Source organism: Stigmatopora argus, chromosome 14 (assembly GCF_051989625.1).
Source record: "Stigmatopora argus isolate UIUO_Sarg chromosome 14, RoL_Sarg_1.0, whole genome shotgun sequence".
NCBI lineage: Eukaryota > Metazoa > Chordata > Actinopteri > Syngnathiformes > Syngnathidae > Stigmatopora > Stigmatopora argus.
In genome coordinates, this window is record NC_135400.1 from 5,300,613 (window position 1) to 5,357,289 (window position 56,677).

The 56,677-nt window shown below is 39.5% G+C and overlaps 5 protein-coding genes across 11 annotated transcripts; 2 read left to right on the top strand and 3 right to left on the bottom strand.

The window, feature by feature from the left end:
* Positions 1–4,595: 4,595 nt before the first annotated feature.
* On the bottom strand, positions 4,596–9,194 carry ndufab1b (NADH:ubiquinone oxidoreductase subunit AB1b). 2 transcript variants are annotated; one of them, XM_077618075.1, is made up of 5 exons: positions 8,973–9,194; positions 6,893–7,009; positions 6,738–6,825; positions 4,864–4,968; positions 4,596–4,778 (listed from the first exon to the last, which is right to left on the bottom strand). In XM_077618075.1, exons 1-4 carry the CDS (start codon positions 9,171–9,173, stop codon positions 4,877–4,879), a joined length of 498 nt encoding a protein of 165 aa, XP_077474201.1. In that variant the 5' UTR covers positions 9,174–9,194; the 3' UTR covers positions 4,596–4,778; positions 4,864–4,876. The 2 variants fall into 2 exon arrangements, with proteins under 2 accessions (XP_077474201.1, XP_077474200.1); XM_077618074.1 differs by having other exon boundaries at positions 4,596–4,968.
* Positions 9,195–9,755: 561 nt separating this feature from the next.
* dctn5 (dynactin 5) lies at positions 9,756–13,398 on the top strand. The gene is made up of 6 exons (XM_077618907.1): positions 9,756–10,068; positions 10,179–10,247; positions 10,322–10,440; positions 11,068–11,179; positions 11,528–11,630; positions 12,709–13,398. The coding sequence occupies exons 1-6, from the start codon at positions 10,021–10,023 to the stop codon at positions 12,804–12,806; spliced, it is 549 nt and encodes a 182-aa protein (XP_077475033.1). The 5' UTR covers positions 9,756–10,020; the 3' UTR covers positions 12,807–13,398.
* A 453-nt stretch (positions 13,399–13,851) lies between these two features.
* On the bottom strand, positions 13,852–22,282 carry hapstr1a (HUWE1 associated protein modifying stress responses a). Its single transcript, XM_077619322.1, has 5 exons — positions 21,855–22,282; positions 20,824–20,904; positions 17,195–17,262; positions 16,893–17,103; positions 13,852–15,965 (listed from the first exon to the last, which is right to left on the bottom strand). Exons 1-5 carry the CDS (start codon positions 22,048–22,050, stop codon positions 15,652–15,654), a joined length of 870 nt encoding a protein of 289 aa, XP_077475448.1. The 5' UTR covers positions 22,051–22,282; the 3' UTR covers positions 13,852–15,651.
* Positions 22,283–24,596: 2,314 nt separating this feature from the next.
* On the top strand, positions 24,597–48,601 carry usp7 (ubiquitin specific peptidase 7 (herpes virus-associated)). Of its 6 annotated transcripts, none has more exons than XM_077618376.1 (32): positions 24,597–24,819; positions 24,911–25,411; positions 30,347–30,460; positions 30,540–30,738; positions 30,967–31,105; positions 32,296–32,384; positions 33,500–33,608; positions 33,963–34,093; positions 34,542–34,596; positions 34,681–34,761; positions 35,106–35,196; positions 35,462–35,544; positions 36,489–36,598; positions 37,049–37,226; positions 37,576–37,720; positions 37,810–37,940; positions 38,789–38,923; positions 39,146–39,247; positions 39,321–39,426; positions 40,125–40,217; positions 40,318–40,385; positions 41,404–41,504; positions 41,613–41,766; positions 41,906–41,973; positions 42,246–42,354; positions 44,467–44,544; positions 44,617–44,717; positions 44,794–44,893; positions 45,059–45,178; positions 45,764–45,835; positions 45,926–46,016; positions 46,860–48,601. In XM_077618376.1, the coding sequence occupies exons 2-32, from the start codon at positions 25,327–25,329 to the stop codon at positions 46,964–46,966; spliced, it is 3,345 nt and encodes a 1,114-aa protein (XP_077474502.1). In that variant the 5' UTR covers positions 24,597–24,819; positions 24,911–25,326; the 3' UTR covers positions 46,967–48,601. The 6 variants fall into 6 exon arrangements, with proteins under 6 accessions (XP_077474502.1, XP_077474503.1, XP_077474506.1 ...); XM_077618377.1 differs by having other exon boundaries at positions 42,252–42,354; XM_077618380.1 differs by having other exon boundaries at positions 37,049–37,205.
* A 771-nt stretch (positions 48,602–49,372) lies between these two features.
* On the bottom strand, positions 49,373–56,298 carry litafd (LITAF domain containing). Its single transcript, XM_077618382.1, has 5 exons — positions 56,158–56,298; positions 52,094–52,140; positions 51,937–52,017; positions 50,319–50,511; positions 49,373–50,223 (listed from the first exon to the last, which is right to left on the bottom strand). Exons 2-5 carry the CDS (start codon positions 52,134–52,136, stop codon positions 50,106–50,108), a joined length of 435 nt encoding a protein of 144 aa, XP_077474508.1. The 5' UTR covers positions 52,137–52,140; positions 56,158–56,298; the 3' UTR covers positions 49,373–50,105.
* Positions 56,299–56,677: the final 379 nt, after the last annotated feature.

Genomic DNA, 56,677 nt, shown 5'->3' on the forward strand with positions numbered 1-56,677 from the left:
GTAAAAAACGACATAGTATAGTAAGGCTTTTTTCCTAAAAAAACGACATAGTATAGTATGGCTTTTTCCCCCTAAAAAAACGACATAGTATAGCATGGCTTTTTTTCTTGAAAAACGACATAGTAGAGGAAGGCTTTTTCCCTAAAAAACGACATAGTATAGTATGGCTTTTCCCCCTAAAAAACGACATAGTATAGTATGGCTTTTTTCCTTTAAAAAACGACATAGTATATTATGGCTTTTTTTCTTAAAAAACGACATAGTATAGTAAGGCTTTTTTTCTTAAAAAACGACATAGTATAGCATGGCTTTTTTTCTTGAAAAACGACATAGTAGAGGAAGGCTTTTTCCCTAAAAAACGACATAGTATAGTAAGGCTTTTTTTTCCTAAAAAAACGACATAGTATAGCATGGCTTTTTTTCTTGAAAAACGCCATAGTAGAGGAAGCCTTTTTTTCTTAAAAAACGATATTGTATAGTAAGGCTTCTTTTCTTAAAAAACGACATAGTATAGTAAGGCTTTTTTTCTTTAAAAAATGACATAGCAAGTAAGGCTAAGAGAGTCGGAGAATAAATCTGACTTCTGATTCTTCACCTTCTAGTTGTTGCTGTGGTCCACTGGCAAAATCATTGGGTCAGAACATGAGGCGTGAATCAGGAGTCAGTTCAATTCCACTCGTTGCAATTCTCAAATTGTTTATTGAGGTAATTAAAAGGATAAATATAACTTCCAATCACATCATTTCAGAAGACACTGTGGTCCAGTGGCAAGAACAATGGGTTGAAATTGAAGTTGGACACAAGTTCAAATCTGGAGTGAGTTCAAGTCCACTCTTTGCAAATCTCAAATTGTTTATTGAGGTGATGAAAATGATAAATATAACTTCCAAACATCTCATTTCAGAAGTCACTGTGGTCCAGTGGCAAAGACAATGGGTCAGACAGACCTCAAGTTAGTGGATTTGACTGCCATGTGGGAAATGGGGTTCGAATCCCGCTCTCGTTTGACTAATCACTACACTAGTAGTTCAGTAAATGGGTAATCCTTTTTTCATTCAAATAAAGACTTAGTCATTTTTTTCAGCAAAACAATATTTCCGGTCAGCCTTCGGCTGACCGGAAGACAGTTGGGAGGGGGGGTTCCTGGTGGTGTTCGACAGTCGGCCTTCGGCCGACTGCCGACACCATACAGTCGTTGACTGGCGACACCAGGACGTGAACCCTCGACACCCATGTCGCAGGCAGGTGACTTACCCACTACACCACGAGGCGGCCCGCCTATACATGATTGGAAGTTATATTTATCCTTTTCATTACCTAAATAAACAATTTGAGAATTGCAAAGAGTGGAATTGAACTCATTCCTGCTTTGAACTTGAGTCCACCTGAAGTTCTGACCCATTGTCTTTGCCACTGGACCACAGTGACTTCTGAAATGATGTGATTGGAAGTTATATCTATCCTTTTCATTACCTCAATAAACAATTTGAGAATTGCAAAGAGTGGAATTGAACTCATTCCTGATTTGAACTTGAGTCCACCTGAAGTTCTGACCCATTGTCTTAGCCACTGGACCACAGTGACTTCCGAAATGATGTGATTGGAAGTTATATCTATCCTTTTCATTACCTCAATAAACAATTTGAGAATTGCAAAGAGTGGAATTGAACTCATTCCTGATTTGAACTTGAGTCCACCTGAAGTTCTGACCAATTGTCTTTGCCACTGGACCACAGTGACTTCAATATACTTATATCAGCCTTAAACATAAATTATAATACAAAATATAGCACTGAATCAACTTACAAACAAATTCAACTTATGAACAATCGCTCGGAACCAATTGCGTTCGTAAGTAGGGGAGCGTCTGTACGTCCGACCCAGTGGTGGACCGTCAGGGCCTGCAAGGCCTTCTCTGCTGGCGTAAACAAAAAATCAATCACAGGCTGATGTTAATTATATTTTGTCCATGAATACTTATAAAAAAAAATCCAAATTGTCTGTCAGATTCCTTTCATTGCTTTTCCCCTGGTTGCGCTGCTTCCAGATGTCTCATCTCATTTTCAGAAAAAAGCTTTATCCTCATTAGGTTCGTGGGGGTGCTGGAGCCAATTTGGAGTGTCCATTCACCCTACGATCCATGGAGGAAACCAGAGTACCCGGAGGAAACCCACAAAGGCCCAGGGAGAACATGCAAACTCCACACAGGTGCACATGACCTGGATTTGAACCCAGGACCCCAGAGCTGTGAAGCCGGCGCGCTAACCACTCACGACACCGGGCCGTCACTTTTCATATTTAAGCATTTAACCAATCACATTTAAGCCGTTATCTACCCAGAGGCCTTCACAATCAGTTCTGCAGGCCCTGCAGCATAAAATAAGCGTGGATAAAACTTGCTTTAACAATCAGTTTTGAGTTGGCGACACCAACGCCCTCTTGCAGGCGTAGGGATATGTCATCGCTTTCACAAACTATGATTGGCTAGTGATAGAGTGGACTCGCCAGAGCTACCAAACTGTATCTGGAGCGAGCTGCACAAGCAGATATACATATTCCTAAATAATATTTCAGTTGTATGAGGTTACTTTTGATTCTTTTTGTATGTGTCGCAGCTGTAGCTGCAGTAAAGGTTTTATAGCCATAAAATTGTTATTGAGGGTTGGATTGATTCAGACGTAGCAATTCTGAAGGCATACATGTTAAAAATAGACACCAAAAATACTACATTGTTTTCATAATAACGTGTATTCGTCTAATATACGTTATGAAAAATGAAAATATTTTTTGTCGTGTCTATTTTTAATACACATGACCGAGGTCAGAGTTCAAATCGCCACCCCCAATCTCTAAAAATGGCGGATGAGCCTGTACGGGAATGGACTGCAGAGCAGCTCAGAAGTGAAGATTTTCCGAAGAAAGACCTGATAAACTTCTTACAGAACAATGCAGCGCATTCGGTACGTTGTCATTTGGGGATTTCGAAGCCCCAGTTCTCATTTTTAGAGTGCTTTTTGACGGGAGCATGTTCCGTTGGCGTGATGTAGCCCCACGTGGTTGGAGACAGAAAAATGTTTGCAAACAAATTGGCTACGTTGTGTTACCTCTAGCTCTTAATGTTTAATAAGAAATCATTCCCTTGTGTTTGCGTTCCTCAACGAGCACAGATTGCTGGGAAACATCAAGAATGTGGCCAAAACGGCCAAAAAAATAGCAGCTTGTCGACGCCATGACGAGCTGTTCGTCAGCAAGTGAGTCATTATTTAAATAATAGTTTCTATTTTCTCTGTCCGGTTAATAATTAAATATCAGCGCTCAGTATTCAAGGCTTTGCTCATTATGATACATTTAAATTTTGAATGAAAACACACTAACTGGTTTAGTGTTGATTTTTAATAGCAAGACACCCGTGTGGTTAACTCACATCCACACAATCACCATCAGTGGAGGTGTAAAAAATAAACAGTACTTTTGTAGAATGAATATACCTTTAGACTGGGCTTGGACCTTTTTTTTAGTTTTAAATGTGATTTCGACGAAGCCTTAGTGAGAGGAAAAGGAGCCCAAACTTAAATTTTCGACGGTGTGTTCAACCTGGCATTAAACTAACACATTTGTTGGCGTTTTTGGCTCAATTGATTCCTAAAAAAATCTCCCAGTAGCGTGATAAAATGCATTTAGGCCAGTAACAACGACTCACCTCGTTGGCGTGCTCGTCGTCCGTAAGCAAAGAAAGGCTGTTCAAAAGGATAAGATACTGCGCATGTGCTTAATTTACGCAGCTGTGTCGACAACAGGCATAACCACGCCCATATTGTCCCGCCATATTGAATGTGCTAAAGATGGTGGCTTGCTTACCGCGCTCCACGAGGTGGTTTGTCCTCCCAACTCAATGTCCATGTTTTGAAGATGACGTAGATTAGTCCTGAATTTTGTGGTCTTGATGCTATAAAACAGTATCGGTACACTAATTTTACCAAATATTGAGTAACATTTTTACTTAGTATTTTACATCAACTCACCTTTATTCCAGGCCATCTTCGTCCACTAAAAGTTTAACATTCGAAACACAAAGAATGCTTCATTGTCTCATCTCGTTTTCTGAACCGCTTTATCCTCAATAGGGTCGCGGGGGGTGCTGGAGCCTATCCCAGCTGACTTCGGGCCAGAGGCGGGGGACACCCTGAATTGGTGGCCAGCCAATCGCAGGGCACAAGGAGACACGCAACCACTCACTTACGCCAATCAGCCTACCATGCATATCTTTGGAATGTGGGAAGTCACCGGAGCACCCAGAGAAAACCCACACAGGCCTCGGGTGTAGCTGCAGTAAAGGTTTTATAGCCATAAAATAATTATTGAGGGTTGGATTGATTCAGACGTAGCACTACTGAAGGTCTAGGTGTGAAATGCACGTCCCTCCACTGGTCTTACCTCTACTTATGAAATTAATTGGTTCCAGAACTTTTTTAGTAATTTGAACATTTCGTAAGTAGAGCGGCACTTTATATGTAAATTCTCTAATTTGTTGCACAGTCCTCAGTGCTAGATGTGTATATCATTTTGACTAAGGAGGCAATGATGTGAAGTAAATATACCATTCCACCAAGGTAATGTATTTATTGGTGAACCTAGCAGAAACAAAACGATACAATATATGGAGGGGACAACAAAGACAGTTTATTTTAGCAAGACGCTGAGGCAGCAGAAGCCAACAACACCATGAAGAGAGAAGTGCCACCTGTGAGGACATAGACCAATGATTCGGTGTCCTCTTTCTGTGAAGGTTGTTGCATTGTGTGTAATCGAACCGAAGAGGACTTTCAGAAAGATTGGATTATTAAACCAACCGTAAAGACTTGCCTCAAGTTTATTTTTATTCGTATACATCTTTCTTGTCTGCTATGTACTGTACAATCTCCGATGGAGTCATCAATTTTTCGGCTTCTGCGTCAGGAATCTCAAACCCTGTGGGATAAAAATAAAATAAAAAAATCATACTATACCACTATTAATGACATTATGACAGAGTATAAGGGCTACACAAAAAAATGACTGAGAAAAAGTCTTTAAACTATTGAAGTCTTAATACTACCACTTCTGAGAAATGTTACAAAAAAGTCAACGAGTTTAGTCATACGTTGTAAATATGATATTAGTCTTAATATTATGAGATTAAAGTTGTAATGACTTTATTAAAATCGTTACGTTTCATAATATGCATGTTAAACAGTATGGCTAATTTAGTTAAGTATTATATAAAACTACGCTGAGGTATTTGTAAAAATTCGTATATTATTCATAGTATGTCGATGTTATTTGTGAAACCGATTTTAAAATATAGCTGCCCAATATGCCCTCAATGTTGTTCATTTTAACGGAGGTGCCAAAGCTCAGGATAAAGTGTGTGGTTGTTAATAAAGCTAAATTAGCCACACAGCATCCCTGCATACTGTGAAAAGGTACATAATAGAACTTTAATCTCACAATTAGAGCTGGGCGATAAAAGGATAACGATAATTATCGTGAAATAATTTTTGTCAACGATATGAAAAATTCGATAATTTTTAACTGTAATTACACCACCCGACCACCAAAGAATGGGGGCTGTTGCGAGATGAACGCTAGTTCCAGACCAACACTCAGGAGAAGAAGAGGATGACGAAGCTAATGTTTTGGCATGTTAGCAATAGAGGCTAACACGAAGCATTAACGCAAAAGGACAATAACACGGCCAAAATAAGCGATTATAAGATGCAGGACAACACCGATCCGACCCACTAAAAGATCCAAGTGAATTCTCCTTGGCATTTTTTTATTTTAATGCCTCGCAAATACCTGTGCGCAAAGAGCAACCTTATTGAAAATGTCCTTAACCCACTTGTCCTCATTTGAGGAAAGCCTGTAATCTTCTTTTTTAAAAATTGATACCAAGGTGTTTCCCAATTTAATATAAATGTTCTGAAAACATTGCAAAAATCTAACCCTTGTTATCTTTGGTTAAAATGGATTAAGTTCATCCAACTTTTATATATATTTTTTTGTAAATGGCTATTATGTGAGGTAAATTTACACTAGCCTGCTTGGCAATGGTGATATCCTCATTTGATTATTTTATTTATATTGCACAGCAACCTTTGGTCTGAAGGCCAATTTATAAAAATAAAGACGCTTGTGAAAATTTCCGCAGGTTTGATTCTTTACTTTTCATAGTGTAAGGAGGGAGTTGTCTTATCTTTATTGCACAACAGAACAACAAAAATACTTTTTAAAATTATATTTCATATTCTCTTTTCTTATATAGTAAGGTAACATAGTTACTTTCATATTTAAATGAGGAAAGTAATTATCTTATTCACAGAAGTTTCAAATTTAAAACAAATAAGATGTGATATTTATCGTAATAATTATCGATACTGTTCATTTTTTCTAATAGTGCTAACAATTTTTGTCATATCGCCCAGCTCTACTCCCAACATTACGGAAAACGACAACATAATTTTGTTCTCACAACACTCCAGAAAATTAGGTAACATTATGCGTTTTACCTCGTAATACCACGTAAAGTTAAGAGGTAAAACGTTCTGGTAAAATGACACGTTGTCATAATATTTTGAGATTAAAATCCTAATGTTACGCTTTATTCTCATATGCCCATTTTTACCCATTTTTGCGAGGCCCTAATACTCCATTGTATGAAAACGAATAAAGCCTGGGGGGAGGAGGAAGATACTGACCAAACTCATCCTCCATGGCCATGATGATCTCAACCTGGTCCAGGCTGTCCAGCCCCAAATCTTTCATGAAGTGGGACGACGTCTGCAGCTGGCGGGGGTTCATCCAAGCAGGTTTAAGAAAGTGTCGACAATATTCGCCACGAAGTTCAACTCACCTTCTCGGGGTTAATCTTGTCGTACAGCTTGAGGACATAAAGAACACGGTCTTTGATTGTCTCAAGCGTGAGAGGAGGCAGATCCCCATACTGTCGACACTGAGCGCCCGGCGAGATCTGAAAGGTAGCAGGGGGATGATTGAATCAAGGGTATGGCTTGTATGTGCACAAGATTTACAGCGTAGCTATAGTCTTTCACAAGTACATGTCGGCAAATTAACATGTACCGTTTATTGGTTATTTTCAGTTTTGCAGTAAGAAACAACCATTACTGAATGAATTAGATTTGATTAGAACTTTATTTCATCCCGTATTCGGGAAATTCCCTTGAATTACTAATTTTATTATTTTGACCCTATTTGTGTACTTTCGATTCAAACAGTATCTCAGAAATGTTCCCTTCAAAGTAACACATTTGTACTCCTATTGAAACCATGAATATGGAGGTGCAAATTGTGTATTATATGCGAGAAATTGTAAAATTCAACGATTTTAAAACAATTTTAAGGGTGCAGGTTTTTCGTGGGGGCGGCTTATATGCGAGGAAAATATACATTTGAGCAATTTTGAAAATTACACAACTATCTGAACAAATATTCTAGCCCTGAGATGAAATAACACAATAAACAAACCATGAGTGTAAAGAGTCAAATGATAGTATGCAATGTGATCAAATCTGCTGCAAGTTTTTTTCAGTTTTTATTCTTGCCCCAACGCCATATTAAAACAGTGATACAAAAGAAAGTATAACATATGTTTGAAAGTGTAATGGGCAACAGATTTTGCTTAATATGTAAACAAACATGAATGCACTGTATTTTTGCATGTTAAAAGTGGACCTCTGGAGACAGTGATTGCGAAAGGCATCCGATCCATTGAAGTGGGAGGTCGGCAGTAAATGAATGAAAACTTGTCTACTAGTGATGAATGAAAACTTTTGGCAGTGGCTACTTAACCGGTAACCGGTCAAATAGTCCCAGGGGCTATTTAGCCGGTAACCGGTCAAATAGCCTATATGGCCCCATATGGCTATTTAGCCGGTAAGAATTCTATGAGGTAAATAGTAAGAAACTACGGCTACGGAGCCACTGCCTAAATGAGTCATTAAATCCCTATTCACCTAATGTTAAAATCTATCAATTGGCAATAACACATCAAATTTCAATAAGATTGGTTGAATGGTTTAGAAAATCCCCTATTCACTCAATGTTAAATAATAGGTTACCGGCTAAATAGCCCCTGGGACTATTTGACCGGTTACCGGCTAAGGAGCCACTGCCTTAACTTTTCTACAAGTGATAAACTCTTAATTTTACAGAGGAAGGATGGAAAAAAGACAAGTAATTAATATTGCTGATAACGGTTTATGACACTATGTAACATTTCCGGTTAGTTTAACATTTTTATTATTCATTTATCATCTGAACCCCGAGATTTTTCAAAATCATCGTGGGTTTCTGGACACGGACAATGATACTTTGACTTTACAATGTACTATTCATCATTTGAGACGCCCATGTTTTGAGTTATCAGCATGCGCACGGGAAATGTTCAACTCTTGCAGCTTATATGTCAAAGCTACAATGCCGTGCGTAACGTGGACAGACTCCAAAATTTCCACCATTCGTAATTTTATAATATTATAAACGGTTGACTGTGTGGTTAGCACCTTTCAAAAGAAATTAAAGGGTGCTAATCCCAATAAAAACAGTCAGCACAATGAATCTGTTTAGTCTCTACGAAGATAATTTCGACAATTTAATTTAAAACACACTGGTAACTTCCGGTTTTTCATAATAGCCTTTAAAAAAATAACAGTACGTACCTGCATATATAGAGAGCAACTCAAATGGAAGAGCTTTTAAAAGTAAGCCTATGTAGACAAGCTCTATTCTCGCTATATTATATCATAAGTATATCGGCCATTCCACTGCTTGACGTCCAAGTGGTAAAAATAGAATCATCGTTAGCATTGTTATGGTTAACTAGCTGTTCGAACGTGAACATATTTTGAAAGGCGTCGGTAGGTCATGGCGACACACGCTAGGCCCCACTGCAATCAATGATAGCGGACACTCACCGAACTCTGGGTGAGCCAGCGCGTCCTCCGGCTGGCCGCGGCGAAGGAGAGAGGTCGAAGGGAAGCTGCTGCGGGAACCGGAGCGGCTCTCACCGTCAGGTTGGCGCAGAGGAGTCGCAGTGAGGGTCGGGCGAGAGAGCGGACACACTGGTGCAGGACGCGGGACGCCATGACGAATAGAAGTCGGCTGGCTCCCAGCATGCACCACGATGAAGAAGACTGGCCGAGGCATAGATATATTTTTTATATACAGAGAGCGGAAGAGTGTTTTTCATTGACGGCCATCTTGCGTCAGAACCTCAACGCGATTTACTCAGCTAAAATTATATTTACGCCGCTGAAATATTAACGCAGTGATAAATGCTTATAATAAACGGTGTAACCATGACTATGGTTCAAGCTGTATGTTACAAAAACATTATTATGAACATATCACTCCATTTCAATAGATTACTATACAGGATGCGATGACAATATACTATTATGTTTAGCGAAAGACTGACGCCAAATGGCCGACACGGAGCAATGCGTGCCTAGTATTTGCTTATATGACACATCAAACATCTAGTTTTGTATATATGTGATTTTTGTGGGGATAAGCGCTTACGTGAGTTCCGGGTTTTTTGTTATAATTGTCAACATGTTTATTTTTTTATAATAAAAATTAAAGAAATGAAAATAAAACGTTTTATTTCTTCCACGTGAAATTTGTAACTAAAACCATGAATTTTGACCATTGTACGTAACAGCGGGTCAAATCCAGGCATGATCAATCAATCGACAAGACATTTTCACATCTGAATTAATAAGATAAAGGAGCTCATTTGTAATGCTTTGCCAGACACAGATGAAAGTAACCCAATACATTCTGTTAAAAACGTATTATCTATGAATATTCCACGTAAAATATATCGATAACACTATTTGATTCGTACTGTCTAGACAACTATCCAATCCATTTGTCAGTCGGGAAAAGAGAGCTCAACAAAACAAATGCATCACATTTACCTCCCCTTTATTGCATAAACAACTCCTCGATTTCACCGCCATGGAGTTGTCTGAAATATTGTACAACAAAGCGGAATATATTGAGACGGTAAAGTATATTTTAAAGACGCTTGTTCGCTAGTGTCTTGTGCTAGCTACCCGGACGGGGCGTTGCAGCACCATGGCCACACTAAGTGATAGAATTCTTGATCATTTCAGGCTTCTGGCAACAAAGTTAGCAGACAGTCTGTGCTATGCGGGAGTCAAAATATCGTCCTCAATGGCAAGGTAAGTTAAAATCCACTTTAGGTTTTTTTCATGGATTGGGTTGTCATCTGAATTGGTTTGTGAACTGTCTCCAGACAATCGTGATGAATGACTGTATCATCAGGGGAGACCTAGCAAATGTCAGGGTGGGCAGACATTGTGTGGTCAAAAGCAGGAGTGTCATTCGTCCACCTTTCAAGAAGTTCAGCAAAGGGTAACATGGCTATTTGTCTTTGTGTCAAATGTGTTAGTGGTGTTGCTGATCCAAAAAGGGAAAGCCACACCCTGGAGTGGTCGGCAGTAGTGATGTCCCCATCCCATACGGCTATATTTTTGGAGAATGTTACAGTATCAGATTTTGTCACAATACCAGATCAGATCCATCTGTAACGTGTTTTCAGTACCATCGAACCTTTCGACTGCAGTAAATCCAACCACTAGGCAAGCATGTCTTTTGAGGGTACAATTTCTCTTTACAAACAAACAGAGCATCCCGTACACATCATTTCTTGCTGAGGTACCATCAAGGCCCATTTTAATACTAAAAACGTATTTGTCATTTAATGGTTATGTAACTTTTGCATTATGTTTCTTGGATGAAACATTCTGTGTCGGGATATCTGCATAGCATGGGTAAAACATCTTGAACTAAATTAGTTCAGAAAAAAAATCAGCATCGGGACATCCCTGACCACCAGTCCAGTCTTTGTTTTTAGAGCAAATCGGAAAGTACTCCTGCCTTGTTGCCAACCCTTCCTAGTTTACTTAGATTGGACGTCCATTGCCGTCAAGTGGCATTTAATGAATTACCACGGATATTGCTGTGTTCCATTACTTGTAGAGTGGCTTTCTTCCCGCTCCACATCGGTGACCACGTGTTCATCGAGGAAGACTGCGTGGTAAACGCGGCCCAGATCGGCTCCTACGTCCACATCGGCAAGAACTGTGTCATTGTGAGTGCGCTCGAACACACAGCAGAGGTTCAGCCCCTAGCGCCAATCACATGCAAGTCATTATGAAACCCTGAGGCGAGAGTATTATGCTGGAGTTTTGCTTGCCGTGACATTACTTCACAACATGTAGTGAAAAGATTATTTGAATCTTCATGTAATATGAACAGGTGTTCACACTTTTGCAAACTTTCTATATCACATATGGCGAGAATTTTTGGGGTCTTTCGATATTACAAAATTCTGGCACTTGTACATGCTTTGCAGACTTTTTATATCTATTGCATTGTTGTACCTTAAAACGATGTGACTTTTTTCATGGGACATTTGGTATGTTTGGCATATTTTCAGGGCCGACGCTGTGTGCTGAAAGACTGCTGCAAGATCCTAGACAATACCGTTCTTCCTCCAGAGACGGTGGTACCTCCTTTTACTGTCTTTTCGGGATGTCCAGGTACATGGACTCACAGAACTGTTGTTGCATTTTCTTTTCTGACTTAGTTACCTATGATAAAACAATAAATATCGCCAATACAGTGGTACCTCGAGATACAAGCTTAATTCCTTCCGGGACTGAGCTTGTATGTCGATTTACTGGTAACTCTCTTACTGGTAACTATCTGTAAAACTGTTACTTTAACAATTGCCTATTTACCCTGCTGTTCCCCTTTTTACTATTAGTTTATAAAAAACATTGCTCCCCACAATATTTGTATTCTCGTGCGACTTATATATAAAAAAAATCCCTCTTCATCAATGTTCCCTCTAAGCTGCGCGCGTGCGCAATTGCGCACTACTCTCGTCTTCTCTGCGCACAGCAAATCATATGGAGCGCACAAAATAAAATCCCTTTTTTTTTAGCTGTCAGGCCGACGCGCGAACCACTCATCCGCCGCGCCGCCCATTCATAGATATTAATCATTACATTTTATTATTACTAAATCATTCATGTGTAGTAGACATACACCTGCTTATGGCAGGTGTGATACTGGTGTGTGCCCATAGCGAGCAATGATGATGTTGCTCACACCGGTCTCAGTGTGCTCAGGGTGGTTGTCTTTCTGCCCAGACAAACAAAAAATTAGAGGGAACATTGCTCTTCATTGTATATTCTTTGTTTGGTGCGACATATACTACTCAGGTGCTAGTTATAGTCCAAAAATTACGGTAATTAATTACATAAAATGTTGATAGCTGCATAAAAGACAAACACAAACTTCTCTGATTTTGAGCAAGAAAGGGATCCCATATGTGCCTTCCTTGTTGAATTGGGTAATGGGGATTAGCAGTTTGCTGTGTTTATGTAGATCCACTTGGTCCACGGGTACTTCAGTGCAATTTATATATATATATATATATATATATATATATATATATATATATATATATATATATATATATATATATATATATATATATATATATATATATTGGGTGCGACTTACACTCAGGTACGACTTATAGTCTGAAAAATACAGTTATAGTTTTAAGGTTTAATATCAATCCAGAGACAGCACTGTTTCCCTTTTTAGGTTTGTTTTCTGGGGAACTTCCAGAGTGCACGCAGGACCTGATGATTGATGTCACCAAAAGCTACTACCAGAAGTTTCTTCCCCTGAGCCAGATATAAATCTTTGCCATGACAATGTTTTTTTTTTTCTTATACTATGTCCTGCAAACTGTGTGCATGACGGGGATTCCTTTAAATCCTGTTGAGCAGAGCTTGTGCTGAAAAAGAAAAAAAACTGTTAATAGTTTAAGTGCACCTCAAGGAAGGTTATATATAACATTTTCTTTTCCCTTGCCTCGGTAATATAATTTGACATCACTTTTTGACGCCGTTAAGATGTTAGATGAGACAAACTTGGAACAAAACACAACAATTTTTCCAACTGCTCCCATTAATTACACACTTGATCTGATATGTATAGTTAATACGGCTTGGGAGGAGCCGACAGCGATGGAAATATTCTATTCCAAATGAATTGGACGTCTAATGCAGTCAATGGCACTGAAGTATGATCATTTCACTGCTGGCCATCCCAGCTCTAATTCATTTAACATTGCCAATCTCCTGTCAATGGCAATAAATGAGTTTTTTTTTATTCCCAGCTATTAAGATTGACTGATTAAAAGAGAACATCTCAATGTCGAAAATGAATTCATAGAAATGTCTTTGGTAATCTCATGTAATGATCGATTAAAGGTTATATTGAAGGAAATTTTAGCATTTTGTTATTCATTTGTGTTTTACTGATAGTTCCAGGTTATTCCACAATCTTTTTACATTCTAAACTAAGAGATTGTACAGTTTCAAATGGTTTCTTGTGTGCTTTGCTGTTTCGATTGGATTATCTTTTAAAGCGTAAAGAACTTAAAACATGCGACATACTATATACCAATTGAGGTTATTTGGTGTACACGTACGCAGTGTTGTATTGTACTAGATTAAAAAAAACTGCTATCTATTGGGACAAAAATAAAAATACACACAATTTCAATTATTTTAAATCAAAGTTTTTCATGTTGCTTTAGCTGCAATTGTCTTTCCAACAATGAAACCATCCAAATTCTTAACCTCATTCCAGTTTCAATAAATCCATTCTTTTTGCAATTCAATGGTTTTATTTCATCTTTACAATGTGAACCACATATATCATACCAACAATTAAATGTTAAGTATATAGATTAGCCATTTATTACCTTTTTTTGACAATTATGTATGAAGAAAGAGCTGATAATACAGTTGGCTTCAAAGACAGGTGGCTCCTACCTGCCTATGTAGAAAGTGACCCAAGAAGAAATTGGGATTAAAATCCAAATGTGTTTTCGATTGTATTTTTTTTTGTCACCAGACACGTCACGCTTCGCTATTGGACGTGCAACAACCACCTTTCACTCAAAAGTGCTGCTAGTGAGTGTTAAAACCACAGGGCAGACTAAGCGTTTGGAAAGAGAATGTGAGCAAATTGTTCAAAATGCAAAATTTTGAACCATTAGAAGCAGACTGCCATCAAATAAATCCCCATTGCAACAGAGTGGCACATTTGGGGGGAGTGAGGAACCTATATAAGACCTTCCAGAGGATTGGATGTGGCCCACCATGCAATTTTAAAACAAATTACACTTCAGAGAGGAACTGCTAGGAATATTTGACCAACAAATGCTCAAAGTATAGAAGAAACATTTTAACAAAGCCACCAGAAGACTATCTTTTATAATTCCTCAGCCATGAGTTAGAAATCTCACGAATCAAAATGATCCCAAAATGAACATTAAAAGCAGCCCTCAGCAATGATTACTTTGTCACCCTTTATAATGGTTAGATGCTTTGTCGTCGAATGAAAAGCCACTTTTTAGTGGTTTTGCAACAAAAAAAACTGAGGGAACCACTTGGGCAAGATAATGGATTAAAGGACAAGCCGGCAGTCATGCAAGAATTTTAGCGCCAAAGTAAAACAATGTTTGAGATTGAAACAAAAGTGACACGCTTCATATACGTCGCCACATTCCGTGATGTCAAGATGCGAGCACCGCTGACGTCACCGTGGCTCGCTTCAAGTAAGAATGCCTCGGTGCAAACACAGCCTGTCTGGTAATAAATGCTTGAGTAAGAGATCTCATTTTCAGAACCAGTCAGACTCACTTTAAGTGTTAATCATAAAAATAATAAATCGGGAATAATTGAGCCTTGTTTGACATCAATCTTTTTTAAATGCCGCAGTTAATGAATTGAATAATGTCACCCAAAAAAGAAATAACATTGAATAAATGGGATGGAGAGTGATGAGCTTTCTCAACTCAAAGTTGACACAATCCTTTTAGTCTTCCAGCACCGAGGTAAAATATAATCGAAGACCAGAGAGCCGGAAGCAAGAGCTCGCGCGCTCACCGGTATCCACGCCTTTCGACCAAGAGGCTACACCTGCGACGCGATTGGAAGAGCCGATTTTGTTTGCATGTAATCTTAAGTGCAAAAAGCCTTATTGCAACTCATCGGGAAAGTCACACGACCGACCGCGTAAAAGAGCAGCTGTGTTTTAGAATGAGACTGCAGCGTCTCAAAAAGTCCTCTCGGTTATCCCCAACAAAGAAAAAAAGGCGTCAGCATGAGTGAAACTGAAATTTGGCCATCACCGCTGTTGACAGTGGAAACAAGAATTCTTACTTAACACTGTTGGTATAAAAGAAAAAAAAAGTGGTTGAAGCATTTGAAGTGTGCAGCGGGTAACAGAAAGAAGCACTCCATGTCCACGGTGACACCTCACTTCCTTATTAAGGTGGTGGGTGGGGGGTAAGGGCACAAATGTGTCAAGAATCAAGTGGCTTCAGCACAGTGCATCCATCTTCACCCACGGGATAACTTCCTGGTTCGCCCGCCCCTGGCCCGGCGGGTACACGCGCTCCGATTTGTCGAGAGGGAGGGAGACGAAAAGCTCCGCCGCAGACGGCCATCTTCACGTCGGCAGGGCAGTTCAAATCATCCTGTTGCGCTTGTGAGTGGGCGAGTCCGTGATGACGTCGGCACACTGGGTGGAGTTTCGTTTGCGGGCCGTGCCCCCTCCCCCCGCCGTGGCCGAACCGGACGAGTCCAGGTGGAGGGCCATCTCCTCGGAGATGAAAGTGTTCAGGTCCACGTCCAGGAGGCCGTTGCGCCTGCCGCGGCACAGAGCCCCCGAGCCCGAAGAAGCCCCTCCGCCGCCTCCGTTGCCGCTGCTGCCGCTCACGTGAGTGGGAGACCCCGGGGGACCAGAGCGCACGCTGATGCTTGCCATGGCGCCGCTTAGACCTGCACGCCAAACGATAATCATTAGCCACACCAAATATGAACTTTATTCTTGAATAGAATAAATAATAATTAAAGAAAAAAAACTGCTGGACAATATAGTCCAGAGCTGCCAACTTCTCCAGAATTTTCGGAGTTTACCCGGACAAGTAACATGAATTTTGGGACTCCTGACAACCTCCCCAAACTCTGGAAATCCCCCATCATATATATATACACACACGCATTCATACACACACACATTCATATACACACACGCATAAAACATTCATATACACACACACATACACCTTCATATACATATACACACACACACAAGAATTTTGTCACCTTAACATTTTTTTAATCTATTTGATCATACCATCCTTCCAAAAAAAGATCATGGTGGGGTGGGTGTTGGTGTGCTAACACAGCAGGCACCAAGTTTTTGGGGAGAAACCCTAGATTATAGTTAATCCTAGATAATATCATTATTTTCTGAATACTATAATTAGTGTAGTTTTTGTGCTGAGCTGCACAACTCTAAGCGACACCCACCCTATTTTACGAACAACGGCATTTCTTCATTTATAAGGCACAAGTATCTACTTTGTAGTATAATATGCAATATTGCATGTTAAAAATAAAAAAAATGCCACAGTGACCGACTGCAAAGTAGGGGCTTAATGTCTGCTATGACGGTCTATAATATTAAGATGTTAAGAAAACAAAAAATAATCAAATTTAAAAAACAAACAGAAACAGACAACGCTCCAAATAAACATTCTAAAAGGTTATATATTTTTGCTTCTCTATAGCATTTTACTCATCGCCTGCAGGCCGCTAGCCGTCCAATCTATTTTGATGGGGAGGGCTGACAGCAATCACTCGCTGCAAGATTCTCCCAGGTTAAAAAAAAGGTGAGGAATCTCCCATTTGGTGTTCGCTCACCGTGCAATGCAATGGCCTCCCGGAACGGCTGAAGGTCGGCTTCAACGGACGAGCCGGTCTCAGCCGGCGAATTGGCCCGGCTGGGGGCCACCATGGCCAACCTTGTGGTGGCCCTGCTACTCCTGTGTGGGGGTGCTTTGCCACACAGAAAGCTGATAAGATCCTCCCGGCGTATAGTTCTCCGTCGTTTTTTTACCCACGCCAACATGTCCTATGGGACAGAGTAGCCAATTTGAGGCCCTTTTTTGTTGAATGCCAAAAAGACAAGCTTTTCAACCTGATATCGGTAAAAGGACGCCAACCTTATTACGCCTCTGGTGTCCTATCTGGATGCCTCTGTCGAAGCTTCGCTGGTGGGCCTCAACACTCTCTACGACAACGGGGGAAAACAATGCAAATATTTCACGACAAACACATGGTAAATATCACAACTTTGTTGAATTTCAGATGAGCAGCCCCTTCCTCGGCTCAATAAAAGAAAAATGCTGCGTTAAAAAAACATGCCTTTTGTACTGAAAGTTAACAGGGCTTCAAGTTACAGAGCTGCCAACCTCCATCGACCCCATCTCAGGAGTACCCTTGTCCCTTTTCCCGTGTGCGGTTGTTTGGTCGCCGGTCTTTTGGTCGCTGTCTTTTGGTCGCTGTCTTTTGGTCGCCCGGACCCAAACAACGGGCGACCAAAAGACCAGCGACAAAACAAGGTAAAACAACACGGTCTACGCATCAATAAAAGCCAACAATGGCCCTGAGCAGTTTCACTGAGCAGATGTGTGAGTGTATAAGAGTTTGTATGTACATGAGTTGTCCCCTTAAGAAGGGACGTCAGTCAGGGTCTTAACAAGTTCTCCAACAAAACACAATAAAAGTACGGGAAATTTGGAGCTTTTCTTTAGCCTAATAATTAATAGGGCATTAAGTATGACTAAATAATAATTCACAGTTTGTATTTAGGGAATTTGAGCAACGATTTAAATGGTAATTATCAATAACCTTCCGGGCGACCAAACGACCGGGTACCCCCTTTTCCAGAGTTTATCCGGTGTGAATGTGATTCACGCAAATATCTATATGCGCTGAAGTCGCAAAATACAAATCATTCGTCAGAACGCGTGACTCGGATGATTCACAATGCACTTGTGTTACCGAATTCTTCCAGTTTACAGATGTAGCGACGGTGTGAATTTCGAGGCATTTAAATTGGAAATTTGGTACTTTTCCAAAATGGTTGCTTCCCAAAAAATTCAAGTGACAATTTTTGGGGATTTCCGGAGTTTAGGAAGGTTGTCCGGAGTCCCGGAGTTTGCGTTGTATTTCCGGCCGGGTAAACTCCTGAAATTCCAAAGTAGTTGGCTCTGAAGTTAAAATAAAATGAAAGCATGAGTTGACTGTAGTAGTACTACAGGACGATATGGTGAAATCCCTACACACACACTACAGAACATTGTGTCCAGTGGAATTTTATTTGTTTAACATTCAGCATTTGTCTCACTGGTGGATTCCTAACATTGCAACTAAAGTGTATGAGAGCAGCGTTGTTATTAACACGCACAATGAACGTTTTAGCAAAAGGGCATCCAGCTCAGTGACATGTTAGCCAATATGGCAGTAAAAGAAATAGCATCCTTTGAGGCTGAAAGAATTTGGTTTGGAATAATGGAACATAAAAAATAATAAAAGGGTGTGTTTGAAAAATATTAGGCAGCGTTGACATGACAGAATGGACAGGTTGCTGGAGCCAGTGCTGGTTCTCATAGTATAGACTAGGGATGCCACTGATCTGCTCACGCGATTGGAAAAGTCACTGTCAGGGGAGTGGAATTGAGTGTAAAGACTCAGGGGTTCAAATTACTGCAAAAGTTGTCACTTTTCGAAAAAGAAATAAAAAAGAACAAAAATCAAAGCGGAATTTTGTTTTATTTCATAATCACAAATGTACAATCATTTCCTTTCAAAAAAGAGGTAACGTAAGCACAACCAGGAAGTGTGTGTGTAGCGGTATAGTGTTCACCAAGTCTCTGGGTGCAATAATAGCATGAGATACACATTACGCAGGTATCAAGGCTGATATTTTAACGATCGACCGCAAGACCTTTGATCAGGCTTAACAACAATTGGGATGTGCTGACATGGTAAACAATACGAACACATGAATCTAGGCTACTCTGGCCGGTCAGAGCATGTTTAACTAGGTAAGACAGTGGCACTCTAGGTAAGATGGTGGCGCCCTAGGTAAGATGGCGACGCCCTGAGCGAGCAGTTACAGGCACACGAGTTTTTTTTTCCACGTTTTTTTTCTTGAATTTCATTCATAGACATAAAAAATATTTTGTTTAGCGTTTTCTGTTTATCTTCTCTATTTTGAAATAAATGACCATATCAGCCGCATTGTCTTGCGTTATGGCGTTTCGTCTTTGTCACCTTGCTGTTTCGTACATGCTGTCTTTTTATGTGCATATAAGACATGTAAGTCATCATTTTTTTGTCTGACAAATGTGGATAATATGAGAGTAAATACGGTATGTCAAACTAAATATTTTAACATTATTTTGCTAACATTTTTCTTGCCGTACAGTCAACTAAAAAAGGAATTTGTAATTTTTCTTTTCCCTTGTTGAAACCACTGTTGTACTACTAATAACACTTTTATATGGCTATGATAGGATAGCTTTGTTCAAATTGGGGGAAAAAGCATTTGGATTATTTTTTTCCCGTAATACATGGCCGAGGAATCGGATCAGGACTACTGTTATTCAGACTTGCATGCAAAAACGTGATTGGGAAATCCCTAAAGGTTTTTAATGCTATGTTCAGACTGCAGGGCATGATGCCCGTTCTCTATTTTCTGTGTAGTATGCGACTCGCAGTGTAAACTATTAAGTCACAAGCATTCGCATTGTATCACATCGTCGCAGTGTTTATGGCACTGCAGCGAGCTCTCAATCATCACGTTTTTGTGGGAAATTTTTAAGGATTTTATGCTACTGGATTGAACACTTTTACACATGCTCACTTGACAAGGCAAATGCGTTATATTACAAGAGAATTTAAAAAAAAAAATTTAAAGGCATGGGTGTTTTGCCCGAAATTGCTCATTTATGTCTGTAGTTTGTTTTGTTGAACAGTAGTGACATATACCTTGATGGCGTATGCCGCATGGGGTTCATTCTAGAGAATATGGATAATTATCCAATTTTAACCATACTGCGTAAAAAAAAATCTAATATATGTTTCACTGCGACTAAGCGGGCAAATGGTTAAGCAATCCCAGGTTCGGACCTTCTTGTATAATGTGCATGTTCTCCCCAGGCTTGTGTGTTTTCTCTGAGTACTTTGGTTTCCTTCCACATCCTCAAAACATTTTGGCTGCTTGGACACTCTACATTGCTCCTAAGTATGAGTGTGTGCATGAATGGTTGTCTGCCTCCTGGTGCCCTGCCCATTGGCTGGCCACCAATCCAGGGTATCCCCCACCTGGTGACAGGAGCTGGCTTGGATAGCCCGGAATTAGTTCATGACGAATAAGGCTATGAACCAGTTTGGCGCTTTCATGATGACATTTTAAACAGCATAAAAGTTCCATTTCCAAGAATTGTAAATAGAGCAAAAATGGAACCAAGTGTTGTTAATGTACAGCAGAAGGCTATGCTCACTGCAGGGTATGTCCAATTGACATTTATTCCCTCCCCCACATTACAAAAAAAACTGTGAAAAGCATCCATTAAGTCCCACCGATGCGCAAAAACACAATGTAATGTGGAGCAGATAGTTTATGGAGGTAAATATTGCCCCTTGTGTGAGGTCTCAGTGCTGACATGTAGGGCAATTGCAAGGTTTTTCAGATTTAAATGCACTGCAATATGAACATGGCCATATTGGGCTGCATTTTCAATTTAAAAGTGGAAAGACAAGATAGCAGACAATTGTGATGTACCTTTGTACAGGTTGGTGACTGCTGTAGCTGCATTCTGAAATGGCACCCAGAGTGACAAGCCCTGTTGGTGACATACTCGGTCTGTGGAATAGATAGAAGAGGGAAGGGCGTGTTTGGGTTACCCAGATATGAAAACATGGCCAACATCAACCAAACAACCAATAAAGACACCAAGTCAAAATGAAGCCATGTTATCTCGGCTCTACAAAGTCACGAGTACCAAAATAAACAGTTCGAAAGAGACCAAAGCTGAAGTGTCCTCTCAGCAGTTAAGTTGTAAAGCAATGTCAAACATATGTCGGTGGACACAACACGCTCTAAAAATATGGACCTCAATCTTCACCCGCACCAGAGTCGAGGCAGGCCGAAGACAAACCAAATTTCATACTGCCAACTAATAATAACCACGCCATTTTGTGATTGGAAGGCTGGCTAAGCTACACGTTGTCTCGATAAGTGTCCACTCAGCAGCCGGCCGAAGGCTAGCGTGTGCTGTGTTGATGAACTTTCGTCGCCATTAGGCGAGACGTGGAATATAGCGGCGAGTAAACAGATGGTAACATTGACAGTTCAACAAACTGTCATCTGGGAATGTCGCGTAGATACGATTGTTGTTACCATCGCCATTTTGTAACTAGCTTGGCTGACGACGGGGCAGTACACCGATAGAACATTGAGTGAACGACTAATTTGTGGACAGCCTTCATGATTCATGTGTTTTTTTTTCGTTTTTTTTAGAGTCGCTCTAATGTTTGCAAAATAATCTACACTTGGCTCTTTCGAAGTCCCCCAACTTGTCTTATAGTCTTCTGCCAAGTTCACGAATAATATCGTTGGACAAAGTCAACATAAATTATGCACTGCTCCGCCGTTTTTGCTAGTTTCTACCGTACGATGGCGTTCGATCAACGTGTCACAATGTCAGTGTCGCTGTGCTAAATTGCTAATCAACAAGCTAAAGGGTAAGCTGGCGGTGTGGCTACACTGTCATCATGCTAACAAATAGCAACAGAAGAAAGCGACGGTTCAACCTTTGTATAACTGTGCCACGGCGGTGGCAGAGTTCTGAAAAAGATGCCACAGTTTATCCTGGTCGTTGTCGGCCTCCTCTTCGCTCGGCTCCCTCTGCTCCGCCTCGGCCAGACACTGCCGCTCCCATTTTGAGAACCAGTGTTCGGGTCCGTGTTCCTGGATCTCCGAGTCACCGTCTTCCTTCTTCTCTTCCATGAATCCACGAAAACTTGGAGAAACCTCACTTTAGCAGTTTAACGTACGTACGTATGTTGGATAAAGAACTATACGGGAATCTTTGATGGAAATATTAGCGGTTTTACTACTTGGCTCTCGATTATGATCTACGGGTCTTTCGACCATTTCACGCTATGCTTAGCCGACTATTTTCCGAGTTGCCGACGTCAGGGATATATACAAACGTAAGCTACCTTGTTGTTCGCTTAGTCCCGCCTTTCTGTTACAAACTCGGCGCTGGTTGGTCAATTTACAACCTAAGGGGGTGGGGCTACCTGCAGGGTCACGGTTCCATTGGATTTCCGATTTGTCTTTCACTTTGTTGCCACAAAAGAAGCTCCGTGAAATTTCCCCATTTCAAAAGCTTGCAAGAGAGTTCATGCTTCTCCAAACTACAATGTCACATGTAAATACTGTCATGAATTAATTCATGATAGTTGAATCGTATTCATTTTGGAACGTCTCCGCTTGTTCCCTAAATACATAATATTTTAATAGTCAATCATATTGTTTGACATGCAATTCCATTATCTTTGCACCGTGCAATCATTGCGATTTGAGTTTTAATTGCGTTAAATTTCTCCAAAATGTGCGAGGATTTTTTGTAGGTTTAATATTTCCCACAAAATGTGCAAACTTCCCCCAAAAATGAACATATAAACGCATGCAACGTTGACTAAGAGAATTACATTTTCTTGCTTTTAATGCGTATGGTATTTATTTGTTTAAAGTACGTTTTACACATACTATTGATGTCTATATATACGCATAAAACAAAAAAACGAGTTATTTGCTGAGCAAAACAGTATAACGAGACGGATGGAGCAATACGAGCGTGACGTCACACTCAGGTACGGTACACGTTTAGATTGAGAGTTGCCCTTCTTGACATGTTCAAAACAAACGGATTTGCCTCAAGAAGATGGCATGGCCCGGCAAGAACGATGGAACGAAAGGTATGCTTGTTTTCCAAGGTACTATAACTTTTCAGATGAGCAGTAGGCTGTCGACTCGCCACCGTCGATCAGATGGGATACGCCTAAAAGAATAAGCGGTAAAGTAGATTGAGTTAAATTGTATTTTTTATTTTTTTTCCAAGTCTACCATGAAGTTATGAAGTCTGCCTGACGCTATAGATCATGAGAAACCCTATTTAACGATGTCAAGTCTAATATTAGTTTGTTGCTTAATATGATGTTCCAGTGGGTCTATTTATAGAGACGCGAATCAGCAGCTGTTTATGGTGATAGCAGATCATATTAATCTGATTAATGGATTTATGTTAAAAAAATGTGCTTCGAGGAACTTTTTGTATTTCATTCACTTGTTCATTATTGTTAAAACCACTCCCATTTGCGTAATGCCCCCTCTACATGACGGATGACTGTTTTATAGCTGTTCACTGCATATTATCGTATAAATACATTAAAAAAAAACATAAAACACGCAGGCAAGTAACATCACAGAAATAAAGGGCTATTATCAATGCATATGTATCGTGATGGTGATCGCCAAAGCCGACAAAGATGAGCAAAAGCTAACGTGATGGGACGTTTGTCTCGGATTTTTGAAGATTATATTTACTCTCCGGCCACTTCTACACAGAAAATCTCCCGTTTTTTTCCGTGAGTGCTGTGCATTTTCATAAGGCAGTTGTTGCACTGTCGTATACAAACACATTTCTGAAAAAAAACTTTTTCCCATTAAGTACAGCGGCGGAAAATGTGAAAATATATAATTTATTCTCTGCAATAAATAAAAACTCTACCAAACAATATGCAACAATAGAGATGTAGTCTGCGTTATAAATAAGAAACTTCTCAATTAAATTAAGAAAACATAAATATTTACCGAACGTTACACAGATGAAATATAGAAAAGGTAACATGAAATCATTTTTGTTTTTTGAAAAATTACATGTATTAATAAAACGGCAATAACAAATATTTAGTGAATAAATTCGATGTAAATATCATGCATATTTTCCATCGAATTTCAAGTCTATTTTTGATATAGTTAACCTAGCATAAATTTAGAATGCAAAATATTTTATAGTGGTCGTGGAATGATGGAGGGGAATCGCATGACTAATTAGCTAATAAGTGTTTAATTGTGAAACCGGTATACGTAATGAATCAGGTAAGTCGGGTAAAATGACGAATATGACGAAGCCAGTGTTAAACAGATTTTACGTGCGTGTCAATTAAAATGTATTTGTATTTCCCGTAATATATACAAGTCAAATGACCCTCCTTTCAAATGAATGTACGTTTGTAATTGACTGTGTGATTATGAGTATATTGAACATGTTTCGGTGTGGAAGTGAACCTGGCCGGACCGGGCTAATGTTTGGATCTCCATGCGGATGTGACATTTCATAGAAGAGCGCGGCCGCCATTTTGACTCGACACACTGAGCCTCGCACAAAACGGACGGCAGGAGCTTGACGAGGGCCAACGCCGCTCAAGTCACAACGCTTGCATGATCGGGCACATTCCTCTTGGGGAACGGAGCTTCTTTGACGGGAATGCGACGGCTTGCCGAATTTTGTCATTAGGGACACTTACGAGTGGATTTGTTTGCATCGGGGCCGCGGTCACTCGTCTCCGCCAACTTGCAAATTATCGTCAGCGCTATTCCGATTGGCAACCTTGTTTGAATGGATAGCTTTCTCCTCCGCTCTTCCCCAGACGAGGGACACACGGCGGAGCACACGGACTGGGGATATCGCAGGCAAAGTTGTTAAATGTGTGTCTACATTACGTCTCATTGTTGCATAGTTGCCATTTATTGGCTGCCTTGTGTCAGGTAGCTGAAAAGCGGCTGTTTGTTCCACCAGGTGCGGGTCGTGTATTTGCTCCACACTGCCCGGTGGAAAGCCGGAATAATTTAGCTGCTTTCAGCGGGCCTCCCTCCACGGAGCCCCGAGCCACTCTCCCAACCGACGCCAGCCAGCTACTCGCACCCACCAAAGGCGCCGAAATTGGGCGAATAGCGAGCAAATACGTCCGCGTTTCTCTACCCGCACCCCCGCCGGCCTCCCCTCCTCACTCCCCGCCGCTGACAGCGGACAAGGCCGAGGTCGCAGTCGAGCAGGCCCGGCCGCCGAGGCTCGACAAGTCCACTCCACCTCCGCATCATACCACGCCTCAGCAACAGTCCAGAACCCGGCTCGCATCTGAACCGGCCTCGGACGACGTCGACGGCAGCAGAGAGAGCAAGGAGCTCCGCATCGCCACGACAAAAGCTGCCAACATGAACCACCATCATCACCACACGCAGCAGCAGCAGAAAGCCGGCGAGCAGCAGCTCAGCGAACCAGAGGATATGGAAATGGAAGGTTAGTGGTTACACTTGGGAGCAAAAATACAAGCGATTTCGCCGAGTTTCGTATGAACTTGTGTTGAGTTGAACTTTACAGTAAACATGAGGGCCTGCAGCTAAGCCGGCTGCGTTTGTGCTGAATGTGCGTGCGTCGCAGCATACTTGTATGGAGCTGACCTCATTTTGCTTTATATGCTTGCTCGTTTGCGTGCGCTTGCGTCCCCGTCATGCCCGAAACATGCTCCAAAGACAGCACAAAGCCGCAACCGTTCAAAAAATATCGCTAGAACAATACGTTTCATTTAATTCCCTGCCCGTGTTGCCTAATTTATCGTGGCCTGTCCGATCAGACATGCATATAGTGTTTGTAAACAGTGAGCTTGTTAGTGCGGGGAAATTGACGTGGAGAAGTCTATAAGCGGGGTAACTGGTGGGTATATTTTGACGGCTTCTGGCACTCGATATGTCGGCTGAAGAGTCCAGCGATCTATTTTTCGCGATCAAAGTGTCTCATAAAGCGTTTCGACCAAGTCATGTTATGGCAGACTCCCGTTGATGGTGTGTTAGCATCGTTGTGTAGTGACGTGAGATAGAAAATTCCGTTTGAGGCCTTCATACGCGGAAAGCCGAATATAAATACAACGTTGCTCATGTACATTGTTGTCGATTTGCGATTAAGGCCTGATGTGTTAAACTGGTAAACACATGAATATTTCTAACAAGGAAGCTAATTTGAAGCTAAACACTTAAAGGCCCACTTGCCTTCGTATTTGTACTGGTTAGCTTCGTGTGCTAACGCTGACGGAGGGGGTGTGTGGCGTTCTAAAATGGTGGCCTGTGTTTTGCAAGCTTTTTCTCGGCAACGACCCGGTTTGAATCTTAAATTTAGCGCCCCGTGCCTTCTTTTTTCATATATTCGGTAGTTCCATTCTATATTTGACATCATCATTTATCACAATCTGTTAGCTGGTGCTTGCCACCGCAACTCATAGTGGCTAATGACGGCCTGCATGTTAGACTGGACGGTGGCTAAGTGATTGCTAAAGAGCTAAGTGGCTAACGCAGATGCGTCAGTCCCAGTTTGCTAAATTGTCAATGGTATAATATGAGAGGAGAGTGCGATTGGGGTAGTGAATCATGATTAAACCACTTTAAACGCCATTACATGTTCTATTAATATGTGCCTGGTAAATGTTTGTTAGTAATGGTGTTGCCGCCGCAGTCAGGCCTGGCCCACTTGGGCAGCGCGGGGATTTGCTGCTTCATTGTATGGCAGACAAACAGCATGGAGCTCGCCATTTTTAATCATCTCTGTTTTTGTTAGTCCCCTCTGTAGTCTGGGCACATCTGCTAGGACCATTAACGCAGGTCCTGCTGTACGTCAGCGGATAGACTATTTAAAATGTGTTTTTCTTCTCAAAGTTCCTTTTGGAACGATTACAACACTGCCAGTTCTCAGCATCACTGCGTCATTTATATCTCAATAGATTTGATTTACTGGTTTAACGGACTGCCAAGCTTGCTTCATCAACTCGTTCCGATAGTCAATTCAATTTGCAGCATAATCCTTAGACTTTCTACTTTTAAAATGTTAGTTTATTTTAATGATTGTTTAAAACAGGTGGTCCCAAACCACTTTTTGTCATTTTGGTGTATTCAGGACTGATGTTGCCATCCCATTAATTGTATTATTATAAACAAATGTTGTTCCTGCTCGTTGGTCATTTAAACCACATTATTCTAAATTGAATTGAATTATGGGAATTTTAGATCATCTGATTTTTTTTTATATCATCAGTGCCTAATAGAAAAGAAAGGGATATAAGTGTATGCATGTGTATATATGTATTGTAGGTTTTTTGTTACTGTGCTTGGATCGAGTTAATATTTAACATATGATAGAATAATGATTTTAGTCTCATTTTACTTGTATTTTAACAAACACTGCAATACTACCAAAATGCTTAGTTGCAGTCAGGCCACACTCGGTATGATGCTGCCCTGACCAACTCAAGGTCTAATTGCAAATGAGTATGAAACAACATAATATAATATACAGTTGTACCTCTAATTACCAGATTAATTGCTTCCAGAACTTTTTTTCATAACTTAAATTTTTTCGTAAGTAGAGCAATACTTAATATTCAATTCTGTAATTTGTTCCACGGTCCTCCAAAAAATACCAGCTAAACCATTTAAAACTAACAAGCCCCATTTTTGTATGAAAGATGTGAGAAACAGAAAAATGAAAAACGATTTATTTCTGTATTAAAATGAATAACAACCATGCAAAAAACGTTGGCACGTGACGTTTCATGCAAGAGTACAGTGCAGTAAGCGGAGGAAGCTAATGTTAGCACATGAACATAAACACATCTAAACAACTTCAAATGATGAATTCAAAACAACTTGCCATTAAATAGAAATCCAAAGCAGTAACAGTCTTTCCATCTCGTCGTTCAGTACAGAGAGGCCATGGTAAGGAGTTGTTGCTTTTAATGGTTCCTTGTTTCAATAGTGTAGCTAGGCTAGTAGGCCTGTACTGCCTTGCAATATCGGTCAACCGCACACCTCTTTATTTTCTGTTTTTCCTCGATGGATAACAGGGCTCGCTCATTCATTTCATTCGCACCAACCTTTATGACAAACGATGGTCAAAAGAGCGTTGTTTTTGTTGTGGTGGTGGTTGTGAGTCTCCAATAGTCGGTCAGCAGTGTGAAGCAGGGCAATTTAAAAATAAAGTAACAGATACAGGAAATGCCTTTATGTTTTGTGGGATTTTGCAACTTGAATCTTGTTTTCCTATATTGGAAAGGTCATTTATTTATTGAAATGTTTTGTAACCACAACATTTCGTATTTGGAGGCATTCCTAAGTGGAGGTACCACTGTACGTATATGTATAAATGTAATCGCTTTTTATGGGTTTGGAATTTGCAGTCATAATGGCCATCTGAAGGAAACCATAAAAGGAAAAATGAGATTGCCGCCATATGTAAAAAAAAATACTTCCATTAAAATTCCTACTTATAATTGTCAATCATAGGTTATTGTTAATTAAATATGTTCTTTGAAAATTGGTCAAAAACCATTAGATTGTGAGAATCTCTTGTAGACAACCCTTTTCAAGTCACCCTTTAGTTACTTTTTTGATTTGAGCCTCTGGTTGACTTGAGTAACTGTGGACTACAGTAATACCCCGTTTATCGCAGTAGATAGATTCCAAAATGAACGTGATCTATGGACAGTGTTTTTGTGGTCCCTATTTTATCTTATTTGGACTTTTCTGTATACTATTATTTAATTATTAGGAAATAATATTTAATATTAAGTAAAATGATTATACTTCTGTTCTTTCAGCCCCCGGTTATATACATGGCTAAAGCAGCTTCCATATAGATGATAGTCCAATTGTGAGACATTGCAACCCTAGATGCTTTCTTACTAAAAGCGATGAGAGACGTCTTCTTAATGTTAGCCTCGTCCTTCTTGACATAGCGAATGCGCTCAAATGGCGAACATGGCAATGCAAGTTTTTCACTACCTTAGATTTGCTCCTCCTTTTCACTAGTAGGAACCACCTTATCTATGGTAGACACTGACCCCTCGTGGCCAATGATATATTCTCTATATACCTCATATACAGTAATGCCTTGACATACGAATGTCCTAACATACGAGAAATTTGAGATACGAGGACTTGAAAGTAAAGCAAGCAGCTGAGAAAGGGCATACTTCGATGCCAGCCGAAACCTTCAACGCGATTCATGGCTGGTTCATTAACTTTAAAAAACGAACTGGGGATGCACTCGTTTGGGAGGCACGGGGAAGCAGCCAGTTCCGACTCGAAAGCCGCGGTGGAATACATTAACACCTTTGCCTCGGTTATAGCACAAGGTTACATCCATTTTTTTAAGTGTATAGTAAGCGAAGTTCGTTTAAGTTAAAGTTTACGTTATGTTACGTAGCGTCACAGGGAAACTAACACTTTTTTATGGTGTTTGGAAATATACATGTTCTGCTATACTCGACCTTTCAGAAATTTCTAATGTTACAATCTGCCATTTGGATTCTCAGACATATAATACTGTTACAAAAGGAGATCAACATAGGGCCCAAAATTATTTGCTGTCACTATTTAGTTAAGTAATTAAAATATACTTTTGCATGCCGTGCTGATCAGAACAATGTTGTCCAGCAAGTCCACGTTTCCATTGTCTTACCAAATCACAACTACAGTCAAGTCTGTACTTATTTAACCTAAATGTAATTAGGTGAAAAATACTGAACTTGCTCCAATTGATTTTTTTAATCTATGTATTATCAAAAATAGTATCGTATTAATATAAAGTTGAAAATGTTCCTGTTGTCACGGCAGTAACTTCTATTGTAGGTGGTGTCCTGTTTCTGACAACTTTACATGCTCATATTTTCCTTGAACAGGTAGGAGTTCCAAAATGAACTAAAAAGTCACCTGAAAGCACTATAAAATAAGTGCCCATTTTGTTGCATAATGCTGAGTCCATCATTTTGTTACCTGTCTGCTTTATCTGCAATTTCTGTGCATCGTTCCGGAGCATTGTATTAGTTTTATGGAGCATTGTTGTCCTAATTGCCTGTACATTTTGGACGGTGCGTGTCTGCCCCTCCATTTGTTTTTGGAGAGCTTTTAGGAGTGTTATCACTCGACATCCCTTTTGAGTGAGTCAATATTGCTTTAGTCACTGTCTGTAAATCAGCACTTTCACATGACCTTTAAAGGAAACCCTGCCAAAGAACGACTGTTATGTTTCTGGATCACAAATGGTAGAGAAATAAGCCGTCTAAGTTATGGAGGCAATATATACATCACAACGTTTTTATTTTGCCGCTTATACAATATTTGACTACTGTTTTGTTCTCGCAGTCCACATATTATACAGACTTAAGGCATCGTCTGTCTGTCTTTGCAGCTGGAGACACTGACGACCCTCCAAGAATTCCAGCCAACCCAGTCATCAACGGCAACCTGGCCATGGCAGACGGGCACAACAACACAGAGGAGGATATGGAGGACGGTGAGGAGGGTGTGCATTGACGCAAACCTTTTTTTTTTTACTTTATTAATCTCAGCTCTTTTGACATTTTGCATCTAATTAATCCCAGACACCAGCTGGCGGTCAGAAGCTACATTTAGGTTTGTGGTGGAGCGCTTCAGCCGTCTCAGCGAGTCAGTTCTTGGCCCGTCCTGCTTTGTCCGCAACCTCCCATGGAAGATCATGGTGATGCCGCGCTTCTACGCCGATCGACCACACCAGAAGAGTGTGGGCTTCTTCCTGCAATGCAATGCCGAATCAGACTCCACGTGGGTTTTATTCTTTTGAAATTGACTTTCATCAGTATCGTACTTTGTAACATATGCGTAATAGAATCTCTTATGTGGAAAAATCTATCAACCCATTTCACGTACTGGTCGTGAAGTTCTTTACACGATAGGCACATCTTTCAAAGTAATGCAAGATGATAAAGTGGCAGTGGAAAAGGTCTTTTAGCATACAAAGGAAATTAAAATTTAAATCTGGTTTGTTTTCAGGTCATGGTCGTGCCATGCACAGGCTATGCTAAAGATAATTAACTACAAAGATGATGAGAAGTCGTTTAGTCGCCGGATTGGTCACGTCTTCTTCCACAAAGAAAATGACTGGGGCTTTTCCAACTTCATGTCCTGGAGTGTAAGTACATCTGATCTCATATTCTGAACCGCTTTATCCTTATTATTTATTAGTTTTTCGAATCGGTGGCTAGCCGATCGCAGGGCACAAGGAGACAGACAACCATGCACACTCACATTAATTACAGTGGTATCTTTACTTATGAAAATAATTTGTTCCTGAAGTGGTTTTGTAACTTAAATACTTCGTAATTAGTCGCGTTTTACATGTAAATAACCGAATCGGATCAAGGATCCCAATACTACTCCCTAAACCCTTTAAATATCAGTTTTGTATGAAATATGTGAGAAAGACAAAAAAGATGAGAATTAATTATTAAGGAATTACAAAATATTACAAAGACATTTTCCGTTGAGGTGAAGGGGCGAGTGTGTAGCGAAGAGAAGTTGGAGGCGGGTGAGGGGAGGAGGAGGCAAATGTTTGGCAGCTGAGAAAACATACATAAACACACGTTAACACATCTTAAAATTATGTAAGATATCAATAAATGTACGATTGCCTTTGACGACTTTCCAGAATTTTTCTCAGATACGCAAGCCACACATCAAACTAAGCAATCGTACAACTCATGACCTTTGACAGTAGAGCCTGTTTCTTCTTTTTACTTTGCAATGGGAATAACCTTTTTGGGACCTATGGTGAAAAACAAAAGAATAAAGTTGTATTAAGCACACTCAAAAACTCACAAACCATGTTAGAACTCTGTGACGAACTCCGGTCAAAGGCATACAAAAAGATGTAGACACAGCTTCCTCCAAGCCAATAGGAGGTCAGCAATTTGTTGGGAGATCACCGGTGGCCAGTGGGTGTTGGGAGACAGCCACAGCCATGTAGAAATAGAGTTGCGACACTCTGATCTCGGCGCCGGTTGGTCACGTGGTTCATGGAGTCCCATACAGTTCCAAACACTATTCCAAAATAAAGTATGCTACAAGTATGTTTACATTTCAGGGGATGTTGGAATTTTTGAGAATTTGCATTTTAACTGGAATTTGTCGTGTATCCTTTGACAAAATTTTCCTATTGAAGAATTTGAAAACCTGAATTTTCGTGTGTAGAGGGTTAATTAGAGGTACCCCTTGTACATTTATTTGATACTTGATTTTTTTTTAAACACAATTCAGTCTTTTAGACTGATGGTGCCCTTTATGATATAACTATCTAAATTTGTGACTGACAATGTTTTTCAGGATGTCACTGACCCAGAAAGGGGCTTCATCGATGATGACAAAGTCACATTTGAAGTTAACGTCCAGGCAGATGCCCCACATGGCGTGGCGTAAGTACCTTTCAACTAGAGCTGGGCGATATGACAAAAATTGTTATCACGATAAAAAAAAATCAGTCTATCGATAATTTTCACTAACTATCATATCTTTTTTGTTTCAAATTTGAAACTTCAGACTTCTGTGAATAAGTAAATAAATTACTTTCCTCCTCATTCAAATATGAGAGTAACTTTATAAGAAAAAAGTATATGAAATATGATTTTGATTTGATATTGATTTTAAAAAGTATTTTTGTTGTTCTCTTGTGTGATAAAGATAAAACAACTCCCTTACACTGAAAAATAAAGAATAAAACCTGCAGACATTTTCACAGGCATCTTTATATTTATAAATTTGCCTTCAAACCAAAAGTTACTGCAACATGAAATAAATAAATAAAATAATCCGCTGAAGACATCATCACCATTGGCAAGCAGACTATTTTCAACCTCAGAAAAAGAGTACATTTACCTCACATATGGCCCTTTACAAAAATATAAAATAAATTTGGAAGAACTTAACCCATTTGAACCCAAGATAACAAGTTTTAGATTGTTGCAATTTTCAGAACATTTACATAAAATGGGAAAACATCTTGATATCAAGTAAGAAAAATATTACAGGCTGTCCTCAAATGAGGACAGTGGGTTAAGGACATTTTCATTAAGGCTGCTCTTTGGACACGTACGGGGGATTTAAGAAGAAAAAAACGCCAGAGAGAATTCACTTGGATCTTTTAGTGGGTCGGCTCGATGTTGTCCTGTATTTTATAACCCCTTATATTGGCCGCGTTATTGTCCTTTTGCGTTCATGTTACATGTTAGCCTCTCGCGCTAACATGCTAAAAACACGTTTCCTCGTCATCCTCTTCTCCTGTGTTGGTTTGGAACTAGTGCTCATCTAGTAACAGCGCACCCGTTCTCTGTGGTGGTCGGATGGTGTAATTGTAGTTTAAAATTATCAAATTTTTATCGAACATTTTTAATATAATCATTGTTGACAAAAAATATTTCACGATAATTATCGGTATTGTTTTATCGCCCAGTTCTACTTTCAACTGGCTTTAGGCTAATGAAACGGTGCTACATGTAGATAGGATAGTAATATATGCTTTACATGTGACCAGTTGGGACTCAAAGAAACACACCGGTTATGTTGGACTTAAGAACCAAGGAGCAACCTGCTACATGAACAGCCTACTCCAGACACTCTTCTTCACTAACCAACTACGTCGGGTAAGATGTTTGTTGCTTATTTTCCACTTAGTTGTAGCATGCATTTCTTTGTATGTTTCCTGAAACTGACTGGGGACGAATTCAATGTGGAGTCTGCCTTTCAACCCAAGTAATCTGTAATGGGCACCAGGAGCCCTCTGCCCTTAAAACAAAAAGTGGTTGACTATAGAGGGGCTAATACAGTCATCTCCAGAGTCTGGTTTGTGGTATGGTGTATGAAGGTTAAAGAAATTCTAGGGGCCCTTTCCATCCTTAGTGTTCTGTATGCAGTCATCAGATGAAAAAGAACCACTGGCCCATTAGAATCAAGACAAAATAATTAGTTGTTCTAAATTTTCATTCTATTGATTCCAGGCGGTGTACATGATGCCAACAGAGGGAGACGACTCATCTAAGAGTGTTCCTCTGGCACTGCAAAGGGTTTTCTATGAGCTACAACACAGCGACAAGCCTGTTGGTACCAAGAAGCTCACCAAGTCTTTCGGGTGAGATAAATGTTAGAATTATTGTAAGCGCGTTCATCATGCATTTGCTAAATAAAGTCTATGTTTCCCTCAGACATTCTCGTCACAAACAGGGTGTTGCGTAAAACACTCCCTGCATGTACGAATATAAACAAAAGCAACAGTCACATACACCTCAGACATGCTCAAAAAGCAAATGATTTTTGCAAAGTTTTGCTGAAGTTGCAGCTCCCATGGTGCATCAGGAGCTTTCGCAATAAAAGCCTCTCGAAGTTGATAAAAGAACGAGTGCGGAGAGGTTGGGCAGAGAATGGGTTTGGTCAGTCTCACATTCTCCTCATGAGCTAAATTAACAGATGTCTCTTTATCGGGTCTTTTAATCCAGCAAATAGGTGATAAACCTGACATTCAACTTTGATTGGGTCTTACTTGACATACTAATAAAGGCAACTGTTTTTTTGTTTTGCAGTTGGGAAACTCTAGATAGTTTCATGCAACATGATGTTCAAGAACTCTGCAGGGTGGTGAGTTCTCATAAATGACAATGTTAACAATGGTCCATCTGAGTTTCTTCTAGTCAAACAAATTTTGCGATTTGTTTATTTCAGCTTCTTGACAATGTAGAGAACAAAATGAAAGGCACCTGCGTTGAAGGAACGATCCCGAGACTCTTCAGGGGAAAGATGGTGGTATGTTTTCTCTCTACATAGATGGCAATATATGATCTGATATTTTAAGTTTTTAATTTTGCTAAAAACCATACCATGTTTCCAATTTATTTTTTAATGAGGACAGCGTCACAGTGCATGGTGGAAAAAGTTTGAAATGTCTCTTGAGAGCTATTCAGGTCTACATGCGAGTACCGCAGTAGTTATTGTAATATCTCTTTTTTGTGAGGCCTCGTTGACATGAGGCAATACTTTTTAGAAATACAGAAATTATTTGTTTTATGAAAGAAGTGAAAAATCTCAAATCTCTATTGAGTTGGGCATCTTCGGTGTTCTGGTTTTTGTGCGTTTCTGTTGCTTTTCAGTCATACATCCAGTGCAAGCATGTGGACTACAGATCAGAGCGGATAGAGGATTACTATGACATTCAACTTAGCATAAAAGGAAAGAAAAACAGTGAGTATGAGCGTAGCAAGCTTTTAGATCTTTTACTTTTGAAGGTTCTCTTTGTTTAATCAATGACTTTTTCTCCTGTATCACTATTCCTTATTACTAATTGATTAATTAAAACAAATATTAATTTGCTGCTGTGTAGGTCAGTAACACTGTAAATGTGTATAAATGTAGTTGGCGTGGGGTGGGGTCCATTTTTGTGGTAAAATTCACATTCTCTAAATGTGTTCCCTTTTTTGAAATCTAAAATTCTGCTTTCCTTTCACAGTTTTTGAGTCATTTAAAGATTATGTTGCAACCGAACAGTTGGATGGAGACAACAAATATGATGCGGGAGAACATGGCCTGCAGGTATGGTAACAGGAATACAATCATTAATCCCAAGAAGGTTTTTTTTCTCTTATTAAAAATTCACCCATGTCGTATTCTAGCCCATTGTTTCCATACATTTACTAATCCCAGGGATATATTTTTAATTACAAAAATTCCATGTACACAGGTTTTGACCTTATATTCACATGTATTTGTATTAGACCTGGGCGATAAAACGATAATGCTAATTATAGTCAAATAATTTTTGTCAACAATAATGATAAAAACTTTCTATAAAATTCAATAAATTGCAATTTCACCACAAAGAACAAGGGTGCTGATGCGACGTAAATACTAATTCCGGACCAACGTTCAGTCGACAAATATCGTAAGGAACAAAAAGCTATTTTTTAGCATGGTTAGCTATAGAGTGGCTAACTCAGAGCATGAAAGCAAAAGCTAATTAGTATTTTATTTATTTCATATTGCTCAGCAACCTTTGGTTTGAAGGCAAATTTATAAAAATAGACGCCTGTCAAGATTTCTGCATGTTTTATTATTCATTTCTTTTCATAGTGTAAGGAGACAATTGTCTTATCTTTATTTCACAACATACTTGAAATGAACTTTTTAAAATCATATTTTATATTCTCTTTTTAAAGTAAGTTAATGTAGTTACTAAACTAATTAATCTTCACAGAAGTTTGAAGTTCAAAATTAGAAACAAAAAATATTAGTTAATTAGTTATCTAACTGACTTTTTTTTGTATCATCAACTTTTGTCATCACCCAGGCCTAATTTGTAGTAAGTATAATTTTGCAACAAGCTGAGTAAAATTGTATATTTTCCCAACAATGCATGATTTTAAACAGGGCACCTTGCTGTACCACCATGGTTGAGAATCACTGCTCTATCTTAAAAAAAATCATGTTATCATTAAAGTCAAAATTTAGGATGTAATGTTTACTTGTTTGGCCTACAGGAAGCTGAGAAAGGAGTGAAGTTTCTCACTTTCCCACCAATCCTTCACCTGCAGCTGATGAGGTTCATGTATGACCCACAGACTGACCAAAACATCAAGATTAATGACAGGTGTGACAGTTAGGATACCTTTTTCACCTCACACAATTTCAGTGTTTTCTTCTTGCTTGATGTAATCATTGTGCGTGTTGTGACAAATCAAAGGAACCCTCAAACGGTAGATTGGTCTGACACCCTTGAATCGCTGATCTACAGTAGATTGGTCTGACACCCTTGAATCGCTGATCTAATATATCTAAAAAAAATAACCTCACCACCTTTCTTGACATTTTTTGCAGTACTACAAAGTATCAGAGCAGGGTCTCTGGATTAAGCATATTTCACCTGTTCAACTATCATAGCGCCCCATCACTGCTTCACGGTGCTGAGGCTTCTCAGTCGCAGTTGAATTTGCAATAAGTGGAACTCTGTTTGATACTTTTAATTCTTCATCTGTCTGTGATGCAATCATAATTATGCTTTTTTTAATATTTGTATTTATTTATTTATTATTATACATAGGTTTGAGTTTCCTGATCAACTACCTCTGGATGAGTTTCTTCAAAAGCCCGACACAAAGGACCCGGCCAACTATATCCTACATGCCGTTCTCGTGCACAGTGGGGACAACCATGGCGGTCACTATGTCGTCTATCTTAACCCCAAAGGAGACGGCAAAGTGAGTGTCAAGGAACCAATAGTGAGAACCTTTTTCTTCTTTAAATTATGTGGATATGCATTGTGGCTAATGCATCTGTCAGTGTGTAATTAGGCACCAAAAATTGTGACAATGTCTGAGTTTTGCCACGAAATATACCTCCCAATTATTGATGGTTGCTTTAAAGCCATTATAGCAACTTGGCTTGACATTTCTCTTAGTCACTTAGCTTAGTCACTAGCAAAATAGCACCAACAGAGCATCAGCCACATTATGAATCTTTTGTTTGAAAGCTTCTAGTTGAGTCACTTCACATAAACGGTTGTCTTAAGTGCTCTGTGATCCTCCTTTCTCCCCTCCTACACGGTCTTGTCTCTCTACTCTGGTGCAGTGGTGCAAGTTCGATGATGACGTGGTATCACGCTGCACCAAAGAGGAGGCCATAGAGCACAACTATGGTGGCCACGACGATGATCTCTCTGTTCGCCACTGCACCAATGCGTATATGTTGGTGTACATACGGGAGTCCAAGCTCAGTACGTAGTACGGGATTTAAGGAGTGCAGCCATTTCCCATTCCCATTGGAAGAGGATGTCACATGCTCAGCTAATGCATGTTTGCTCAGGTGAGGTGCTCCTGCCCATGACCGATGTGGACATACCTCAGCAGCTGGTGGAGCGTCTACAGGAGGAGAAGAGGGTCGAGGCCCAGAAGAGAAAGGAGCGTCAAGAAGCTCACCTCTACATGCAAGTTCAGGTCAGAAATGTAGAGACTGTTGCCTTTCGTATAAATATGAAGGTGTATATACTAGCAAATCTATCACCAGTTGTTTTTAAAGATCAATTTTTCCGTTGTGTATACTTTTATTTGGGGAAACAATGATACAGTTACAAAGTAGATTTTTTCTACATATAACATGTAAGTCAATTAGACAACTACTCACAGAAATAATCTTTACAACTGGTCAACCATCCAAATATTTGTGCAGACAAAATACACATTTAAATGGTTGTTTTGGTTTTGAATGACCAAGTACTTGTTAGGCAGGATTCGGTCATGTGAAACAAACTCAGAAAGATCTCTTGCATGGAGTCAGGGCTTATGAACGCCTCATTTTAAGCAGTACATACAGATTTTTATTTTATTTACACATCTTTTTGCAACCAAAAACGTGCAAATATTCAAGTTATTCTCAATTATATTTCTGTTGGGACAGTGAGCAGCAAACAGCCATGTTGCAGAATTTGTTTACAAGTGACTGCACCTAGTGTTGGTTCGAATATATAGCCTTTAATTTAACACCTCAATGAAACACGAATAACTTTAAATCCATCTTTTTGCCCAGTCATTTTTTTTTCTACTCATACAAACTGGTATCTTTACTTAGTTTTAGAAACCTTCAACAGTCAATGTATTTGACAAACCTTTTGAAAATAGAAGTTTTTCTCCAACTATTTTTGTCATCTGTTGTGAAAGACAGCAGGTTTAATGTTTATAGCCTGGAAAATAGCCCATTCATCGATTAATGTCATCATACTGATTTTTTTAATTTTATTTTTTACCTTCCACTTGTTTATATCCTTTGGTTTCCTCCCTGTGCACAGATGGTGACAGAGGACCAGTTCTGTGGCCATCAGGGCAATGACATGTATGATGAGGAGAAGGTGAAGTACACAGTCTTCAAAGTCCTGAAGAGTTCCACCTTGCAAGAGTTTGTTCAAAACCTCTCCCAGACCATGGTGAGAAATACTCTGCGGTCAAATTATTACGCGTATAAAAATTCACAAAAATAACGAGGAAATAGCAGAGTGCGCACTCTAAAGGAAGGCTCAAGGCAGTAGAAAGCTGCACAAAGATGCCCCTGTTTAGTCAACAGTCCAATTTTTATACATGACACCTGCTGTGTGGTCACCATTATGTTTTTCCAATTTCGATGTAAAATTTTGCCAATGTGCTTGCAGGGTTTTCCACAAGAGCAGATGAGGTTGTGGCCCATGCAAGCCCGAAGCAACGGAACTAAGCGGCCCGCTATGCTCGACTACGAGGCTGACTGCAACAAGTCGGTCAGTAACTGGAAAGATTTGTCTATCTTTACTATTTATTCTGCTCTGTTATTTACGTGGTGTTTTCTTTTAGATGATTGCCTTGAGTGACAATGAGAATCCATGGACTATATTTCTGGAGACTGTGGATGCTGAACTGGCAGCCAGTGGGGCCACGTTACCGAAGTTTGACAAAGACCGTAAGTAATGAAATAAAGCCCTTAAAATACTCCAGTCTCTCTCTCCATCTACCTTCATCATTTGCTGTTATTGATGCCAATAAATGAACCAGAGTTGCTCTAAATATGAGCTGTAGCTTTGGTCTATTTCCACTGCAGCACTGAAAGAAAAGCTGTATATTCACACTTTCTTTGGTCCGCACCAAAATACATATTGTCAGAATTTTTTGGGTGTGGTTCCCTTTCACATTGCCAGGTAACATTGTAAAACATGGGAGTAAACAATCACAGTGCTCAAACTTGCAACCCTCGTACTTGTATTAATATGGTTCAGACTTTGGTGGGACTTGGCGCATCAGGGGGCATTGTTGCAACTTCAATTTTACTTCGGAATCTGCCTAAATAGCTACAAGACATTCCATCTCCTCATTGTGTTAACTGACTTCCTGCAAAAAAACTGTTCCTATACTGAATGCCTGTTACATGCAAGTAAGTGTGATATCAGCTTTGGTCCAAAACATAGCTTTCGCACAACCGCACTGATTGGAAGCGATCTAAGTGTCACAACATCTGTTTGTATTCACACCAGCCCAAAGGGCACCATGGTTGATGGTGCTGCAACATTACAGTTCACTTCGCTCAAGAAACAGGATTTGCAGCGTTACTTCTTCTTACAATACCTATACCACCATTTTACAATCTATAAATCTCTTTTCCAGGTGATGTCATGCTTTTCTTGAAGATGTATGATCCCAAAACAAGAAGCTTAAATTATTGTGGACATATCTACACGCCTATATCCTGCAAAATACGTGAGTACCAATTTCATCTTGAAACTGCTGAATGTTTTATGTACTGCTATTTATTAAAGTATGTTTGTTTTGTTTTTTATCTCCCCTTTTCTGTTTCCAGGAGACCTGCTACCAGTCATGTGTGAGCGAGCAGGCTTTCAGCAGGAAACTAGCCTTATCCTCTATGAGGTGATCTATTTCTGTAGCACTCCCTTGTTGACCCAGTGTACTGTTTTTCTCCCTTGGCACTATTTTTTAACACCATGCTTATCTCAACAAAGTAACTAGTGCTTCATGATATGGCATTATATTTTGCTTAAACAATATCACTGCCAAGAGCTGCCAACTTCTCCGGAATTTCCGGAGTTTACCCGGACAAGTAACGCAACCTCCGGGACTCTTGACAACCTCCCTAAACTTGGGAAATCCCCAAAAACTTGTCAATTTTTTTTTTTGAAGCAACCATTTGGGAAAGGTACCAAATTTCCAATTCAAATGCCTCGAAATACACACCATTGCTACAGTTTCTGCCATTTTGATTCAACTGTGAACCGGATGAATTCGGTAACAAGTGCATTGTGAATCATCCAAGTTACAATCTCCGACAAATGATTCACCTTCAGCATGGCAATCAATTCGCAATCGATTGCATAGGTAAAGCTATTGCTTTTGTGTCCGTTTTCGTTTTTTTCATAAAACGAAAATGCCTTACGTCATGCATCCACTAGATAGAACTGGGCAAAAGGAAATGTCATACCTTGTTTAAACAATATTGATCCATGTATAAGGCCCACTGTCGTCTTTTGAGAGAATCTACGTCTTTATGGTGCGCCCGATACTATAGATAATACGGTACCTTAATAAACAGCAGTCTTAAATGTCAAAAGAAGTATTAGTTGATAAGATATCTTTGGACATGAAAAAATGTGTTAGTGGTGCTCCTGTGTACAGTGGATATTGCAGCACAACATCCAATTTACATGAGGCACAAGTTAGTTTTGTGTTTTCAAAAATAGTGGAAGAGAAGCTATAATGGTTGTTAATAAATATATAATACAAATTAAACAATGCCATGGCATACGGATATCATATTAAAATGGCCCATATTGTCATGATTTTTTTTTAATTTACCGCGCAGCACCAAAAGCGACCAATTAGACTTGCAGTTCGATAACACAACTTGTCCTACAATTTCTTGTTGTTACAGGAAGTAAAGCCCAATCTAACGGAGCGGATTCAGGACTATGATGTCTCTCTTGACAAGGCCCTGGATGAACTCATGGACGGGGACATCATTGTCTTCCAGAAGTAAGCAGCATTGGTTTCTTCTTTATAATTTCTTTGTAGGCTTTCAAAGAAAGTCAGAGCCTCACCTTTTCATCTCTTGATGTATCTGTTTTTTCTTCAATCATGCAGGGACGACCCTGACAACGACAACAGTGAGCTGCCAACGGCCAAGGAATATTTCCGGGACCTCTATTATCGAGTAGATGTCATTTTCTGTGACAAGACCATCCAGAACGACCCGGGCTTTGTGGTCACACTCTCCAATCGCATGAACTATTTTCAGGTAAAACAATGCTGATGAGAAGGGGGAAAACAGCCAATATATTTTGTGTAACTTGAAATCAATTGTTAATGCAGAAGTAAGATTTGCAGAGAAGTTCTAGCTGCTGGATTTACAAGTATTTGCGTTTTTTTTCTGTAAGGTGGCGAAGACGGTAGCCCAAAGGTTGAACACAGATCCCATGCTGCTGCAGTTCTTTAAGTCACAGGGGTAGGAGGCTCGTCTAAGGCGTGCACACACACATCACAGAGGCTTGCATGTGCTGCCATTAACACGGTTGACTTTGACATGCCATAGAAATGTTGCATAACCTGTCCCCCCCCACCTTATGTTGTTGTCTCCCCTCTTCCTCCCACCTTTTCTCTCTACTGCCCAATTTCCTCCCTTTCTCCATTTGGGTCTCCTCCCACCCCGTGCCGCTTCTTCCTTTGTCCCCGCCCTCTTTTCTTATCCTCCCCCCTGCCTGGTGGTGTGGTGGCCAGGTACAGGGACGGTCCAGGGAATCCTCTCAGACACAATTATGAGGGAACGCTGCGGGAACTGCTGCAATTCTTTAAGCCTCGGCAGCCCAAGAAACTCTACTATCAGCAGGTGACAGCAAGGCACTTAAATTGAACTCGCCCATCTTTTTTTTAGTCCGCGTCCACTTTAGTTGGAAATTGGTCTTTAGGCCATGACTGATGTCAGACCAGACTAAAAGCTGTGTTTAAAGTTTCAGTGTCGTTGATCAAAGCATTTGGTCTACCGTATTTTCTCGCATAAAAACAGTATCTGTAACTTCAAAAAAAAGATGACTGAATCAAGGGTACAACTTATATGCACACAAGACTTCCAGCGTTGGTATACTCTTTCTCACCAGTAGATATCGGCAAATTAACATTTACTATTTTTTGGTTATTTTCTGTTTTGCAGTAAGAAAACAACCATTACTGGATGAATTACTAACCTTATGATATGTGATTTTAATTCATACATTATCTCAGAAATACCACGTGTGAGATTTTTTTAAAGAAGATTTTCCCTTCAAAGTAGCACATTTGTACTCCCTATTAAAACCGGGAACATGGAGGTGAAAATTGTGAATCGGGGTCGGCTTATACATGAGGAATTGTAAAATTCAACGATTTTAAGGCAATTTTAAGGGCGTGGCTTATACGCGAGAAAATGCGGTATTTGAACTAGGAGTTGCGGGGCAGTTAATGCTCTTTAATCAGTGAACACTACAAAAAAGATAATCAACAGTCAACCAATCATGAGCATTTTGCTCATACTAAACTTCTGCCCTCAGGGCTTACCTTAATGTCATTGTGTTTCAATTACAGTAATACCGTGACAAACGAGTGCCCCAACATATGAGAAATTTGAGATACGAACATTCCGAGCAAATATTTGCCTTGAGATAGGAGCATACGAGATAGCTTGGTGGTGAGAGGCTGCTTATGATAACAGTGCACTGTTTCTCGTCTCATCTCCCTCGCGTAAAGATATCTACGAGCACCGGCCGTGCAGGTTGCATTTTTTGCATTAACCAGTGCAAAATTAAGGGGAAAACAATGGGTCAAACGCAGGACAGTGCAATGAAGGGCTAACCATCAGATCCAAACTGCGCAGTGACATTTATAACAAGATGGAGAGCCTTAGTTTAATATGGTTAAAAGATAAACAGTTAGCGGGAGATAGCGCGACCGAGTCGATAATCTGCAAAAACACCAGCGGAATCTACATGGACTTGAAAGCAAAGCAAGCATCTAAAAAAGAGATCAGCAAAACCCTTTAAAGCGAGTCGTGGCTGGTTCGATAATTTTTGAAAACTAACTGAACGAAACGAACACCCAGGTCTGAAGTTCCGCCTCGAAAGCCGCAGTGGAATACATTAACATCTTTGCCTCGGTTATTGCACAAGGTTTAAGTTTAGTGTAATTTAAGATCAAAACTTATTTTTAAGTGTGTATAGTAATTAAGTTCATTTAGGTTAAATTTAAAGTTTGTTACGAGCGCGTCCAAGTCTCTTGTCCGCGTCGTCTGTTTGTACTGAGTAATGTCACATTTTCTTATTGAAGATAACCACTAGCTAGGTATTTGTTACTTTGTGAGTAGGTGGTGAACTAGAATCGACAAGGATGTTTTTCCATTGTAATATCCTGTTTTTTTTTTGTTTTTTTCAGAGGGTGGGAACGATTACTTGGTATTTAGTTCATTTCTATGGGCAAAACATTTCAATGGGCAAAAATTGATTTGAGATATGAGTAAATGTACATAACGAGCTCGGTCCCGGAAGGCATTAATCTCGTATCTCAAGGTATTACTGTATACTGTTTCTATTTCTATTGCAGTTTTACTTGTTTATACTTTTTATTTTATGAATGAGTACATTCTTAATTAACAAAACATTATTAAATGCCAAAATAGTACAATTCATTGGAACAAACACAAAAATCTTTTTTTTTTTCCTCATAGTATTTAGTAACCCATTGCTGCCATTTACAATGATGAACCCCCATTTGATGTAGTGAGTAAAAGAATTACATGTATATTTAAAAAGCATCCATTGAATGCACTGGAAACCTAAAGTGAGATGTTAGTCCACAAGATTTGTTTTGTGGCACTGTTAAGTACTCATTTTCAATTTTGTTTCCACTGTCAACCTAGCACCTGTTGTATAGTAGTCATAATTTATTTTATTTCACCTCTCTACGCACGCAGTTGAAAATGAAGATCACGGACTTTGAGAACAGGAGGAGTTTTAAATCCACATGGCTCAACAGCCAATTCAGAGAGGAGGTAGGCATGCACAGCCATGATGACCCTGCCACTAGATAAGTGAGGTAAACAGTGCCCCTTTGCTCTTTGAAGGAGATCACCCTCTACCCTGACAAACACGGTTGTGTTCGCGACCTGTTGGATGAATGTAAAAAGGCAGTGGAGCTCTCTGAAAAGGGCTCCGAAAAGCTCAGGTAGGTTTCCTTCAGAAGCGGTCGTCTGCTTTGGACGTTTTCTTGTGTCTTGAGCTTTAATCCCTCGTCCCTACAGGCTGTTAGAGATAGTAAGCTATAAAATCATCGGCGTTCACCAGGAGGACGAGCTCCTAGAATGTTTATCTCCAGCTGCCAGTCGCACCTTCAGAATAGAGGTATGTACGTGCTTTGTGCCTCTGATAGCTTTGCTGGATTCATCCAAATGGAAGTTGTGGTATAAACTGGCAGTTATTTTTGAGGAAATGTTTTTAAAAGATGACATCTTAGGTATGAACAATGCTCTCCATGGCTCCTAACTCTGGCTATTCTTGACCTTTCAGGAGATACCTGTGGACCAGGTGGATCTGGATAAGGACAGCGAACTGCTAATTCCTGTTGCTCATTTCCACAAGGAGGTCTTTGGCACATTTGGGACCCCTTTCTTGCTCAAAATCAGACAGGTTTGTGTCCGTAACTATTACGCTTGCTGTTACCAAGGGTTACCGTATTTTTCAGACTAAGTCTTGCCAACAAAAGAATACACAAGGAAAAAAATATGTCATAGTGCAGTATCAGTGGCATTTTTGGGAGAGCATTTTTTTATTTTTGGGATCTGTTAATGTGTTCAGATAATGATATAATTTTAGTTTTTTGCACGTTTTTGGATCCAATATGGCTTTTTCAACATTTTGGTTTGCTGACCCCTAGGCTAAAGGAAGTTTTTGACATGATCTCGCTTTTTCCTTATGTTGATTTTAGTATTAACACAAACACCTGGTACAACTATGAGCAAAATGACACGCATCTTAAAAATATCACTTTTTTTAAATCTACAAATTAGTCAAATTGATTTGTAAATGTAATTTGCACATCAAATGTCTCCTAGCTTCAAAATGTTCATGTTTTTTAATTTTTTTTTTTTTTTTGTATATATAATTCTTATAGCCAATGATTTAAACACCATGCTACCAACAAACTGTAAACCATACCTTTTAAACTAAATTGCAAATGCTTAAACAACACAATCATGTCCACCTTCCCAATAGGGTGAGTCGTTTCGAGAAGTGGTGAGGAGGATCCAGGCCATGTTGGACATCCAAGAGAAAGAATTTGAAAAGGTATGAACAAAATGAAGAATCATGTCTAGGAAATTTGTTTAAAGTTTAAATCTGCCGGTTGTTGAGCAAAACACTTCTGTTCCCACTCAGTTCAAATTTGCAATTGTGATGATGGGCCGACATCAGTACATCACTGAAGACGAGTACGAGGTCAACCTGAAGGATTTTGAACCGCAGCCAGGTAAGCACTGATGTGAAGTGTGCACTTTCCACACAGTAACACTTTAATCGCGCAATGGCATTTTTTTCTTTTCCAAACACCAGCACATATTTTTCGTAAGGTCAATTTTCTACTGTCTCTTCTAAATGTACAGTGGTACCTCGACATACGAGCAATTTGAAATACGAGTAACATTTTGAGCAAATATTTATCTTGAGATACAAGACAAATTTTGATATACGAGCAGACAGCGGACGCGAGAGGCTTCTCATAAGAACATCATGGGCACTGTCTCTTTCCCCGCAACTACCTCGTGTAATGTCTCTCTGGTCGCAACTCCCTCGTGTAATGTCTCTACGAGCACTGGGCGGAGCGTTGCATTTTTTTCAGTGTTTTTTTCCCGTTAGTCAGTGCGAATGGCGTATAAACTACTACTCGTTGGCAAGTGGTCGTGCGTGTCACTCGCTCTCCCTTCCGCGAAATCCGTCTAATTTTAGTATACTATTAAACACATTTAGTATTATTAAACCACTAGTTATTTGTTACTTTGTTAATAGATGGCAAATTAGAACAAATAAAAATGTTTTTCCAATCCAATATATTTTTGGTATTTTTTCAGAGGGTTGGAACGAATTCATTTGTTTTTAGTTCATTTCTATGGGAAACGTTCATGTGAGTTACAAGAAAATCGACATACGAGCTCAGTCCCGGCTTGTATCTCGAGGTACCACTGTAGTTTGTCTGATCACTATCAGGGATGAACCCTGTCGTAGCAGCCGCATCATTTTTTTTCCGCCAGCATCCGACTTATGAAGGTTTTTTCTTCTTCTCATGTACATGTCCAATTTGTGCGCCACGCTGCAGGAAACATGTCGCACCCTCGCCCCTGGCTTGGCTTGGATCATTTCAACAAAGCTCCAAAGAGAGGTCGCTACACCTACCTGGAGAAAGCAATCAAAATCCACAACTAAAGCAGCCCGTCCTTCCTTTCTTCCCTCCTCCCTCTCTTCCTCCCTGCCTACTTCAAACTATAACTGACTGTAACCAACTTCACGTGCGTACACGTGTGGAAGTGTGCGCTTGAGTGTGCGCGTGTAAATGCGGGTGCTCATCACTTTCCGCCTCCCCGCCTAGACGCAAGCGAGTTCCTCACTGGCTTTTGTCTTCAACACGTCTTTCTGCAACTGATGGATTCTCCCTCAACTCCAACGTAAACTGCGACTACGGTTCTGGGTGTTTTTATTTTTTATTTTTCTTCCGCCCCACATCCACCGCTTTAATTGTATTTCTCTCTCTTTCTCTATCTCTCGCTCTCTCTCTCTCTCTCTCTCTGGCTTCTCTTAACTGTCGACTGCCTGTGTCGTGCCTGGAAGTGGCGAAAAATTGGGTTTTAATACGTGGAGAAGTGTAACAGAATAAACCATTATGCTATAATGTATATATCTATAAATATACATAAAGTTCTAGACTTAATTTTTTCCCCTTCTATGCCTCACTCATATATTTTTTGGGGGTGGGTTGACTTAAACGAAGACTTGCTGCTGTGAGGAGAGTTGAGTGGAAGTTTGTTTGCAATGACTAATTGGCAGAGAGAAAAAAAATCATTTCTCAACAACCAAATAGTTGAGCACTGTTGCCATTCATATTTTTACGCAGCCTGAGTGTGCTTATGTTTTTCTGCTCTCGCCCTCCAGTATTTCCACGATTGCGCACAGTTGTCTCACTTAGTTTTGTTGGCAGGACCTTCTTGTGTCTTTCTGCAGAGTTTGTATTAAATAGTAATAAGAACTCACTGCAAATGTTTAAAGAAAAATAATAAAATGGGGTTTCAAGAGAGCAAGAAATTTGTCTGTATTTCATCTTGCACACCGGCACTTGACATCAAAGAGCTCTCAGGGCTGGAAAATGTTTTGTAATTTACATTTATTTGGGTGATGGACGGCCTCTGGTTATCTTTTGTTTATTTGCTTTTCTCAGTCATTCTTCCCATAGAAAACACCAAAGCACCTGTTTTTCAGCTCATTCATATTTTCTCCCATCTGTGCTGATGAAAATGTTCCCTCCTGGTGATTGGAAGCAGTAAGCGAAATGTGCATGTGTGGCAGGGAGCAGCAGTTTGGCACGTTTGAGGATTGTGTAAAGGCATAAACCAGCATTGTAAGAAACACTTAAATTCCCTCTTAATTTTTTTTTAAAGCACAGATGGAACGCTCCTCAGTGCATAGTTCGGCTGTGTAAAGACAACATTTAAGAATTGTATATTTAAAAATATGGACATGTAAAATTTAAGAGCAAGACTTGGCCTTTGTTTTGGGGTACCGAAGGAGCCAGTTGTTCATATTTCTTGTGTGTAGGTTTGTTTTGTTTTTTGCGTTCCTGATGTACCATTTACAGTTTTTTTTTTGTTTCATTTGCATCTGTTCTCCAAACTAACTGCACCGGTTTTGTCTCGTCTCAAAAGTGCAGTACAAAGAAGACATGCAGACTCACGTTTTTTTTCCTCCCCAATTGAAAATCCTCAGTGTAGCAGCAGTGTACGACAACTTATTCCTGTATATTGCCTTTTTGCTGGAAAATGTATGTTGAATAAAATTTTCTACAAAAGACTAGACTGCTTTCTGCTTGCTCACAGCAGTAGTTAAGCAATGTCCAAACACCGCTCTACTATTGGCATTGGTACATGTAAGATAAAATGACAAAAGTCGCTTGGCAATTGCTTGTTCATATTGTATCAGTTTTTGTAAGTATAGAAAACATTGTCATAAGAAACTTGCCCAGAGTTTGGTCGTTGTCATGGAGACTTGACACTGATTAATCGGACTTTGCCCAAAGTTTGGTCGTTGTCATGGAGACTTGCCACTGATTAATCAGACTTTGCCCAAAGTTTGGTTGTTGTCATGGAGACTTGCCACTGATTAATCAGACTTTGCCCAAAGTTTGGTCATTGTCATAGAAACTATACTATACCCTGTTTTCCTATATAAAGACCGACCCACTTCATTCAGAGAGAGTTGCAAGGACAACAGACTGTGAGCGGTTCACAGCTGTTTGAGCTCTCCCCATCCTGCAGTCTGGTAATAAACCTATTTCCTATTAAATTGATCTCACTCTTTCTTAACCTGTTCCTGAAGTTGTACTTTCAGATCTATCAGTACAACACATACATCATGACAAAGCATTCAAATTTTTTTTTTTTATAATCGGGTATGTATACACCACTTCCTGTTGACAATGATTTGTAATGGTTTGAACGATGAACTACAGGTTTGAATAAAATGTAAAATGCTAGATAAAACATGAACTGTAATAAACTTTAGTGTTCCCATGTGATTTTGGTGAGATTATATCACGAGATTGAAAAACAAAGCACGTGCAAATAATTTATATAGACTCATTTTATTTGACAAATGGTTTTAAGATAGTACATGAGAGAAGTTACACTCTGGAATTTATTAAGGTTGGATTTTCTTATTTTAAGAGTGCAGTATTTTTTTTTTAATTTCAATAAAGATCCCAGATAAGAGTACAGAAATGTTCATTTTTGCAAGATGATTCATGCCAAAAAACTTAGTACATTAGAGAAGTCACTGGAATTTATTAAGGTTGGATTTTATTTAAGAGTGCAGTATTTTTTTTTATTTCAATAAAGATCCCAGATAAGAGCACAAAAATGTTCATTTTTTCAAGATGATTAATGCCCAAAACTTCCAGATACTTTGTTTTAAATGTTATTCTACACGTAGCCATTGCTCTACATACTTGGCATGGATATTAGTGTTTTTATTCCTTCATAAACAGACATATGCATTGAATAGCTTACTCTGTTGCATTGCAGTACAGCTATGACACTTTCCATTTTTTTAATATGTGATTGATTCCTTGAGACACAAGAGGTTTGGATGTATGTACAAGCCTTCATTTGAACTATATATAGATACATATATATATACCTATATATGTATAATCAACGGTGTAGCTGTAACAGGAGAAAGAAGTGCATTGAAACCGTGCTAGTAAAGCAGGCTCCACCATAAAAATAAGTGGCTTTGTCATTCTTGTCATCAGGGAGGGTGGTCTCATTTTGATATATGAGGTTGGGTCTAGGGGTGCTCATTTACAGCATTTTCTCTTCTCCACATGCAACAATCTGTTGCAGCGGGGGCATGTGTGGTGCGCATCCTTAAACTGCTTGATGAGCAGGGGGATCAGGCAGCAGCAGGCCACCAACCTTCAACAAATGCATACAGTCAAGGATTGCTTTAAGGCCTTCAAATCAAAGAATAGATCATTGTGGAAAGCTGATCAGAGAGGACCCTCACTCACCCAAGACAAATGAAGAGAAGAACCATGAGCCATGAGTACATCCCTGGTTTGTAAGCGACATTGGTCATAACCTGTTGCTGGCATGAGGGGCATGTGGTCATGCCCGAATTAAAACCCAGCGCCGTGTCATAGCTCGTTTTGTTTTTCCCACTTTCGAAGCCTGATCCTAAGCCGCCGCCTCCGCTAGTGTACACTGATGAACATTGCAAAAACAAAAGAAGTTGAATGATTAACTTTTGGCTGCCATTGACAGTCAAAATTGATTCATCTATATATCATTTGTGATTATTTGTTTACATTTTTTTAAAAAGACCCAGTGTACATATTTTTTGGGACATTTTTTTCCTCAAAAGTAACTTGCAGGTTCGATCCCAGGTTATGTATTTATTTATTTATTGATTGATTGATTTGTTTGTTTATTTATTTGTATTTTTATTTTTAAATGTGTGTATTTATCTATTACCCATTTATTTATTTATTTATTACCTATTTATTGATGTCTAAAATGTATTTTCCTGTGTCTGTATTCTCACCCACTTGCTACTGGGACAGTGAAATTTCCCGAATACGGGATGAATAAAGTTATCTAATCTAATCTAATTTTACTGTGTAGAGTTTGCATGTTGTGTGGGTTTTCTGGTAGTCTGGATTCCTTCCACATCCCAAAAACATCCATAGTAGGCTGGTTGAACACTTTAAATGACCCCTGGGTATGAATGTGAGTGTACTTGGTTGTCCGTTTCATTGTGCCATGTGATTGGCTGGTCAGCGATTCAGGGTGTCCCCCGCCTGCTGCTCATACCTGGCTGGGATAGACTCCAGCACCCCACCCGCGACCCTTGTGAGAATAAGCACTACAAAAAATGAATGAATTTATGGGAGGAATCCCAGTATTTAGCCCTGAAAATGCATACATGTGAAGTTGAAACCATTTTTGGTGACTACCCCTTGAAGCTCATTGGAGGAATTCCCAGCATGTGCAAAAATATAATCAGACTAAAGACTACTTTGGAGAAATTAGACTAGAAAACAGGTTTTCAGTTTTTTTCCACCATTTTTTGCTAAGTACATTGTTCCATCTGTTCATAATTTCTATACCTTCAATTACAATCTACCATGTCAATAGTCAAGAAAATAAATAAAATGCACAATATACTTGTGGACAGCGGATGAGTGGTAAGTGCGTCGGCCTCACAGTGGGTGGACCTGGGTTCAAATCCAGGTCCATTCACCTGTGTGGAGTTTGCATGTTCTCCCTGGGCCTGGCGTGGGTTTTCTCCGGGTACTCCGGTTTCCTCCCACATTCCAAAGACATGCATGGTATGATTGTGAGCGTGAATGGATGTATGTGTCCTTGTGCGCTGTGATTGGCTGGCCATCAATTCAGGGTGTCCCCCGCTTCTGGCCCGAAGTTAGCTGGGATAGGCTCCAGCACCCCCCGCGACCCTAGTGAGGATAAAGCTTATCTTTTAATGCCATTGACGACGCCTGGGGACCAATGGGCCTTATGAAAAATTGGTCCAAACGGCTTAAAGTGTTAAACGAGTGGCTTAAAACGGGTTTCAATTAAAACTATACTGTGTTAAAATGCATTGTTTGTGACCATTATTTTTTTTACCTGGTGTAACTGGTGTTGGGGTGGCAGGGTTAAATGGGGTGTGCACATGGTACACTTTGACCTTGTCACCTGACGGCTCAACTAAAACAGAGCACACAGGAGATTGGTTAAACAAAAATACATAAAATGCAGATAACAGCGATATTAATGATCATACCTGGAATGGTGTACGGCGGTGGATGCTTTATATCAGATGCCATTGTGCTATAATAGAAGAAACAAAAATCAGTGTTGACATTTTCATTTGTTTTTCCATTTATTGTCTTGACAAACAAACGCTTGTCTTGGCTACTTACTACATATCATGCTAATAAAGTAGCAGAAATTACAGTTTTACGTCTTCATTTAGAATCCAAAACCAAAAGTAATTAACATTGTTAAAGCTCACTGTGGCGTATTAACAAATATGCTATTCCTCTGGCCAAGATGCATCTTGAATTTGAGGCCGACGTGCTAACCACTCTGTTCTTATAGTGATTATTCATATTCATTCATTCATTTATTTTCTGTACCGCTTAGCCTCACAAGGGTGCTGGAGCCTATCCCAGCCAACAATAGGGCCCAGGCGGGGGACATCCTGAATTGGTGGCCAACCAATCACAGGACACGAGACAAACAACCATTCACGCTCACACTCATACCTAGGGGCAATTTAGAGTGTCCAATCAGCCTACCATGCATGTTTTGGGGATGTGGGAGGAAACCAGAGCACCCGGAGAAAACCCACACAAATCCAGGGAGAACTATGATGCCAACCAATAAGGTGAAGGAAGGGCCATTGAAGAAAAATAGTTGCCATGGTTTTCACTTTTAAAGTGAGAATTTATATTTCAATGTATTATATTTGTAATAATATATTAGACATTTTTAGATGTATATACTTTACATTTATATCTAGTATTTTGTCAAATTGCATTGAGTCACTGTCAGTAGCTGTTTCACTGCAAATCACAGCAATTAATTGATTGGTTGTTCAGAGCACTGAATGGTAGCCAATGAGTTAACGTCTGCGAGTGTCATGATGGGCGGAGCTAATCTCGGCTAACTGGTTGTTCCCTCATTCGTCACCTTTCGCAAGCGTCATCACTTTTATTATTGTCTAGAGATGGGAATAGATCAAAGGCTGTATTTTGATTGGATGTTGCATGCGTACAGCTGCTATGTTTGCAGGTGAGTTACAGAACTGCATATAATGACTTGGGCTTGGCTTTCAGAGATATTCATATTTGACATTGTTGAAAGAAATTATCCCATGAAGAACAGGTGGTGGAAATGGGCCCCTGGCGATAGGTATTTAAAAGATGCGGAAAAAGTGGGTAATTGACATTGATGACACCTATTGATGGGAATTGACGTACAATTTATTTAAAATGTTAATATGGATTGGACGTCAATAGCAGGGAGAGTTAAGCTATGCAATGTCACAAGATTTATTAAACATAGCAATTAAATAAAAATGCTATTGCAGTATAGCAGATGTTGCCCGCCGACTCCATGGAGTTGGCTCCAGCACCCCCAGGGACCCTTCTGAGAATAATTAATGAAGTCAATAGAAATAATTTAAAATTCGTTTTCATTTAGTATTTTAAAAATAATTTTATTTAGTTTGAAATTGAAAAAAATACCCTTTTTTATTTTTTACAATTAATTACTAAATATCTAAGGGCCCGGTGGGTTGGGTGATTAGCACGTCGGCCTCATAGCTCTGAGGTCCTGGGTTCAAATCCAGGTTGGTCGACCTGGAGTTTGCATGTTCTCCCTGGACCTATGTGGGTTTTCTTTGGGTACTCCAGTTTCCTCCCACATTCCAAAAACTGGCTCAAAGTCAGCTGGGATAGGCTCCAGCACCCCCCGCAATCTTACTGAGGATAACACGGTTCAGAAAATGAATGAATATAAAATATTTGTTGTGTTTAAATAAGGGTACTGGTAGACTAAATTGATGAATACATTAACCCAGCTATCAACTACTGAAATTGAGTTTAAATAAGAACATTTTGTCTAAAAAACAAAAGATACATTGATAAAAAAATAGGACTAAAATAAATACAGTACTCACATAATTTTTGCTAAGATTACTTGCAGTTTTAAGACCATTTTTTCTGCTTCTTCAACTATTAAAAAGCCTATACCCACTTTGCTTTTTTGTCTTTATTTGAACATTCAAATGTCAGTCTGTTCCAAAATCACAAACCTAAAACGACACTTCAACATCAGATATTTTAAATTTTTAACATGGTAGAATCCCTGTACTCTTTTGTATTCAAGTGCAATTCATATTATAATCCTTTCCAGGATTTTTTTCCATTTCTTTGTCCACTAAAATCCTTTCAAAATAATAAAATAGAAAACTTTTTGGCACAATGTTGCTATGCAATTAAAATGTAATTACTAAAATTCATGGATTAGAACAGGTGTCAAAGTGGCGGCCCAGGGGCCAAATCTGGCCCGCCACATCATTTTGTGTCGCCCGGGAAAGTAAATCATGAGTTTCTGTTTTAGGATCAAATTAAAATGAAGAGTATAGATGTATATTAAATTTCCTGATTTCCCCCTTTTAAATCAATAATTGTAATTTTTTAATCATTTTTTCTGTGTTTTTAGTTCAAAAATCATTTTGTAAAATCTAAAAATATATTTTTAAAAAAAGCTAAAATAAACATTGTTTTAGATCTATAAAAAATTAATATTCAGGCCTTTTAATCCAGTTCTTTTATTCCATTTATTTAAAAAAATATCTAAATATTATATCTAAAATGGTCCAGCCCACATGAATGTGGCCCCCCAACCAAACTGGGTTTGACACCCCTGGATTAGGTCTCTAATTGAGTAAATTTTCAAATTGAGTCTTTTTTTAAATCGTCCATTCCAAAATACATAAGGGCAGAAATAATTCATCGAATGCCAAAGGAGGGCTATAAGAATGTAATACAAAACAAGGAAAAAAAATTCCCACACCAATGTGTTAACACGTAAAGGTTCGCAATCAGGTCAGTCTGCATTCTGCGGTCAAAACAACAAGACAACATGGCTCTCGACCTGCGTCAGACATAACATCCTGAGCCAAAGGTGTGGTCTGACTGCATGCAGAATTTGCGCTGGTCTAACCTGACAGATGGAAGAATGTTCGTCATCCTCAGCTTCCCTTTTAATCATCTTAAAAGGGAGTGGGCAGCCTTGGCAATTATGGAATGATTTGACATTTAACAATTCACAGTTATCCCTAACACTAAATCCCAGATCCTCTAGAATCTAGATCTTTATTTTGTATATAATGGGGAAAAGTGGTTGGGGAAAAAACAGGTCTGTCAGCACTATTTTGAACTTTTGATGTACCTATTTGTCTATTTTGTTTTTGTCAGTTTATTTATTTTTATTTTTTCATTTGCATTGGTCACTTTTTCGGGCCTACTTATTTACATGTGCATGTTTCTTTTTTAAAAAAAGGCACCATACCTTTTAAATAAATTAAATACCCAAATATAAATAAAAGGAATAAATGTCTGAAATGCTTCAAGCAAATGGGAATAGGAGTCCAATTGTAATTTTAACGGTCGGCCTTCCCAGTTAAAATAGATTGGACATCTAGCGCCATGAATAAGAGTCGATAGGATAATAAAATGAAGGGGTAAAGAAATATATTCTGCCTGACAAAACATTGTTTTTGCATCATGATGAACACTTTCAGTGCGATTGACGATGATAGACGTCCAATTACGTGGCGCACCATCATCTTCCTGCAAGTGAGTTTATCTCGAGTAGATGTCCAATTGATTTGAACTGAAAGGGTGGCATTAAAAAATGAAATGTGTTCTTTCTCTGGCCAAGATGCAAATACTACCGACCAATGAGAGAATGTGAAGGACCACCGCCCTGATATTTTTTCCCCCAACAGTTTAAGTCAAGTACGTATTTAATTATATGATGGCATAGCAAAAAAATATTCATATCAGTCTGCCTAGTTAAAAAAACAGCTGTAATATTCTATATCTTGAATGTATTGTTAATTTTGCCAACTGATTTCAAATATATTACTTTACAATTCCATGTTAAAAAAATTCCCCAAGAATATTCATTTAAATGTGCCTCGAATTTCAATTTAAAACCCTCGTAAAAAAAACACTTTCCATTTTGGTTATTTTAGTATAAATCCAATATGTTCCGACAAAAAAACAAAACAAAAAATTGAAATAAAAATAAAGAGCCAATAGCGAGTCTCACCTGGTCCGGGATCTGTTGTCACTGTGCAAGTTTCGAGCGAGGTGCTGCCACTAATGCTACCTACGCTCCAGATGTGACACCACTCTAAAGTAAAGCAGTGTCACTTGTACCTCCAAACCAACCAACCTGCCTCACCCGCAACACACCCACAAGCCCCACCCTCTCCCCTGAAATGTACGAGCTATTCTCGCTAGGCGTAACTCAAAGTATTCAACTATGTTCTGTCTCTCATAGATCATTGAAGGAGTGTTTGTGTCTCTCAACAAAAGGGAGTCAAACCTGTTCTCACTCCTGTTGAGGTGTGCAGTAAAACATCATCAGCTAAACGGGAGGATTTCAAGCCCTTTAGGACCGAAAATATAACCTGGAGGCCACAAGCTGTTAATCCATGACACGAGTCGATACTCAATTTTTGTGGGTTCCGAAGTTTTTCAGAACTCGGAATGTTTTTGATTGTTTTTGTTTGACATCAAGACAGAAATCGAAATTAAACACCTTATGAGTATAATTTTTTTTCCCA

Bases quoted from the DNA above. Each gene is read 5' to 3' on its own strand.
- hapstr1a (XM_077619322.1), bottom strand. From the start codon at position 22,050: ATGGAAGAGAAGAAGGAAGACGGTGACTCGGAGATCCAGGAACACGGA. The intron at 20,905-21,854 runs GTTGAACCGTCG...TCTATTCCACAG, and splicing joins CGTGGCACAGTTATACAAAG to ACCGAGTATGTCACCAACAG. The intron at 17,104-17,194 runs GTTGGCGTCCTT...TCTGTCCCATAG, and splicing joins GACACCAGAGGCGTAATAAG to GACATGTTGGCGTGGGTAAA.
- dctn5 (XM_077618907.1), top strand. From the start codon at position 10,021: ATGGAGTTGTCTGAAATATTGTACAACAAAGCGGAATATATTGAGACG. The intron at 10,248-10,321 runs GTAAGTTAAAAT...AACTGTCTCCAG, and splicing joins ATATCGTCCTCAATGGCAAG to ACAATCGTGATGAATGACTG. The intron at 11,631-12,708 runs GTACATGGACTC...TTCCCTTTTTAG, and splicing joins TGTCTTTTCGGGATGTCCAG to GTTTGTTTTCTGGGGAACTT.
- litafd (XM_077618382.1), bottom strand. From the start codon at position 52,136: ATGGCATCTGATATAAAGCATCCACCGCCGTACACCATTCCAG. The intron at 52,018-52,093 runs GTATGATCATTA...GCTCTGTTTTAG, and splicing joins ACCGCCGTACACCATTCCAG to TTGAGCCGTCAGGTGACAAG. The intron at 50,224-50,318 runs GTGAGTGAGGGT...CATTTGTTGAAG, and splicing joins CTTCTCTTCATTTGTCTTGG to GTTGGTGGCCTGCTGCTGCC.
- usp7 (XM_077618376.1), top strand. From the start codon at position 25,327: ATGAACCACCATCATCACCACACGCAGCAGCAGCAGAAAGCCGGCGAG. The intron at 35,545-36,488 runs GTATGGTAACAG...TTTGGCCTACAG, and splicing joins CGGGAGAACATGGCCTGCAG to GAAGCTGAGAAAGGAGTGAA. The intron at 41,505-41,612 runs GTAAGCAGCATT...TCAATCATGCAG, and splicing joins GACATCATTGTCTTCCAGAA to GGACGACCCTGACAACGACA.
- ndufab1b (XM_077618075.1), bottom strand. From the start codon at position 9,173: ATGCTGGGAGCCAGCCGACTTCTATTCGTCATGGCGTCCCGCGTCCTG. The intron at 7,010-8,972 runs GTGAGTGTCCGC...GCTACCTTTCAG, and splicing joins GCTGGCTCACCCAGAGTTCG to ATCTCGCCGGGCGCTCAGTG. The intron at 4,969-6,737 runs GTCAGTATCTTC...TTTATCCCACAG, and splicing joins GGCCATGGAGGATGAGTTTG to GGTTTGAGATTCCTGACGCA.